The sequence below is a fragment of the Gigantopelta aegis genome, chromosome 4, assembly GCF_016097555.1.
Source record: "Gigantopelta aegis isolate Gae_Host chromosome 4, Gae_host_genome, whole genome shotgun sequence".
NCBI classification, from domain to species: Eukaryota; Metazoa; Mollusca; class Gastropoda; order Neomphalida; family Peltospiridae; genus Gigantopelta; species Gigantopelta aegis.
The window spans coordinates 2,627,140-2,699,228 of record NC_054702.1 but is presented as its reverse complement, the minus strand read 5'-3'; the positions used below and the strand labels follow the sequence as shown (position 1 = coordinate 2,699,228).

At 36.7% G+C, this 72,089-nt stretch overlaps 3 protein-coding genes across 3 annotated transcripts in view; 2 read left to right on the top strand and 1 right to left on the bottom strand.

Moving 5' to 3' along the window:
• Positions 1–26,609, top strand: part of LOC121372485 (carbohydrate-responsive element-binding protein-like) — a 27,290-nt gene extending 681 nt beyond the window's left edge. The window contains exons 2-7 of the mRNA XM_041498823.1: positions 416–574; positions 20,799–20,886; positions 21,884–21,983; positions 23,329–23,446; positions 24,457–24,586; positions 25,036–26,609. Coding sequence (XP_041354757.1) covers positions 422–574; positions 20,799–20,886; positions 21,884–21,983; positions 23,329–23,446; positions 24,457–24,586; positions 25,036–25,550 — 1,104 coding nt within the window. The 5' untranslated portion in view covers positions 416–421 and the 3' untranslated portion in view covers positions 25,551–26,609. The remainder of the gene's footprint in view (positions 1–415; positions 575–20,798; positions 20,887–21,883; positions 21,984–23,328; positions 23,447–24,456; positions 24,587–25,035) is intronic.
• Positions 26,610–28,516: 1,907 nt separating this feature from the next.
• On the bottom strand, positions 28,517–48,540 carry LOC121372483 (ribosome production factor 2 homolog). The gene is made up of 10 exons (XM_041498822.1): positions 48,432–48,540; positions 46,012–46,144; positions 45,578–45,615; positions 45,047–45,086; positions 44,477–44,558; positions 43,643–43,719; positions 42,656–42,755; positions 42,160–42,262; positions 40,177–40,321; positions 28,517–29,350 (listed from the first exon to the last, which is right to left on the bottom strand). The coding sequence occupies exons 1-10, from the start codon at positions 48,449–48,451 to the stop codon at positions 29,165–29,167; spliced, it is 924 nt and encodes a 307-aa protein (XP_041354756.1). The 5' UTR covers positions 48,452–48,540; the 3' UTR covers positions 28,517–29,164.
• Positions 48,541–48,628: 88 nt separating this feature from the next.
• LOC121372482 (protein phosphatase 1 regulatory subunit 32-like) lies at positions 48,629–66,941 on the top strand. Its single transcript, XM_041498821.1, has 12 exons — positions 48,629–48,758; positions 49,734–49,968; positions 50,434–50,587; positions 51,948–52,070; positions 54,146–54,203; positions 55,360–55,472; positions 56,313–56,384; positions 58,220–58,318; positions 60,188–60,291; positions 62,689–62,859; positions 63,722–63,886; positions 64,306–66,941. The coding sequence occupies exons 2-12, from the start codon at positions 49,739–49,741 to the stop codon at positions 64,385–64,387; spliced, it is 1,371 nt and encodes a 456-aa protein (XP_041354755.1). The 5' UTR covers positions 48,629–48,758; positions 49,734–49,738; the 3' UTR covers positions 64,388–66,941.
• Positions 66,942–72,089: the final 5,148 nt, after the last annotated feature.

The window sequence follows — 72,089 nt, the reverse complement described above, 5'->3', positions numbered from 1 at the left end:
TTAATACAGACGATTTTAATATTGTATATGAATATAGCTGTCACACGCATAGCAGTGTAATTATTACATTGGTAGTCGGTAGATTTATTCTGTAGAATATTAAATGACAAATAGACAGTTTCGGTAATGTTATACTAGTTATAAAGTTGTTGAAGGAGAGGTTCAGGTGGGGGGTTTGGGTTTTGATGTTGTTTGGGGGGGGGAGGAGGAGTGCGGAGGGTTGTTATACGAGGATTGTTTCCTTTTATCTGACCTTTTTCTTCTTGTTTTTGGGGGTTTTGTTTTTTGTTTTGTTTTTGTTTTTGTTTGTTGTTGTTTTGTTGTTGTTGTTTTTGTTGTTTTTTTTTGGGGGGGGGGGTGTTTGACTTTTTCTTTTGATTTTTCTTCAATGGCAAGGACATGATGTGTTTTTTAGGAATCAATGTCGCCGTCCCCTGACTCTTCTTCGAGGATGACTGTTCACGCGACCACCCTGAAACTGAAGAGGAAATGCGGCCGGCCGAGGAATCCCATCCCTAGACACAAACGAGAGTCGCACATCAGCGCCGAGTACCGAAGACGAGACAAAATACAGGCACTCTACCATATTGTGTGACACTCACCTTCCCAGTACCCAGTCCTGTCTTCCACACCCCTCTAGCCTCAACCTGTGGGTCGCCTCTGACTCCTCCTTCTTAGCCCCCTCTCATTCTGACTTCAGGTCCTCCTCTGATCTTGTCTTCTCACTTTACTGTTAGCCGTCTCTTTGGCACATAACAGGCGCGTGTACAGGAAAGTATGCAGGGGCGTGGTCTAGACTTTGGCGAGCAATATTTTTAGAGGGATTGGGGGTTTAAGTTAAGTTCTCCGATAAATATATATTTTTAAAAAAGAAAGAAAAATAGTTTTTGGCCAAGGAGGGTTCGATCCCCGAACTCTCCCCACCCCCACCTCCTGCATACGCGCCTGTATAATCTATAAGATATTCCTACACTTTTCACTTGTGTTGAGTATTCTCTTACTGAAAACAACAACAACAAAAGCTCATTTGTTATGACTGCGGCCTATAACACCCTGTAGCCGTTCACGATCGGCGAACCTTTTCATTAATAGTGTAAAGACTGACTTGACCCTGGGTTGAGCTGCTGGATATGTGGAGGAAAAGAAGTAGATTTAACGAGACCTCAGTACGTGTTTCTAACTTAAGTTATTTGACACTGTGTCTAGATGGTTAGAGAGGAAACCCGCTGCCGTCACATAATCTACTAATACACTTGTAGAAAAGGAATTTCTAATATTCATACCCACATAATTTACTTATACAAAGTAAGAGTATTTCTAGGTTTCATTCCCATAGACAGGATATCACATACCACGGTCTTTGATATATCATATATGAGTCGTGGGTGTCTAGTTGGACTGGGGAAACAGTATGTGTACAAAAGATTTCTAAATAGTTAATTACTGAGATTTGTCACTGTCTTCTCAACATGCGTCTACAGTTAATAAACAAATGTACGGAAAATCACTGCAGGCGAACCTACAACGTCTTTTCTTTGAAAGCATGCTTCCAAAGTTTCAGATTAACATCACTTTTCCAGGAAATGCAATTATCTGAAGAATCAAGAAGTTTCCTATTTACTTATTTGTTTATTTAATTAATTAATTAATTACTTAATTAATTACTTTATTTATTTCTTTATTTATTTACTTATTTATTTTCTGTGGTCGGGTTTTGTTTTGTTGGGATTTTTTTTCTTTTTAAAATTTTTGTATTGTTATTTTTGTTTTGTTGATTTTGTTTTGCAATTTTATATGTACGTCTTCCAGACAAAACTACAAAAACCATGATTTATCTTAACATTCTCAATGTTCATTTTCGGATAGTGTTTCATGTTTTTATGAAATCAGTTCTTTGGTTTAATATATATTATTAAAATTGATTTGGACTGAACCAATTGAACAGTTCAATAAAAGTAAAGTGTCAAACTAGTTATAATATTTAGTTAATTCAGTTCAGTTACCGTAGTTTACCACTAATAGAACAGTAAGGAACGTGCGCCAGAAGTCATAAGTCCTGGTGTGTGTGTGTGGGGGGGGGGGGGGGGGGGGGGGAGGTGGGAAAGAGAGAGAGAGAGAGAGAGAGAGAGAGAGAGAGAGATAGAGAGAGAGAGAAGGTTGATGGAATCGTGCGCACCCAGATGAATTTAGTGTCTGGAGGGTCACAGTTTGGCTAAGGCTGGTGTGAAATTGTATGATTAACACTGTATCATTGTATCAAAATTGTATCATTGATTATAAAGAGAGCTCGTATGTGAAGACTTCCAGCGCCTACTACGGATATTAACACAAATACATCATCATTATCATCGCCACAATAATAGTAATAATAATAATAATAATAATAATAATAATAATCATCATCATCATCGTCAGTATAGTCGTTGTCGTCGTTGGCATCTCCATCATCATCATCATCATCATCATCATCCATAATCACACTCGTAATATGCGTGTATTAGGGAACTGTTGAAACGATTCCCATTCACAAGTGAATAGCTGATATGACCTACTAAATATCTGGCAAAACCTGAATCAGGTTCAGTAAAAACGCAACAGTGCCAAATAAGGTTGTACAATGTACGCAGAAAATGTGAACGAAACTCGATGTACGTCGGGTGGTAAACTTTTCAATCATGTGATGCAAACTGTGGATGTTACTGTATAATAGTTTACAAGCAGACGACATTTTTGTTAACTGAGCGATTTACTAAAGATACGAAACTGCTGACATTGAAACATCACTCGCGAGTGGACCTAGTGATTTTTGTGAAACCAAGTTATTTTTTTTAGACAATGTGTTGAACGAAAATTTCACAGGAAAGTTTAAATGAAAGGTCAGCCATTCATATATTCGGGTCAAATTGGTCAGTTATGAATTATGTGAAAGACGAGTCTCTTTCATAACTAATCTCCGCCTCTATTGCCGCGCATGACTGCGCGTGCTCAATACCAGCAGGTCAAACGGAACGCTTCGACAAGGCACGAATTATACATTGACGCTCCAAAAGAAAAAAGCACACAATTGAAGTGCCTTTGGCGTGTGGATGTCCTGTACGAAATAATACACCCGAAGCTCATCAAGTGGGGCAATTCCTAATCAAGTAATAGAATAATCGTTTTCTACCATATTTTAGGTTTTGTTTTAATTGTTTAAATTTGCAAATATACAATCATATCAGTCTAATCTATTAAGTTAATTATAATACAGTAATTATAGTTTTGCGTTCTTCTTTCTTTTTTGGGTCCTCTTGGTCTCTTTGTTGCGAATCTATCAAAATTCTTTTGATTTTTTTGCAAGCAGTTTGATTAAATACTACTGATTGTATAATAACAAAATAATTTGATTTGAATTTTTTTTTTTTGGGGGGGGGGAGGGGGCTGTCCTATTTCAACATTTTTGCTAGAATACAATCAGTGTAAAATAGATATAATTCTTAATAATATGCATGACCTTAAAATATAAACAGCAATATTTAATATGAAGTAACAGATGTTCACTGAAAGAAAAAAAGAGAGAAAAACAAATGTTTGACGTTAAATTTTGTAGTATAAAGTTGTCTCATCCGTTTAATATAAATGTAAATGTTGGAAGATTATAAAATACAGCTTGTTATATTTTTGTCAATGAGTTTATGCAGTGGATAAAATATTTACGTTTTTCTGTCTTGACTTTGAAAGTGATTTTTTGACAGACGCCAAGGTCAAACCAATGACAAATTATGTTAAGAAGATACGCGCGTCATGTGATCATTTTTGTTATATTTTTGTCAATGAGTTTATGCTGTGGATAAAATATTTACGTTTTTCTGTCTTCACTTTGGAAGTGATTTCTTCACAGACGCCAAGGTCAAACCAATGACAAATTATGTTAAGAAGATACGCGCGTCATGTGATCGTTTTTTTTACTGCTGACTGACCTACGTCACACCAACACGACACCAGATTATTCTGTATATTTGTATCGCAAAGACTAACACATATGCTTATTCGTGCATGATAATGTTATACTCTGCTTAACACACAACTGTAAATCTTTCATAATTTTAACTGTAAAATAATACGAATTTTCAGATACACATTTTAATACAAAACCAGGGCCGTACATAGTAGAAAATAATTTGTAGTGAGGGACAGTAAAAATCGAATCAAGAAACGATCTATAGACAAAAACGTGCGCTTTTATATAAAAAGGGCCACTTCTTGATATCTGTTTGGGAATTGGAAGGGGCCAACTGCTATCCTGCCGGTCTTAAAAAGTTACAGACAAAAGACACATATTTTCAGACGTCTGAGACAGATAGAGAGAAAGACGCATGCATATACATACACACACCATGGCTACCTCAACTATGACGACAACGATAACAGCAAAACCAACAAAACAAACCGTAAGGGGCCATCGAGATCCCCTTAGAAGGACATTTTCCGTTCTCTACCACTGTGAGACATTTTTATAACTTAAACTATCACGTTACTGCGATATTCGTGGTTGGAATTATACGTTACATACCCGTTGCGTTTGTCATCTGGAAAACTGTTTTCAGTAGAAAAACATTCAACAGACTCAGTCATTTGGAACACCTTGACTGATAGCTCAAGTTATATAGGCAGACACGAGACTGAGACACAATAAAGGGCGCGTATCGAATGGCATGATTTACACGTACGTTGATCCGGACAGATAACTGCTTTTCGGTTTGAAATATCTACGTATACAATAGGTAACCGAAACTTCAAGGCTTTAAATTTGATGATTTCTTTCAAAACACCATCGCCCGTAGATCCATCTGCCCTCGAAGCTTGGCTGTCGTATTTTAAATTTTGCGTTTTTTCAAGATTAAACGTTAAGGACTGAATATATACCACATGGCCACCATCGAACGTCTGTTTAAGGTGATTGTAAGGTTCAAACGCAGACAGAATACGCACACCTGTGTGACTGTGACGAACCACCTGCGTTTGTTGTGAAGTAATAAATATACAGGGCTGTTTCACGTCACTAAGAGATGTATACCCTTTAATATATCGAACAATCACTATGTATATATATATATATATATATATATATATATATATATATATGTATTGGAAACATAAGATGACTAGATAATTTTTTGAGACGGAACTACTTTTGTACGAGTTACGATCAGCCAAGGAATGCTGTATTGTTCAAAGTTACTTGTTATTTTATTTCCAGTTGTGGTGGTTTTGATTTTTAAAAACCGTTTTGAAGAAAGTTTTTGTTTGGTGTATAGATATTGTAGGTGACGAAGCATTCAACACGCATGGAATCTACTACTCTGGAAAACGGTAAATTTGTGAAACAAAACGGGTTAATTTGGTTAATTTTTCATATTTTGTAGGATTGCTAAATAAATAAAATAACTAGTTACTGCCTTAAAATATCCGCTGTATCCTGTTCGGCAGATCCTCGCGGCATTCGCCATTCTAACTTTCACATGATAAAGCCAATATCTTAAGATAGAAACCAGTTATTCTCTATTCAATAAGACGAGATATATTTGTCTATATTATTATTATTAATATATAATTGGTCAAATTGCAACATTTTAATAGATTTATTAAATCAGGGACGTAACTAGTGGGGGTAATTTTTATGCAGTCTTACTCCACATTTGGGGTCATGGTTCAGGGACTATTAAGGCAAGAGAGTTCCCTTCATTTTAAAAGCAACTATATAGCTACAGTTGTGGTCTTGGACGTCATAAAATCGTGCTTTAAGCTATCAAAACTTGGAGGGTGGGGGAGGCTTCTAATTCGTTCAAAGAATAAACTGAGGATTCCTAATTGTTGTTCATGCATGTATGTATAGTTTATATCGTTTAAAATAGCCATGTATTGATGTTTCATGCATGAATGTTTTGTTTATGGATAGTGTTAAAGCGCTTCCTACCATTATCAGATATTGTAAATATGTATTTATTATAATTTGTTGTTTTTATTATAAAGCTTATAAGTTGTATAACTTAAAGCAATAAAGAACTTGAACTTGAACCTCCATACTGTCCCACTGTAGAAAATAGTGTTCATTCCGCAGAAAACGTTACCTACGGCCCTGGAAAAGTGATGATAATATATTATTAACATATATCTTATTATGGGGGTGGGGGAGGTGCCAAGAAACAAAAGAAAAAAGTTTAGAATAATATGTTTCTTATATAATCTGGAACTACGAATGGGAAAATTAACATACATGTGTATATGTATGGATCATCATAAACATCATCATCATTATCATCATCATCATCACCATTATCATCATCATCATCATCATCATCATCATTATTGGTATTATTATTATTGGTATTATTATTATTATTTAAAAAAAATTATTATTATTAGTAGTATTCAATAGTGCAACTAGTTTTCATTCAGAACTGCTGAAATTAGTACTCTAGAACTGGTAATATGAATTTTATATATATATATATATATATATATATATATATATATATATATATATATATATATGTAGTAATATGAATTATATATGTCAGTGTTACAGTGTTGGTACAATCATGCTGAAATAGCAACAACAAACTTTGTTTGATAAGGTTATGGACATTACCATATTTATTTTTAGGATAATAAAGACATTTTTTTAAATAATAAAAAATCAAAATGAACGAAAGAAGGACATAAAAAAGAGAGAAAGTAAGAAAGAACAAAAGAAAGAAGAAAGAAAGAAACATATCATTATAGATACCTTGATATGACAAGCTACATTATACACGTGTATGTGAATTCATGTATATATGTTTTAATATTTTTCAGATAAAAATCCGAAACGAAATGAGCCGTGTAGACTCTTCCCTACTCTCGAGTTCATTTGCAACCATATACCCTCTTTTAAGTACAAGTAATATTTAAAATCGCTCAACTGTATTGACGCATTTTAAGAGTCTTTGTTTTCAGCGACTTTTTGTCTGTGTATCCGACTGTCTGTCAGACTAGCTCTATACCCATGCCTTGGTGCATCCATCAATATGTCTGTCTGTCTGATATATATATATATATATTCGTACACAGTCAAACTTGTGTTAAGCGGCTACCAATTGAGTATTCAAAAGTGACCGCTTAAGACAAGTGACCGGTGAATACAGGTAATTTAATAGTCCTTTAAAAGGTTTATGAACGTATGCAAAAAGCAACTTAACAAAACGTCTTTCGCCCATTTACCTGGGTTCTTCACAAATGTTATTATGTAAATCGACCTGAAGAGCTCAGGTTAATGGGTGAAAGGCCTGTTATACTTTAAAATAATATCTTTTACATACGTGGATATATATATGTATATACATATGTGCGTGCGTGCGTGCGTGCGTGCGTGTGTGTCTTTGTGTGTGTGTGTGTGTGTGTGTGTGTGTGTGTGTGTGTGACAGTATGTATGTGTTTTTATGCATGTGTTTGCATGTATATGTGTGAGCATAAGTGTACGTTTGTACCTGGTGGCATATGTTTGTGCGTGTGTCTATTAGTGTGTGTATCGGGGATGAATCGTGTTATTTCCGTTGACTGTAAGACGAGTAGTGTATGTTGAACGAATGGCTAGCCATAGCGTGGTTAGAGGGTGTAATTATCAAAATAACAATGCTTCATAATTTAAAACAAAACAAAAACACCTCAAATACATAAGTTAACATAATGCTCCCAAAATGCCCCCATAACATTTACATATCACTGAGCTCCCTTTATTTGTGTTGCAGTAGAAACCACGAGTGACTTGCAGTCAGTGGGTCCTTCAGAGATTTCAACTTGAAAGAATTAAAAATAGTTGCATTATATGATCCTTAAAACCCATTATTAATTTCAATAGTCAATAAAATATAAGCAAACTATTAGGAAATGCTAATATGCAAGTCTCCCAACAGTCATCCGATTTGTACAAACTAAATCTGAAAAGCAAAGTGGTATCATAATCAAATTCCTATCTCTGCACAAGGCAAAGTATAAAGGACATTTTGACAAGGTCGTGACATCTCCAGTGTATGATTGCCGGGCGCCTCGTCTATAGACCAGTGCTGTTTTAATGTGTAGGACCTAGTTAAACAGGACAAGCATGTAAAGCGGACGGACAGATGCATGAATGGATTTGTGTTTCAGTATTGATTTCAGACTTTCAGTCAATGATGTTTGAAGCCTGTTCCATGAAAAGAGCACCAGAGATGAAATTAATTGAAAATATTGTCTTCTTTCAACTGATCGCCGATGTTAGTTTTGTTTTTGACAGACAATTATTGTAGTGGCTTGAATGTTGTCATTTGGATTTGGGAATTTACAAATCTAGTGGTGACCATTACGGGAGCTTCAAGGGTTCAGAATTGCAATAGCTACTGCGCAGTATCACCGGAAATGGAAATCATGGGATGACGTCATTTATGTCAATTGTCAAGTTAAGAGCCCCAGGGTGAAATGACGCAAAATATTTATTCTATGTCAATTCTTATCCGCTTTCTTGTTTGGTAGCCAATCCGGCTAGTTAAAATGGCATTTCAGGATTGTTCACAAAATTCTTAAAGTTGAATTTTATTCAGATGGTGGCCATCATGAATGACCTTCAAAACTGTTGACGTGCATGCATGTGTTTTGTTTGACATAGAACGCACAGAGCTAACATGAAAATAGATAATAATGTTGTTGATCATTTTCATCCGAACCATTCATCGAATGTGATGTTTTAAAAATTCTTTTTTATTATTGTTTTGATAATACCCAGGTTCTACAATTGCTTTTCGGGTCATTTGGTCATAGAACAATGATGTTGTAGTTAATATAAAGGTGCATATGTACAAATGCGGAATAAAACATACCCTTAAAGGTTGACCCTAGGTTTATTTAATTCATAAAGAATCCTTGCTGCTTTACGGTAGGTGTAATAGTGGGTTTCTTCTCTCATTACCTAGGCAACGTGTCACAATAAACATGCATGCTACGCACTAACCAATAGTAGTTAAAAACGATGTTGAGGTATCGCTCAACGAAATATGATTGTCATTTATAGATTATTGGCAGACTGCAAGTGTAAATCCGGGTCTGAGTTCAGTGAGACAAGGCAAGAAAACGTTCGCACGTATGTTCGTGGGTTTTCATGAGTGTTTTGTTTTTGGGGTGCATGCTGTGGGTGTTTTTGGTATTGTTTTTCATTTGTTTGGTGTTTCTGTTTGTTTGGGTTTTTTAAAGTTTATTTTATTTTATTTTGTTGTTTTGGGGGATGGTGGGTGTGTATGTTGGGGTATATTTTTGCTTTGTTTTATTGTTTTATTGTTGTTGTTGTTATTGTTTTATGGGGGTGAGTTGACTGTCCTTTAGCGGAGAATATGTTAGCAGTGCGGGTGTGTTTCCCTTTCAGTGCCCCACGATTGATATTTGAAAGGCCGTGGTATGTCTATGGTAAAGTGCATATAGAAGATCCCATACGATATCACATGCTGCTAATGAAAAATGTAGCGGGTTTTCTCTGAAAACTACATGTCACAATTATTATATATGTTTCACATCCAGCAGCCGATGGTGAATTAACGCGTGTTCTAGTTGTCGTTAAATAAAACAAACTGTAACTTTTGCTCGCTGTCAGTACACACTAGAGTGCTGTAGAAACCCCCTTCGTGCCTTGCTCTGTACAGTGCAGTTCCCGATACACTGGTCTCAGAGATTCCCTGTTCGTGCCTTGCTGTGTGCACTGCAGTTCCCGATACACTGGTCTGAGAGATTCCCTGTTCGTGCCTTGCTGTGTGCACTGCAGTTCCCGATACACTGGTCTGAGAGATTCCCTGTTCGTGCCTTGCTATGTACAGTGTAGTTCCCAAGACACTGACCAGAGAGATTCCCCGTCCGTGCCTTGCTGTGTACAGTGCAGTTCCCGAGACACTGGTCAGAGAGATGCCCCGTTCGTGCCTTGATGTGTGCAATGTAGTTCCCGAGACACTGGCCAGAGATGCCCTGTTCGTACCTTGCTGTGTACAGTGCAGTTCACGAGACACTGGTCAAAGAGATTCCCCTTTCGTGCCTTGCTGTGTACAGTGCAGTTCACGAGACACTGGCCAGAGAGATGCCCTGTTCGTGCCTTGCTGTGTACAGTGCAGTTCACGAGACACTGGCCAGAGAGATGCCCTGTTCGTACCTTGCTGTGTGCAGTTAAGTTTACGAGACACTGGCCAGAGAGATGCCCTGTTCGTACCTTGCTGTGTGCAGTGCAGTTCACGAGACACTGGCCAGAGAGATGCCCTGTTCGTGCCTTGCTGTGTACAGTGCAGTTGCCGAGACACTGGCCACAGAGATGCCCTGTTCGTGCCTTGCTGTGTACAGTGCAGTTCCCGAGACACTGGCCAGAGAGATGCCCTGTTCGTACCTTGCTGTGTGCAGTGCAGTTCCCGAGACACTGGCCAGAGATGCCCTGTTCGTGCCTTGCTGTGTACAGTGCAGTTCCCGAGACACTGGCCAGGGAGATGCCCTGTTCGTACCTTGCTGTGTGCAGTGCAGTTCACGGGACACTGGCCAGAGATGCCCTGTTCGTACCTTGCTGTGTACAGTGCAGTTCACGAGACACTGGCCAGATAGATGCCCTGTTCGTGTCTTGCTGTGTGCAGTGCAGTTCACGAGACACTGGCCAGAGATGCCCTGTTCGTACCTTCCTGTGTACAGTGCAGTTCACGGGACACTGGCCAGAAATGCCCTGTTCGTACCTTGCTGTGTGCAGTGAAGTTAACGAGACACTGGCCAGAGAGATGCCCTGTTCGTACCTTGCTGTGTACAGTGAAGTTCACGAGACACTGGCCAGAGATGCCCTGTTCGTACCTTGCTGTGTGCAGTGAAGTTCACCAGACACTGGCCAGAGAGATGCCCTGTTCGTACCTTGCTGTGTGCAGTGCAGTTCACGAGACACTGGCCAGAGATGCCCTGTTCGTGCCTTGCTGTGTGCAGTGCAGTTCACGAGACACTGGCCACAGAGATGCCCTGTTCGTGCCTTGCTGTGTACAGTGCAGTTCCCGAGACACTGGCCAGAGAGATGCCCTGTTCGTACCTTGCTGTGTGCAGTGCAGTTCCCGAGACACTGGTCAAAGAGATTCCCCTTTCGTGCCTTGCTGTGTACAGTGCAGTTCACGAGACACTGGCCAGAGAGATGCCCTGTTCGTGCCTTGCTGTGTACAGTGCAGTTGCCGAGACACTGGCCACAGAGATGCCCTGTTCGTGCCTTGCTGTGTACAGTGCAGTTCCCGAGACACTGGCCAGAGAGATGCCCTGTTCGTACCTTGCTGTGTGCAGTGCAGTTCCCGAGACACTGGCCAGAGATGCCCTGTTCGTGCCTTGCTGTGTACAGTGCAGTTCCCGAGACAACGGCCAGGGAGATGCCCTGTTCGTACCTTGCTGTGTGCAGTGCAGTTCACGGGACACTGGCCAGAGATGCCCTGTTCGTACCTTGCTGTGTACAGTGCAGTTCACGAGACACTGGCCAGATAGATGCCCTGTTCGTGTCTTGCTGTGTGCAGTGCAGTTCACGAGACACTGGCCAGAGATGCCCTGTTCGTACCTTCCTGTGTACAGTGCAGTTCACGGGACACTGGCCAGAAATGCCCTGTTCGTACCTTGCTGTGTGCAGTGAAGTTAACGAGACACTGGCCAGAGAGATGCCCTGTTCGTACCTTGCTGTGTACAGTGAAGTTCACGAGACACTGGCCAGAGATGCCCTGTTCGTACCTTGCTGTGTGCAGTGAAGTTCACCAGACACTGGCCAGATAGATGCCCTGTTCGTACCTTGCTGTGTGCAGTGCAGTTCACGAGACACTGGCCAGAGATGCCCTGTTCGTGCCTTGCTGTGTGCAGTGCAGTTCACGAGACACTGGCCAGAGATGCCCTGTTCGTACCTTGCTGTGTACAGTGCAGTTCACGAGACACTGACCAGAGAGATTCCCCGTCTGTGCCTTGCTGTGTACAGTGCAGTTCCCGAGACACTTGCCAGAGATGCCCTGTTCGTACCTTGCTGTGTACAGTGCAGTTCACGAGACACTGGCCAGAGAGATGCCATGTTCGTACCTTGCTGTGTGCAGTGAGTTCACGAGATACTGGCCAGAGAGATGCCCTGTTCGTACCTTGTTGTGTGCAGTGCAGTTCACGAGACACTGGCCAGAGAGATGCCCTGTTCGTGCCTTGCTGTGTACAGTGCAGTTCACGAGACACTGGCCAGAGAGATGCCCTGTTCGTGTCTTGTTGTGTGCAGTGCAGTTCACGAAACACTGATCTGAGAGATTCCCCGTCCGTGTCTTGCTGTGTGCAGTGAGGTTCACGGGACACTGGCCAGAGATGCCCTGTTCGTACCTTGCTGTGTACAGTGAAGTTTCAGATACACTGGCCAGAGAGATGCCCTGTTCGTACCTTGCTGTGTGCAGTGAAGTTTACGAGACACTGGCCAGAGAGATGCCCTGTTCGTACCTTGCTGTGTGCAGTGAAGTTCACGAGACACTGGCCAGAGATGCCCTGTTCGTACCTTGCTGTGTGCAGTGAAGTTCACGAGACACTGGCCAGAGAGATGCCCTGTTCGTACCTTGCTGTGTACAGTGAAGTTTCAGAGACACTGGCCAGAGAGATGCCCTGTTCGTGTCTTGCTGTGTGCAATGCAGTTCACGAAACACTGATCTGAGAGATTCCCCGTCCGTGTCTTGCTGTGTGCAGTGAAGTTCCCGAGACACTGGTCTGAGTCGTTTGATGGGTTAACTGACAAATGTATTCCCTAAGACCCATTGCATTATTGCTTGCTGCAGCTGCTGCTTTATGTCAATTACTTCGAAAGCTTTGGTATGTGCTGTTCTGGCTACTGGAAAGTTCATGCACACATATATCTGGAACACGTGTTTGACACCAATAAATAGGAACTGATAAAATAGTGGAAGCGGGGTGTAGCTCAGTGGTAGAGCGCTCGCCTGAGGTGCGATGGGTTACCGGATCGATCGCCTTTGGTGGACTCTGGTTTTTCCATGTCCAAGGTCATCCTATGGGAATGTGAATATAAAGACCCCTTGTAGCGCGAATGTCGTGGCAGAGGACTATCTCTCTCTCTCTCTCTCTCTCTCTCTCTCTCTCTCTCTCTCTCTCTCTCTCTCCCCCCCCCCCCCCCCCCCTCCAGCTGTCAAACCATCTATATATTAGTAACCAGAAACCGTTTGTTTAAAATGTGCTGAGGTGTCGTTAAATAAATATTCCTTTCAAATAAAATAATGTGCTGAATTGTTCGTAAAAATACTCCTCTCGAAAAATAAATAATAAATAAATAATAATAATAATAATAATAAGTAAATAAATAAATAAATAAAAGAATGAAAAAACAAATGAAAAAAAAATGAAAAAAAAACCCTACGTTTTTTCTATTCTACACTGCATTGTAGATGTGACTACATAGTTTTTTCATATACATGAGCGCCCTGTATATTACTTGGGTCACCCACCTCCACCCGTTAACCACCACCATGAAAAAGAGAATAACTAAAGAAAAACATTTGCATTACAGATTTGTGACAGACTGTGATAACTGACTTAGATTATAATCTAGTGTTATGATCTCGGTCGTTAACCTTCGCGTCATTGAGAGTAACATCCCGCCAAACATCACAGAAACATTCCTTGACAAATTACACAAAATGTCCTCCAACTAAATATCCAGATACAAAGATAAAGACCATGTAAATAGTAATACTATGAACGGTCGAAACAAGAATGGATAATTTGACTTAAAATGACTTGACTTGAAACTTTCTAACATGCCCCTATGCCACTAAGGTTTCAGGCATGTCCATCTCAGGTCCGGTCTCTGGATAGCCAGGGACTTGACCCAGGACAGAATAAGACTTAAAATGACCTGGCCCTGAACGTAGGATTTTTTGTGGGGGTTTGTCTGGGGGTGAAACTTATCTTCAGTTTAGTAGGCAGTCGGCCATTAGTTCTACCCGTCCCCTAACACCTGCACTGGATATGAGACCAGCCATCAACCAGGCAGTCGGCCATTAGTTCTACCCGTCCCTTAACACCTGCACTGGATATGAGACCAGCCATCAACCAGGCAGTCGGCCATTGGTTCTACCCGTCCCCTAACACCTGCACTGGATATGAGACCAGCCATCAACCAGGCAGTCGGCCATTGGTTCTACCCGTCCCTTAACACCTGCATTGAATATGAGACCAGCCATCAACCAGGCAGTCGGCCATTAGTTCTACCCGTCCCTTAACACCTGCACTGGATATGAGACCAGCCATCAACCAGGCAGTCGGCCATTAGTTCTACCCGTCCCCTAACACCTGCACTGCATATGAGACCAGCCTTTGTGGCTTTATTGTGTGTCTCATAGAACCATCTCTATTAAAAGCTTTTATATATATATATATATATATATATATATATATATATATATATATATATATATATATATATATACTCTTCAAAAAAAGAAACGCAAAAGGGTACAAATGGGTTATAACTCCGATTTTATGTTTCCTACCGGTTCATGCTTTGTGAATATAAGGTCATTGCATGTCCCAAACACATTCCCACGGTTACATTCGATAAAACGCAGCTACTGTACAATAAAGTTCCAAAATGTGAATATTCGCAAAAACGCAGCCACGTGCAAACCATGTCACCACTGCACGTGCGTTGTCTGCACGTGCAACATGAACACCGACATTATAAAAGTGCAGGGTGTTCGCTTGCCTGGCCTCTGTATCTGGCCGACAGTTGACAATCCAGGACATGCCAAGTCTCAGTGAACCGCAGAGAAACAATGCCATCGGCCGACTAGACGCAGGCGAATCCAGAACGGCCGTTGCCAGGGCATTCCATGTGTCCCCAAGCACCATCTCCAGCCTGTGGGACCGTTACCAGCAACATGGATCAACACGTGACCTCCCTAGATCCGGTCGACCACGGGTCACTACCCCCGGGCAGGACCGCTACATCCGGGTACGCCACCTTCGGGAACGATTGACTACTGCCACCTCCACAGCCGCAGCAATACCAGGTTTGCGCAGGATATCCGACCAGACCGTACGGAACCGCCTACGTGAGGTAGGAATTCGTGCCAGACGTCCAGTTCGAGGTGTCATCTTAACACCACAACACCGTCGACTCCGACTGCAGTGGTGCCAGATTCATCGACAATGGCCTCAACTGCGATGGAGACAGGTGTGGTTCAGTGACGAGTCCCGATTTCTGCTCCGACGTCATGATGGAAGATGTCGCGTGTATAGGCGTCGTGGTGAACGTTATGCGGCAAACTGCGTGCAGGAAGTGGACAGATTCGGCGGGGGTAGTGTCATGGTGTGGGCAGCCATCTCACACACTGGCAGAACTGACCTGGTCCACGTGCAGGGCAACCTGAATGCACGGGGCTACATTGACCAGATCCTCCGGCCACACATCGTTCCAGTTATGGCCAACGCCAACGCAGTGTTCCAACGTGACAACGCCAGGCCTCACACAGCACGTCTCACAACGGCTTTCCTACAGAACAACAACATTAATGTCCTTCCTTGACCATCGACATCACCGGATTTGAACCCAATTGAGAATCTATGGGACGAGTTGGACCGACGCCTCCGACAGCGACAACCACAGCCCCAGACCCTGCCCGAGCTGGCAGCAGCCTTGCAGGCCGAGTGGGCCACCATCCCCCGGGACGTCATCCGTACTCTGGTTGCTTCAATGGGCAGGCGGTGCCAGGCAGTTGTCAACACACGCGGAGGCCACACCCGGTATTGACTCCAGATGACCTTGACCTTGGTGGTGTGTCCTATCACTTACTCACAATGGACTAGAGTGAATTGTGAACAATCCTGCAACATTTGGTAATTATCGGACTCCCCATTCAATAATTAAATCAATTCTCCAAATGTTACGACAATGTGTTTTTGCGTTTCTTCTTTTGAAGAGTATATATATATATATATAAAACTTGATTTTCGTGCTGCTGTCCAATTATTGTTCAAACGTCTCGTCCATGGGGCACACATCAGCCATCTTATCTTACAGTCCGGACTCGATCCACTCAGCGATCGTAGCGCTAGGATCACCTTAAGTGCATAAAGGTTAATGGTTAGTTGGTGGTGGTTAGTGACAAAGACGTCGTTGTAGTTTTACGCCTTGGCATTGAGTCGTTAAACCTCACTTGTGTGAGAGTTAGTAATGGGGTGCTAGCTGCAGTAAACACTATAGAAGAAAACCCACATCTATGATACACGTCCTGAATCGGCCAAATGTGCCCATACAACTAACGCGGTTTTTCTGTTTTGAAGGCTTAGGAATGTTTGAAATGTATTTTACTTCACGTAGACCTAGCAGGTGTGTATTTTAAGCGAAATAAAGAATTTGATATACACTTTATTCGTTACAAGCATGGTCACAACTCACGTAATATTGATAGGAGATACTGAGTAATAGTTTTAAATGACATGCGATTGGGTTCTGACTTTGTTTTTGTTATACTGTTTGTTTGTTGATATTGTTTTTTTGCCAACGAGGATATATATTTGATTTCGTTACACACCTGACTGAAGCTGAAGGGCTACAGGTGTGTGTGCTGGGAATTATGGGGGGGGGGGGGGGGGCTAGACCGGCGAGCGAATCCCATCACCATGAGCACCGCAGGCGCGAATCCATTCAATAATCTAGGGTATTTTATGATATTGACCTTTTTGGCACGGTGGAAGCAAGTGAACATTGGAGGGGGCCCGATTGACTGAAACCAATGGCGCGAAACGCTCAAGTTTCTACGAGGTTCGGGCATGTACACTGAATATATCGGTTGATTAAAAAAACATGTCCCACTATTTGAAGTTAAATAGAGGAAAAATTATGAAATGGCAAACTGAAATTTTGTACAATAACAGTTTGTTCATTTTGATACTTGGCTTACTTTTTAAATGGTGCGTGATGTCACAATATGCTATACCATTGAAAACCTACTTAACATCGACTGTACTAAAACGATGGTCAACTGGTTCACCATTTTATCTTCCCTCGGCCCATAGTCTTTTGTTACAAGGATGAAATACACTTTATTTTTGGAGTGTTATATGTGCCAAGCATTTCTAAAATTTCCTTTTTAACTTTTCTACCGGACTTTAACTTGTGCGGACGCCAGCTGGTGACTTTCTCGGAAAGACGTTCCCATTTAATATATTCATAGGGTTGCATTCAAGGGACATCAACGATTCTATAACAAAAACGTATTACGACAAAATGCACTGCAAGCATATTCATATATTTAAAAAGATATCGTTTCGAGCAGGAATGGGTGTTCCACTCTGACCCTTTCTGCACTATCCCGGTTGTACGGGAAACCGCTGGTGACGTCACCACTGCTGCATATCATCCAGGAGTTTGCCGAACACAGCCGGGGGCGGCTGAGACGTGTCAACGACTTTCGTTTCTTTATCAAGTCTTCTGTGTGGTGGTTACTGCGCACATCCATACACAAAAGTACAAGACTTTAGTAGCAACTGAAATAGTTTTATCACTGGTTACACTTGAATAATTCACAACCAGACACGTGTGCGCAACCAAACTTAAAAGTACAGTTGCTTTCTTTCATTCATTCATTCATCCATATTCATTCAATCATCCATTCATTCATCTGTTAGTTGTTTCATTTATTTATTCATTTATTCTTCTTCTTCTTCTTCAATTTCTTCTCCTCTCTCTCCTCTTTTTCTTTCTTTTTGTTTTCTTCTTTAATTTCCTCTCCATTCCTCTTCCTTTTTATTATTTTCTTCTTCAATTTTGCTCCTCATCTTTCTTGTTTTTCTTTTCTTGTTTTTCTTCAATTTCTTCTCCTCCCTTCCTTCGCCTCCTCTTCTTTCTTTCTTTTTCGTTTCTTCTTCAGTTTCTTCTCTCTTCTTTCTTTCTTTTTCTTTTCTTGTCCCTCATTTTCTTCTTAAACCCATCCTCCTTTTTTCTTCCTTTTTTTTTTTTAGTCTTCTTCTTTTCTCCCCCCCCCCCCCCCCCCCCCCCCCCCCCAACACACTTCTTCTTGTTCTTCGTATCCGTCCAATACATGTCAGTGAATTACGGAATACAGTAGATGCCCCTTTTTTCGGTACCAAAATCCTACATCTGCCCCTAATTTTGTACACGATTTCAGTGCTTAAGAAGAGGCGGGATGTAGCGCAGTGATGTGCGGTCGGTCTAGGATCGATCCCCGTCGGTGAGCCCATTTGGCTATATCTCGTTCCAGCCAGTGCACCACAACTGGTATATCAAATGTCGTGGTATGTGCTATCCTGTCTGTGGGATGGTGCATATAAAATATCCCTTGCAACTAATGGAAAAATGTAGCGGGTTTCCTCTCTAAGACTAAATGTCAATTATAAACTATTTGACATCCAATGCCCGATGATTAATAAACCCATGTGCTCTAGTGGTATCGTTAAAGAAAACAAACTTTAACTTTAATGCTTAGGTATGCATACACTGCATGTATAGCCAGTTTGTGTACGTAAATAATGTATAATCCGCATCACCATAGTATAACGTCATTCAATATTCATATCTAGTTTTAATAAACTCACAATCTCACCTGACCATATAACATCATTCACTGATGCAGAATACAAACACAACCACAGTTTTAATAAAATCATGCGTTACTCCTGTCGACATCTTTGTAACAAAGTAACGCAAACTGCTGAAATATCTGTCCGCTTCTTGGTTTGAAAATGAAGAATAATGCACTTTTGAAATTGACGTGCATGTAGATAGCGGATTGGCAGTTGTTAGTGTGTGTGTGTATATATATATACATATATATATTTCAGTTATAATCTTCATAGCGAATTTTATGGCACCGAACCGTAGAAAGTGGTGTTCTTTGTGGGCGGGTATCGAGTGAAGTCGACGAGCGACATTCCACAGTAATCCCCCAAGTTCAGGCCCCGCCCTCCGACCATACCTAGTTGAGGAGAGAAAACGAATATGTGTATAACGATACTTCAACGCATTTTAAACTACGGATAGTCACAAAGGAAAGGATTGTTTTTTTCATCGATACAAAAACACGAACTACGGCTATACACATGGTTTAAGCAATATTTCATTACCGCCACATTTGCGGTTTTGGGATCAGCCAACAGGCATACGCCTATATTAAGGCCTGTGTGTCTAGCACGGCAGTGTGCACATTGGAAGGTATAAGAGAGGAAACCCACTGACGCCACATGAGTTACTGCTACCGAATAGCATCAAGCTTTTAAGGGATCTTTTATATGCATGCCGCTGTTTTGGAGAAAAAGAAAATGAAAAACCTATTCACCTGAAGGCGATCGATCCTATGAACGACGGCACACGGGGCGATGTCTCTCCACCCTGATCCACCTGACCTGTTTAGGAGAGAACATTCGGTGACCTACTGCACATCCTTGAATCATCGCCCGTCAGTCGGGAGTGCGGCGAGGTGCTTTTGTTAGGCAAATTACAGGCTACATTAACTACAAAAGTGTTCCTTGTTCAGAATGCAATCTCCATATAAATATGCACTGAAGTGGTGGCTATTAAACGCCCACCTGTATACACATCATATATAGTTGCATGCGTGTTGGGGTAGTACAACAAGGTGCATAATAAACTATAATACTACAGGCAACGTCAGTCAGACGTAAGCAAATGTGCATTAGAGGAATTGATGGAACACGCTTTGAGTTTCTATGGAAGTTCGAGGACATGGCATCCCGGATATTTTAAAAGCTAGATGTTTTAAAATGCAACTCCATGCATCTCAAAAGTAAAATTCATTATTACAAGTGCATTTTTTATGATGTATACCACATCTGCTAACATTTGTATACGCTGAATATATTAACACCACAGTCATGTACCTAATTACTGATGAAAAGAAATAGTTACTTAGAATGAACAATTGTATGATCCAATCAAATAATTTGTTACAGTTACAATCGCAAATATCATGAATATTAAGAACTAACAATCGATCACAACGTATTATTTTCAAGTTACTATGTCGGACTTTGCATTAAACTGGTTTGACTATCTTGGTAGCATAACTAAGTTTTAAACGTCCAAAAACGTTTCAGGTCCAGATCAAGGGGATCCCATAAGCCACGTAAAATTAACAAAATTAATTATAACTCACCTAAAAATAGCATACACCAAGGTGAAACCAGCATTTACCCAAAACCACAATATACCTAAAACCATCGATTAGCCCATATAAAACCAGCATTTACCTAAACCCGCAGTATGCGGTCTGTCTTGTGTGCTAGTTTTGATTTAGTCAACTAGTCTGTGAGTGGCAGTCTTCTATGGGCAGTGCAGGAAGGATGTATTTTTCAGTAAAGGATATCCGAGGAAGTGGCTGTCCTCTTACAGACGAGATACTAGACATTCATGGAATCAATCACTATTTTGCCAAATGTCCATTCCACTCTGTATTGTGCAGAGATAGTTTTCATTATGGATAACAGTTTTGTCGTTCATATATACCTAGAATCATATTGCCCCTCCCAGCACATACAAATACATTATGTATGTATGTGTTTTTGTATGTATGTATGTATATATGTATATGTGTATGCATGTATGCATGTATGTATTTATATATGTATGTATGTATGTATGTATGTATGTATGTATGTATGTATGTATGTATGTATATATGCACGCACATGTGTATAGACGTATTTATGTATATATGAATGTGTGTTGTTGTCATGTTTATAATTGTTTTATTCCTTTCATTTAGAATGGATTCCAAATACTGAAAAATATAGTTCCGCAAAATGGAGAAGCCCATGTTATACGAGACAGCAAGGCGGAGATTCTGTTTAAAGGTAAATTTACATGTAGTTGACATGTGTGTTGTTGCGCCGTTGGCTGTATACTGTCGATATATAATTCCGAGCACAAAACATTCAGGCTGCCTTGACATATTGTTTCCAGCTATTAGACTACATGATTTGTTAAGTGTTCACGCTCCCTGTCTGTGGCATATGTCCCACAATAGACGTGCTTCAACCTTCAGTGGATTAAGCACGAGTATACTGTTGACGTAGCGTGAGTGCAAAGGTCAGTTAGTCCATGAGGCAGACAGAAAATGACAGCAAAGTGATGAACGCATTCTAAAAGGATTTACGTCGGTCTGATATCGCTTTTACATTGTTGGCTTATCAAAGCTACCCGCCATTGATCAACTACTAGAAATCTGAAAAACGGTCATAATTTACTTCCAGAATGACTACATAGGATTACGATGCCGCATCTGCTGATGTGGTTGGTCGTATTTTAGATTGTCACCACCACCACCAAAAGAAAAGAAACAAAAGAAAGAAAGAAAAAAAACATGCCCTGTGAATGTTTTGATATAAAATAGTGAAAGACCACTGAAGGGTCACCCTTAATAAAAGTAAACGACGATTACAAAAATGCTTTTTTGTTCTTTATAAATATGACTTTGGTATTAGGAACTACACACACTACAATTCTGGTTTGCCTGCACAGAATGGTATGCCTATTTACCCACACTCCTCACTGGGTGAAAGTAAAACATAACAATGAACAACTAAACTTTATGTTTTACTTTATTTACACACATGTACTACTAGTAATTAGCAAATTTGCTCATAACATTAACTATTTGTAACATCTATAACATTTGAAACAATATGTAATAAAATTCTTAAAATAGCTGTTCATCATTTTATTTTTTCGCCGTCATATCTAGCCGTAGGGGCGTTTAATATTAAGAAATGCCATTATTATACAGTATAGAGTATTTTTGTTATGCATAGATTTAATTTGTATTTTAATGTTCATTCATAATTCATGCAGCGGTTGATCATAGCAAAAGGCTCCAAGCTGAATACAAGGAACAAAAGATGATGATTAGTGAACTGCAGGCAGAAATGAAGAGTTTAAAACTGGAAATAGAGTAAGTATCATTATACGTGTTATTCATATATCGCACTGTTTAAAACTGGAAATAGAGTAAGTATCATTATACGTTTTATTCATATATCTCACTGTTTGAAACTGGAAATAGAGCAAGTATCATTATACGTTTTATTCATACATCTCACTGTTTGAAACTGGAAATAGAGTAAGTATCATTATACATTTTATGCGTGCATCCCACTGTTTAAAACTGGAAATAGAGTAGATATCATTATACATTTTATGGATACATCTCACTGTTTAAAACTTGAAATAGAGTAAGTATCATTATACATTTTATGGATGCATCTCACTGTTTAAAACTTGAAATAGAGTAAGTATCATTATACATTTTATCTATACATCTCACTGTTTAAAACTTGAAATAGAGTAAGTATCATTATACATTTTATGGATACATCTCACTGTTTAAAACTTGAAATAGAGTAAGTATCATTATACATTTTATGGATGCATCTCACTGTTTAAAACTTGAAATAGAGTAAGTATCATTATACATTTTATCTATACATCTCACTGTTTAAAACTTGAAATAGAGTAAGTATTATTATACATTTTATCTATACATCCCACTGTTTAAAACCTGAAATAGAGTAAGTATCATTATACATTTTATGCGTGCATCCCACTGTTTAAAACTGGAAATAGAGTAAGTATCATTATACATTTTACATTTTATGCGTGCGTCCCACTGTTTAAAACTGGAAATAGAGTAAGTATCATTATACATTTTACATTTTATGCGTGCATCCCACTGTTTAAAACTTGAAATAGAGTAAGTATCATTATACATTTTATTATTGACGATACCGAAAAACACTCCGGTAATAACACACACACACACACACACACACACACACACACACACACACACACACATACATAGATATAGAAGTTCATACTTTATTTTGAATTATTTTTGGTTCATAAACAATAAACCTCAAAAAGACAATTTGCCCATATAAAATGACGTCATCAGATATGACTCCATGACGAATTTTTACGTTCATCCAGAAATGAACTAACTCCCGTTGCTACGTCTAGATCAATGGGATAACATTTTGTTGTAATGAATGTAACGGAAATTTAATTATTTAAATTTGAATCATACTTGCTAATAATAACACTAAAACTTCATACTTTATTTTGAATTATTTTTGGTCCATAAATAATAAAGCTCAACATGACAATTCTAGCCCATATAAAATGATGTCATCCGACATGACGTTCTCTGACGACGTAATTTCTACGTTCATATGGGCCTATTATCTATTATATATATAGTAAATCTAATTACAACTAACAGACGGTGTTACCAACAGGTCACAGAAGAACCTCGCCCCAGATGAGAGTGTTTCAGAGAAGAAACAAGCAACAATGGAGGAACGTTTACAAGAATACATTCAAGAGCGTACAAAGAAAAATTGGAGGTTTAAGATTGTATCCTTCCGCTGTTCTTTCAGATTCTACCTAGGTAGTGTGGGGTGGGGGGTGGGGTGGGGGGAGGGGTAGGGGTGTGGGTGGACAGGGCCATCTTCACCCTCGATAATACAAACACGTGTGCTTTTAAATTTAAAAGTGACCGTCTCGTAAAGTTGAAGGCCCACCTATATATCACTGGCGTGAGTCTTTTTACTTTTCACCACTGCTCTTGTGATTATTTTAAGCAAAGTATGACCCTGAGTGACACTCTTGTTTAACTTTCTATATACTAGACAACAGACGTGCGAGATACAAACTAACACTAAAAGGTGTTGTTTCAGACCATGATGTGAATTAGACAGAAATACCTCGAAATGGTGCAATGTTTGTCATTTAAAGTTAAAAGAAATGAGTGTCTTTTACTTAATATAAGTTACACTAAGAGAATTAGTACAGGCCATTTGTATTTAAGCCTATTCGCATTTTGTGGTTTGTTTATTTATTTTTTGTTGTTTATTGTATTTTGGTGGTGGTAGTGGTGGGGGTAATGTTGTTCTTCGTTCAGTATAGTATAGTGTTTTCTTTAATGTACATAATATTATAGATAATCAAACATAGATTGTACGATTGGTTGTATCTTTTACGTTCTATTACAAATCAAAACATATGTGTTGTATCTGTAAACTGCTTATATATAAATTTACTTTAGTAATATTAATGATCACAGACATGGGTCGTATCTATGTCTCCCACTTCGGCCCTGATTTGTGTATTTGCTTTAGTATTATTAATAATCAAACAGAGGGGTTCTATCATTAACGTGTCCCAATACAGACTTCGTTTGTGTATTTGCTTTATTACTATTAATAATAAAACAGACGAGTGTTATCTGTAAACTCGTGTGTATAAATGTGCTTGGTTTGTATATTTGCTTTAGTACTAACAATGATCAAATGGACGTATTTTATCTTTAGACTGCTCCCAATACGACCCTGGTTTGTGTATTTGTATCTTTAACATTCTCCCAGTTCAGTTTTTTCATCCGACCGTTGTTCGAGTCTTACAACAGCTGCGTGTCGCAGGCTTCTCTTCAGAGTTTTATATCGTCCGTCGTGGACTGGGCGTCCAGGAAACTCACACTCACAGCACTGAGAAATGGTAACTGAAACAATCTATTGATGTTTCTTCAGAATTAGTCCGTGGGTTAGGGTAATGGGGTGTGGGGGAGAGGGGGGGGGGGGGGGGAGAGACAGACAGAGAGAGCCAGAAATTGGTTTTCTAATATGTCTAATGAGTTTGTTGTAAATGTTAGAATGCAAAATATTGATTTCATGCTTTTATTTTATTGTGAATAATAATACAATGTCATAACATGGCTAGGTTTTGTTTAATGTTTTACGTCGATTAAATGAAATACTTATTTTATCTGTGATGCAATATTAATTGCATGCTGAAATTTGGACGACTTATTTTATGAGCATGGGTCTTCGAATAAGATTAATTAATGTTAAGAATATGAATTAGTGTTACACAAACTTACTGTAATCCACTTCTATGTTGACCATAACCTTAATGACTGTACCCTCCCCAACCGTGTTGTATTGCAGTGGTATTTGGCTGTCTTCTATCGACGTGTAACGAATCCTCCATGATGGGCTACTCGTCCACTGTACCCGAAGAAGCCTTCATCCAGACAAGCTCTACTCTGGACATTCTCTACCCTGGAGACACCTCAACCATGTCGAACACTCCGACTGATGACTTCAGAATCGATCTGGACCAAGACAAGGACTCAACGCTTATACCTGACGCAAATCAGGACTCGACACCTATACCTGACGCAAATCAGGACCTGACTCTCAGTTGTGTGGTTCCAGAAGAGCCGCTGTTTGGTTCCTTGGCTGGAATAGATGGTTTGTTAGAATCTGACGACACTAAGGACATGTCCTTAAACAGTCTTGAGTTCAAGGACTTGGCGTTTGGTTCACTTCTCAGCGAGGATTTCACACTCGGGTCGTCCTCCTGCATGGATCTCAGTGACTTGTCGCTCAGTCCTCTGGTGGACAAAGACTTTAACCTCGGCACCTTCGTACTCGGTGAACCCATATACACACCTCTTTAACAAAGAACAAGCAAATACATTCTCTTTGACTTAAGAATTGTTAGACATAAATTCACCCTCTCACGAATGCTCAAACACTCGCACACATCCTCATTTGAAGCGTTGTCACACAAACACACACAGATACAGAGAGAGAGAGAGAGAGAGAGAGAGAGAGAGAGAGAGAGAGAGAGAGAGAGAGAGAGAGAGAGAGAGAGAGAGAGAGAGAGAGAGAGAGAGAGAGAGAGAGAGCGGGGGGGGGGGACGACAGACAGAAATTGGTTTTCTAATACGTCTAACGAGTGTTGTAAATGTTAGAACGCTGGACGCTTGTATACATACACCCTATTGTGGCATGGACACATATACACACACACACACATCGCACCTACACACACTAAAGAATGATCACACACTCGCACAAATACAGTTTTTGAGACACCACTTACACAAAAACCTCTTATACCTCAACACAAGGTGGTCTGAGAAAACATGTCGGTTACTCACCGTTTGAGTCGAAAGTCCGCCAATAATCGGCAAACGCATAAATGCTTGTTATTAAATTTTAAAGCTACCCCAACTCCCAACATGCAGTACACAGAGGCTAAAAACAGAACTGTGTTCAATTGGTTTGACTTTGCTGTCCTACCATTCATCCTGCATCACAAAGGAGATTTAACCTCGATACAAGCTGACAATAACTTGTTGAGAAATGTAAATAATAAATCAATTAATAAAACAAAAAACACACCTTTAGGTGCGTTGGTGTGGCTTTAAACCTTAATATGGTTTTATAAATAGTTTTTACATTATTCATCATAGAACTTCATACCAATTCTTCATTTCATTTTGATGCAAATGTTCTGTAATGAGTTCTAATGATGACAATAAATAGGAATATTTAAGAGACAGTATTATCCTAGCACAGGACGCACAATCATAGGAACATCAGTGAAGCTTATTGGCAACTCACCTCGTCACTGCAAGTTTACTGTGTTGTACATACATATACATAAGTATTATATTTAGAGTTTTATGTATTTCAAGAGCTTACAATATATTAATAAATGCTGTTTAATAGTTAATGTGTTTGTTGTACATGTAGGTGGTTATTGAAGGAAGGAAATCTTTTATTCAAGGGCACACTCAACACATTTTATTTATGGTTATATGGTGTCAGACATATGGGTAAGGACCACACAAATATTGAGAGAGGTAACCCACTGACTTCACTTCATGGGCTACTCTACAGGGCTCCGTTCCAAGAAGCGATCACGTAAGTGCGTAAGGTAGCTATGCACATAAAGTGATCTTAGGGCTAAGATCGCTTCGTGGAACGGGGCCCAGGATAGTACATATCACGGCCTTTGTTACACCAGTTGTAAAGCACTGGCTAGAACGAGAAATAGCCCAATGGGTCCACCAGTGGGGATTAATCCTAGACTGACTGTGCATCAAGCGAACACTCTACCACTGGGCTACATCTCGCCCCAAGGTTAATGAACAACTGAAAGAGAAGTCTGGATGATTTCAATTCACAATTTGAGGTAGGAAGGTGGTGAGGGGTGTTCTTTTGGGTTTTTTGGTGATGCGCTGGTGGGCATAAATAAGCGTTGGAGCAAATTCTCAAATTCAGGCAAATATTATAGATATTCGGGCAAAATAAGCTGGCCCGATACCGTCTCATCATGTATTTCTGTAATTCTACAAACAATATTAGATGTAATCCATATATAAAAGTGTATTTCTGTTTCTATATAGCTGTTTGGCAGTAACGCTAATATGAATAAATGTTATTCATATTTGGGCATTTTTGCTCAATTGGGACAAAAATCAGCCTCCCCAACCCCCTACAAAAATGGGTGCTGTACCTACATGGTGTGTTGGAGGGTGTATATGTGTATGTGGCTTTATAATATTTTTGGTGTATGTGTTTAGTGGGAATAAGTTAACATTTGCCCAGCAGCATCTATATATGAAGATATTTTTCAGCAGACAAGGTGCTCCTTTAAGCTAATAAGCTCCGTATTGCCATGATTACCAATTCATCAACGAGTTAATGATGCAAAATTAGACTTATGGTTACAGATGAGTCCAAATACTATGTTTACGATAGTGATGGATGTACCGACATCCAGCAGTATGTTACCTGTAGTGGATGATTTTCCATTTCAAATTTTTATCAATTTAATTTCAGATTTCAGCAAATTCCATTTTGGACCAAACGTTTCTGGTTAATATCAAGAGGTGGGACATAGCCCAGTGGTAAGGCAGTCCACTGATGTGCGGTCAGCCTGAGATCGATCCCTGTCAGTGGGCCCAGTGGTAAGGCAGGCCACTGATGTGCGGTCAGCCTGAGATCGATCCCTGTCAGTGGGCCCAGAGGTAAGGCAGGCCACTGATGGGCGGTCAGCCTGAGATCGATTCCTGTCAGTGGGCCCAGTGGTAAGGCAGGCCACTGATGTGCGGTCAGTCTGAGATCGATCCCTGTCAGTGGGCCCAGTGGTAAGGCAGGCCACTGATGTGCGGTCAGCCTGAGATCAATCCCTGTCAGTGGGCCCAGTGGTAAGGCAGGCCACTGATGTGCGGTCAGCCTAAAATCGATTCCTGTCAGTGGGCCCATTGGGCTATTTCTCGCTCCAGCCAGTGCACCACAACTGGTACATCAAGGGCCGTGGTATGTGCTATCCTGTCTGTGGAATGGTGCATATAAAAGATCCCTTGCTGTTAATTGAAAAGAGTAGCCCATGAAGTGGCAACAGCGGGTTTCCTCCCGCAATATTTGTGTAGTCCTTAACACTATGTCCGATGCCATATAACTGTAAATAAAATGTGTCGAGTGCATCGTTAAAAAAACATTTCCTTCATAAAAGATCCCTTGCTACTAATGGAAAAGGGTAGCAGGTTTCCTCTCTAAGACTATGTGAAAATTACCAAATGTTTGACATCCAATAGGCGATGATTAATAAATCGATGTGCTCTAGAGGGGTCGTCACACAAAACAAACTTTATTTTATTTAATATCAAATGGTAATCTTACTACAAATAATGTGAAATTCTCCTAATGCTTTTAAAAGGTAAATTACATTGTCAGATGAATGCATTCAACATTCTGTCAATCTTATGAAGAGTATAAAACAGATAACAGTAAAATGAAATATACATGAATTTAATCAACTGCTGTGTGTACCACATTAAAATGAATGCGTATCTTTATCTGATGTGAAAATCATTTCATTGTGTGTTCGTAAATGGCACACATTTACATCTTACGTTACATATCATGTTGTGTATAACTAAAATAAGGGAAGGTTCAGGACAGATCAGGACAGAATATGATATCAAGTCCTGGACATCCAAATATCAAATTCCACCACAACCGACTAGCTATGATACCAATATTCATCTTGAGCCGGAGCCACATTCTTTGAGAAAATATCTTTCAACTGGTTTTTTTTTTTTTTTTATCATGGCAGTCCCCAAACAAACATCTGCAGCATAACCATATTTTGGGTTTAGATAATGGCATGAAGTCCAAAAATGAAATTTCACCAAGATGTACCACAAAACTGCTCAGTCTGATATTAGCAATGAAATTCCTCATCAGCTGGATCCACAGAGTTTAGTGAATGTCATCAGCTCTCCTCTGATACGGTTTTTGTTTTCTTGGCTCTCGACGCATTAGCCCGCTGTTCTGATTTTCGTTTTTTCAGTCCTTTCAATTTACGCGTCTGCAGTTTGTCGAGATCCTGTTTCTCCATGTGAATCCTGCCAAGTTTCGTGCCAAACGCGTCCCGGGAGATGTTCTTCCTCTTCTTAGGCTGAAAGGAAATCAATAAGAAAACATATGTATATTAAATGTTATAAAACCAGTGATTAAAATTACATGATGGGAAATGTTCTTGTTAATCTTCGACTAAAAGGAAATCAATAAGAAAACATATGTATATTAAATGTTATAAAACCAGTGATTAAAATTACATGATGGGAAATGTTCTTGTTAATCTTCGACTAAAAGGAAATCAATAAGAAAACATATGTATATTAAATGTTATAAAACCAGTGATTAAAATTACATGATGGGAAATCTTCTTGTTAATCTTCGACTGAAAGGAAATCAATAAGAAAACATATGTATATTAAATGTTATAAAACCAGTGATTAAAATTACATGATGGGAAATCTTCTTGTTAATCTTCGACTGAAAGGAAATCAATAAGAAAACATATGTATATTAAATGTTCTAAAACCAGTGATTAAAATTACATGATGGGAAATCTTCTTGTTAATCTTCGACTGAAAGGAAATCAATAAGAAAACATATGTATATTAAATGTTATAAAACCAGTGATTAAAATTACATGATGGGAAATCTTCTTGTTAATCTTCGACTGAAAGGAAATCAATAAGAAAACATATGTATATTAAATGTTATAAAACCAGTGATTAAAATTACATTATGGGAAATCTTCTTGTTAATCTTCGACTAAAAGGAAATCAATAAGAAAACATATGTATATTAAATGTTATAAAACCAGTGATTAAAATTACATGATGGGAAATCTTCTTGTTAATCTTCGACTGAAAGGAAATCAATAAGAAAACATATGTATATTAAATGTTATAAAACCAGTGATTAAAATTACATGATGGGAAATCTTCTTGTTAATCTTCGACTAAAAGGAAATCAATAAGAAAACATATGTATATTAAATGTTATAAAACCAGTGATTAAAATTACATTATGGGAAATCTTCTTGTTAATCTTCGACTGAAAGGAAATCAATAAGAAAACATATGTATATTAAATGTTCTAAAACCAGTGATTAAAATTACATGATGGGAAATCTTCTTGTTAATCTTCGACTGAAAGGAAATCAATAAGAAAACATATGTATATTAAATGTTCTAAAACCAGTGATTAAAATTACATGATGGGAAATCTTCTTGTTAATCTTCGACTGAAAGGAAATCAATAAGAAAACATATGTATATTAAATGTTATAAAACCAGTGATTAAAATTACATTATGGGAAATCTTCTTGTTAATCTTCGACTGAAAGGAAATCAATAAGAAAACATATGTATATTAAATGTTATAAAACCAGTGATTAAAATTACATGATGGGAAATCTTCTTGTTAATCTTCGACTGAAAGGAAATCAATAAGAAAACATATGTATATTAAATGTTATAAAACCAGTGATTAAAATTACATGATGGGAAATCTTCTTGTTAATCTTCGACTGAAAGGAAATCAATAAGAAAACATATGTATATTAAATGTTCTAAAACCAGTGATTAAAATTACATGATGGGAAATCTTCTTGTTAATCTTCGACTGAAAGGAAATCAATAAGAAAACATATGTATATTAAATGTTCTAAAACCAGTGATTAAAATTACATGATGGGAAATCTTCTTGTTAATCTTCGACTGAAAGGAAATCAATAAGAAAACATATGTATATTAAATGTTATAAAACCAGTGATTAAAATTACATGATGGGAAATCTTCTTGTTAATCTTCGACTGAAAGGAAATCAATAAGAAAACATATGTATATTAAATGTTCTAAAACCAGTGATTAAAATTACATGATGGGAAATCTTCTTGTTAATCTTCGACTGAAAGGAAATCAATAAGAAAACATATGTATATTAAATGTTCTAAAACCAGTGATTAAAATTACATGATGGGAAATCTTCTTGTTAATCTTCGACTGAAAGGAAATCAATAAGAAAACATATGTATATTAAATGTTCTAAAACCAGTGATTAAAATTACATGATAGGAAATCTTCTTGTTAATCTTCGACTGAAAGGAAATCAATAAGAAAACATATGTATATTAAATGTTCTAAAACCAGTGATTAAAATTACATGATGGGAAATCTTCTTGTTAATCTTCGACTGAAAGGAAATCAATAAGAAAACATATGTATATTAAATGTTATAAAACCAGTGATTAAAATTACATGATGGGAAATCTTCTTGTTAATCTTCGACTGAAAGGAAATCAATAAGAAAACATATGTATATTAAATGTTATAAAACCAGTGATTAAAATTACATGATGGGAAATCTTCTTGTTAATCTTCGACTGAAAGGAAATCAATAAGAAAACATATGTATATTAAATGTTATAAAACCAGTGATTAAAATTACATGATGGGAAATCTTCTTGTTAATCTTCGACTGAAAGGAAATCAATAAGAAAACATATGTATATTAAATGTTCTAAAACCAGTGATTAAAATTACATGATGGGAAATCTTCTTGTTAATCTTCGACTGAAAGGAAATCAATAAGAAAACATATGTATATTAAATGTTCTAAAACCAGTGATTAAAATTACATGATGGGAAATCTTCTTGTTAATCTTCGACTGAAAGGAAATCAATAAGAAAACATATGTATATTAAATGTTCTAAAACCAGTGATTAAAATTACATGATGGGAAATCTTCTTGTTAATCTTCGACTGAAAGGAAATCAATAAGAAAACATATGTATATTAAATGTTCTAAAACCAGTGATTAAAATTACATGATGGGAAATCTTCTTGTTAATCTTCGACTGAAAGGAAATCAATAAGAAAACATATGTATATTAAATGTTCTAAAACCAGTGATTAAAATTACATGATGGGAAATCTTCTTGTTAATCTTCGACTGAAAGGAAATCAATAAGAAAACATATGTATATTAAATGTTCTAAAACCAGTGATTAAAATTACATGATGGGAAATCTTCTTGTTAATCTTCGACTGAAAGGAAATCAATAAGAAAACATATGTATATTAAATGTTCTAAAACCAGTGATTAAAATTACATGATGGGAAATCTTCTTGTTAATCTTCGACTGAAAGGAAATCAATAAGAAAACATATGTATATTAAATGTTCTAAAACCAGTGATTAAAATTACATGATGGGAAATCTTCTTGTTAATCTTCGACTGAAAGGAAATCAATAAGAAAACATATGTATATTAAATGTTATAAAACCAGTGATTAAAATTACATGATGGGAAATCTTCTTGTTAATCTTCGACTGAAAGGAAATCAATAAGAAAACATATGTATATTAAATGTTATAAAACCAGTGATTAAAATTACATGATGGGAAATCTTCTTGTTAATCTTCGACTGAAAGGAAATCAATAAGAAAACATATGTATATTAAATGTTATAAAACCAGTGATTAAAATTACATGATGGGAAATCTTCTTGTTAATCTTCGACTGAAAGGAAATCAATAAGAAAACATATGTATATTAAATGTTCTAAAACCAGTGATTAAAATTACATGATGGGAAATCTTCTTGTTAATCTTCGACTGAAAGGAAATCAATAAGAAAACATATGTATATTAAATGTTCTAAAACCAGTGATTAAAATTACATGATGGGAAATCTTCTTGTTAATCTTCGACTGAAAGGAAATCAATAAGAAAACATATGTATATTAAATGTTCTAAAACCAGTGATTAAAATTACATGATGGGAAATCTTCTTGTTAATCTTCGACTGAAAGGAAATCAATAAGAAAACATATGTATATTAAATGTTATAAAACCAGTGATTAAAATTACATGATGGGAAATCTTCTTGTTAATCTTCGACTGAAAGGAAATCAATAAGAAAACATATGTATATTAAATGTTCTAAAACCAGTGATTAAAATTACATGATGGGAAATCTTCTTGTTAATCTTCGACTGAAAGGAAATCAATAAGAAAACATATGTATATTAAATGTTCTAAAACCAGTGATTAAAATTACATGATGGGAAATCTTCTTGTTAATCTTCGACTGAAAGGAAATCAATAAGAAAACATATGTATATTAAATGTTCTAAAACCAGTGATTAAAATTACATGATGGGAAATCTTCTTGTTAATCTTCGACTGAAAGGAAATCAATAAGAAAACATATGTATATTAAATGTTCTAAAACCAGTGATTAAAATTACATGATGGGAAATCTTCTTGTTAATCTTCGACTGAAAGGAAATCAATAAGAAAACATATGTATATTAAATGTTCTAAAACCAGTGATTAAAATTACATGATGGGAAATCTTCTTGTTAATCTTCGACTGAAAGGAAATCAATAAGAAAACATATGTATATTAAATGTTCTAAAACCAGTGATTAAAATTACATGATGGGAAATCTTCTTGTTAATCTTCGACTGAAAGGAAATCAATAAGAAAACATATGTATATTAAATGTTCTAAAACCAGTGATTAAAATTACATGATGGGAAATCTTCTTGTTAATCTTCGACTGAAAGGAAATCAATAAGAAAACATATGTATATTAAATGTCATAAAACCAGTGATTAAAATTACATGATGGGAAATCTTCTTGTTAATCTTCGACTGAAAGGAAATCAATAAGAAAACATAGGTATATTAAATGTCATAAAACCAGTGATTAAAATTACATGATGGGAAATCTTCTTGTTAATCTTCGACTGAAAGGAAATCAATAAGAAAACATATGTATATTAAATGTCATAAAACCAGTGATTAAAATTACATGATGGGAAATCTTCTTGTTAATCTTCGACTGAAAGGAAATCAATAAGAAAACATATGTATATTAAATGTTCTAAAACCAGTGATTAAAATTACATGATGGGAAATCTTCTTGTTAATCTTCGACTAAAAGGAAATCAATAAGAAAACATATGTATATTAAATGTTCTAAAACCAGTGATTAAAATTACATGATGGGAAATCTTCTTGTTAATCTTCGACTGAAAGGAAATCAATAAGAAAACATGTGTATATTAAATGTTCTAAAACCAGTGATTAAAATTACATGATGGGAAATCTTCTTGTTAATCTTCGACTGAAAGGAAATCAATAAGAAAACATATGTATATTAAATGTTCTAAAACCAGTGATTAAAATTACATGATGGGAAATCTTCTTGTTAATCTTCGACTGAAAGGAAATCAATAAGAAAACATATGTATATTAAATGTTCTAAAACCAGTGATTAAAATTACATTATGGGAAATCTTCTTGTTAATCTTCGACTGAAAGGAAATCAATAAGAAAACATATGTATATTAAATGTTATAAAACCAGTGATTAAAATTACATGATGGGAAATCTTCTTGTTAATCTTCGACTGAAAGGAAATCAATAAGAAAACATATGTATATTAAATGTTCTAAAACCAGTGATTAAAATTACTTCGACTGAAAGGAAATCAATAAGAAAACATATGTATATTAAATGTTCTAAAACCAGTGATTAAAATTACATGATGGGAAATCTTCTTGTTAATCTTCGACTGAAAGAAATCAATAAGAAAACATATGTATATTAAATGTTCTAAAACCAGTGATTAAAATTACATGATGGGAAATCTTCTTGTTAATCTTCGACTGAAAGAAATCAATAAGAAAACATATGTATATTAAATGTTCTAAAACCAGTGATTAAAATTACATGATGGGAAATCTTCTTGTTAATCTTCGACTGAAAGAAATCAATAAGAAAACATATGTATATTAAATGTTCTAAAACCAGTGATTAAAATTACATGATGGGAAATCTTCTTGTTAATCTTCGACTGAAAGGAAATCAATAAGAAAACATATGTATATTAAATGTTCTAAAACCAGTGATTAAAATTACATTATGGGAAATCTTCTTGTTAATCTTCGACTGAAAGGAAATCAATAAGAAAACATATGTATATTAAATGTCATAAAACCAGTGATTAAAATTACATTATGGGAAATCTTCTTGTTAATCTTCGACTGAAAGGAAATCAATAAGAAAACATATGTATATTAAATGTTCTAAAACCAGTGATTAAAATTACATTATGGGAAATCTTCTTGTTAATCTTCGACTGAAAGGAAATCAATAAGAAAACATATGTATATTAAATGTTATAAAACCAGTGATTAAAATTACATTATGGGAAATCTTCTTGTTAATCTTCGACTGAAAGGAAATCAATAAGAAAACATATGTATATTAAATGTTCTAAAACCAGTGATTAAAATTACATTATGGGAAATCTTCTTGTTAATCTTCGACTCAAAGGAAATCAATAAGAAAACATATGTATATTAAATGTTATAAAACCAGTGATTAAAATTACATTATGGGAAATCTTCTTGTTAATCTTCGACTAAATGAAAATGAATAAGAAAACATATGTAATCCAGTATATCTCATTGTCTGTAAATCTGGCGAGCATAATACATTATTTTGATTCCTAATATATGATACTGACGATACCAAAACACACGAGGGTAATAATCTCTTTATCATATAATCTCAAGCTTAATACAACGCATTTTTGTAAACTGTACACACAAATTTAATTCCACTCCACCATTACTAGATATTCAAATGACTTAGGAATATGTGGCGCAGTGTCTTTTTGAATGGAAATGACGTCAAACACAAAAGATATCATTTTGGATGTCCTTACATCAAAATAAACTAGTGCATAACATTTTCTGTTTCCTGAACGTTGGACAGCTTTCAGTGTAAAATTCTTATTGAAATGTTTTTATTTGATGACTATGGCTGCATAAGTCAGTTATGGAATGTCACTCAAGTACATTTGCTTAAATGTCAATAAAGCTAATGCCATGACCTCGATTAATTTACATCTAATTTGCAAAGTTATCAAATTCTTAAAGTATGTGATATGAAAAATATCTTATACTTTGATTGCACTGAAAATGTAAGATATTATATGATAAATGTATATATTAGATAAATATACCATAATTTTTCCTTACCATATCAATATTTCATTTTATCATCTATAAATATAAATATTGTTACAGTAAATGATTCAACGGATGGGGTAGTCTGTGAATACAGTGATGCCAAGAAACATCTGAAGTGTGAATGGGTGGAAACTCAACACTGGAATGTAGTATTTTCACTCCAAGTTTCAAAATTATGCTTTGTATTGTAGCTGAACATTGCCCCTGATTGTAACTCTCACAATACCCGACGTGACTGACTAAATGACATTCCAACTAACCCACTTTATTTCAGCCCAAAATAGCTGACAATGAAAACTATTTCTATATCAGGACAATTATAAAAAAAATTCAAACCTTGCTCAATAACATGAATGGTATGAGTATTTACTATGCTAATAAGCTAATAGAAGCAAACTGAAGCTTATTGTTTTGACCTTTATCAGCGCATGTGTGCAAGTCATGCAAACCCCTACAACATTTAATACTGAAATTAAACAGGTGCCAATAAATAACGTTTAATACTGAAATTAAACAGGTTCCAAAAAATAAAAAGTCCTTTCTAAATGTAAAATTGAAAAGGAAGCCATAAACATATGTGTGTAACTGAAGAACTAGTCTGACACAGTAAGTAGGTGAAGACACGAGATACAAAACTGCACTGATGCTACTTGTCGTAAAACAGCTACAGTTAAACACACACTAGTCACCTCTGGCAACGTAAAACCAGAAACTGGTTTCGTGTTAAAACCAAATATATATATATATATATATATATACTCTTCAAAAGAAGAAACGCAAAACCACATTGTCGTAACATTTGGAGAATTGATTTAATTATTGAATGGTGAGTCCGATAATTACCAAATGTTGCAGGATTGTTCACAATTCACTCTAGTCCATTGTGAGTAAGTGATAGGACACACCACCAAGGTCAAGGTCATCTGGAGTCAATACCGGGTGTGGCCTCTGCGTGTGTTGACAACTGCCTGGCACCGCCTGCCCATTGAAGTAACCAGAGTACGGATGACGTCCCGGGGGATGGTGGCCCACTCGGCCTGCAAGGCTGCTGCCAGCTCGGGCAGGGTCTGGGGCTGTGGTTGTCGCTGTCGGAGGCGTCGGTCCAACTCGTCCCATAGATGCTCAATTGGGTTCAAATCCGGTGATATCGATGGCCAAGGAAGGACATTAATGTTGTTGTTCTGTAGGAAAGCCGTTGTGAGACGTGCTGTGTGAGGCCTGGCGTTGTCATGTTGGAACACTGCGTTGGCGTTGGCCATAACTGGAACGATGTGTGGCCGGAGGATCTGGTAAATGTAGCCCTGTGCATTCAGGTTGCCCTGCACGTGGATCAGGTCAGTTCTGCCAGTGTGTGAGATGGCTGCCCACACCATGACACTACCCCCGCCAAATCTGTCCACTTCCTGCACGCAGTTTGCCGCATAACGTTCACCACGACGCCTATACACGCGACATCTTCCATCATGACGTCGGAGCAGAAATCGGGACTTGTCACTGAACCACACCTGTCTCCATCGCAGTTGAGGCCATTGTCGATGAATCTGGCACCACTGCAGTCGGAGTCGACGGTGTTGTGGTGTTAAGATGACACCTCGAACTGGACGTCTGGCACGAATTCCTACCTCACGTAGGCGGTTCCGTACGATCTGGTCGGATATCCTGCGCAAACCTGGTATTGCTGCGGCTGTGGAGGTGGCAGTAGTCAATCGTTCCCGAAGGTGGCGTACCCGGATGTAGCGGTCCTGCCCGGGGGTAGTGACCCGTGGTCGATCGGATCTAGGGAGGTCACGTGTTGATCCATGTTGCTGGTAACGGTCCCACAGTCTGGAGATGGTGCTTGGGGACACATGGAATGCCCTGGCAACGGCCGTTCTGGATTCGCCTGCGTCTAGTCGGCCGATGGCATTGTTTCTCTGCGGTTCACTGAGACGTGGCATGTCCTGGATTGTCAACTGTCGGCCAGATACAGAGGCCAGGCAAGCGAACACCCTGCACTTTTATACTGTCGGTGTTCATGTTGCACGTGCAGACAACGCACGTGCAGTGGTGACATGGTTTGCACGTGGCTGCGTTTTTACGAATATTCACATTTTGGAACTTTATTGTACAGTAGCTGCGTTTTATCGAATGTAACCGTGGGAATGTGTTTGGGACATGCAATGACCTTATATTCACAAAGCATGAACCGGTAGGAAACATAAAATCGGAGTTATAACCCATTTGTACCCTTTTGCGTTTCTTTTTTTGAAGAGTATATTATTTTTTTTATTTTTTTTTTATTTTTTTTTAATATGTGATGTAAATTTTAAGATTAATCAAGCTGTATTTTTTTTTTTTTTAATTTAGGAATTTGTTTTTGACAGGTAAGTTTGTATTAAATTAGATGATTTCAGACGATAATAAAACTCCCCTAGCACTCCCCTAGCACGTTTAACTGATAATAAAACTCCCCTAGCACGTTTAACTGAACAGGTCAGCAAACACACAAGCATTTTTATTACTCTGCGAATCACACCAACTATACTGGGCAACACAAGAAATGCAATTATTTTATTTATATATTTTTTGTGATACAATTCATTCAGTAAATAGACCGTCAAAACTGGCCTACAATGTCCGCAGGATGTTGGCTTCTAACAGAGAGAAAAACTAAGGAGATTCAAACTTAATATTCACGTTTCTTTTGGGGTTTTGTATATTTTTATATAATGAAGGAACAAACTTTTACAAAGTCAGTTGACAAGTTAGAGGGTTGATGGGAGTATGTGAAAGAGATCATACAAAAATGAAGAAAGACACACTGAGAGAGCATGGGATGTGGAATGGGTAAAGGAACACAGACAGGGTTTTGCAGGGATCAATTTCAATGATTTCTGGAGGTTGTCTGAAGGGCAAGCAAGAGCTCACATTGAGGTTGCCCCAATTTAGTTTTTAGAAAAAACCCCAATAGATATAGTGTGTATATTACAATATTCAGTGTTTTACTATTCAAGTGAAAACTTTAAACATTTAGCAAATTTACCAAGAAAGCTGTATGACATTGCACAACAATGTCCCCTGTTTGACAAGGACATCTATGGTTTATCACTTGGCCGACATGCAACTTGACTCGTAAACTCAGGTTGTGTGACTGAATATTAGGTCGACACAGATGAACGCCAACATTTACCACCGAGATCAATGAACGTTTAATGTCACACCACAATGAAAAATATATCTTGACTACTAGGCAGCAAATAGTGTGGTGAACAGTAGATATGGGTGAGACTGAGGAAGAAGAGAGAGAGTATTGGTAGATACCGGAGTGAACATTCAAGGACTGTCTGTTATTTCGTTAACGTTCATCAGGGTGTGCACAAGAAAAATCATCCGAAAACTGTGAATCGGCAATTTTGTGGATGATTTTTTTTCTTTCTACCAAGTTGAATGTAAAAGATATAAGAGATGATCCTTACAATTAAATTTAAAACACACTTACTAATAATAATGCTAAAATTTCAGATTTTATTTTGAATTATTTTTTGGGTTCTCAAACAATAACGCTCAATGAGAGAAACTACCAGTATAAAGTGAAGTCATTAGGACCTAATAGGTATGATGTTCCCTGATGATGTAATTTTGACGTTCATCGAGATATGAGCAAACTCCCGTTGCTACGTCTGGACCAATGAGGTGATGTTATATTGTAATCAATGTAACAGAAATTTAATTATATATTTTTAAAATGATATTTGGCTTTTTTCTACAGGTCAGTAAAATATTATATCATTTTGGTATACATAATCATGTAACTTGTTAATACAGTTGGCTGCTTAACACAAGTGGATGTTTTAAGAGGTGGTTGTTCTAGCGAGTTTGACATGTATGATAACAAACCTTTGCTGTGATGGGCACTCTGAGGGCTTTCTTGTAGAGGTCATCGCTAGCCAAATGGACCCGCCGGACCGCCAGGTTCAGAGACGGACCCATCTCTTCCAGCTCCACCCTCGGGGTCCGGCTTCCGGACTTCTTCAGCAAGATCCTGAAAACATCCAAACACATCAACAGTTTAACTCTCTGTTCAACGCTATCACATACTGCCCTGTGTTTTATCAAACTGAATTACAGTGGGCAGAATGTGCTGCGTTGTTTTATCAAACTGAATTACTGTGGGCAGAATGTGCTGCCCTGTGTTTTATCAAACTGAATTACTGTGGGCAGAATGTGCTGCCCTGTGTTTTATCAAACTGAATTACTGTGGGCAGAATGTGCTGCGCTGTGTTTTATCAAACTGAATTACTGTGGGCAGAATGTGCTGCCCTGTGTTTTATCAAACTGAATTACTGTGGGCAGAATGTGCTGCGCTGTGTTTTATCAAACTGAATTACTGTGGGCAGAATGTGCTGCCCTGTGTTTTATCAAACTGAATTACTGTGGGCAGAATGTGCTGCGCTGTGTTTTATCAAACTGAATTACTGTGGGCAGAATGTGCTGCCCTGTGTTTTATCAAACTGAATTACCGTGGGCAGAATGTGCTGCCCTGTGTTTTATCAAACTGAATTACTGTGGGCAGAATGTGCTGCCCTGTGTTTTATCAAACTGAATTACTGTGGGCAGAATGTGCTGCCCTGTGTTTTATCAAACTGAATTACTGTGGGCAGAATATGCTGCGCTGTGGTAGTCCCACTATCATTATGATACTAATAATTAAAATCACTAATACCGACCAAAATTGTTCAAATAATTTTGTCATTTGCATGGGGTAGGGGAGCAATAATGATTTAGTCTTTTAATTATTATTATCTGTTTTTTCTTTCTTTCTTGCCAATGTTAACTATACCTCATAACTCTTTAAAAGGCTACAGTTTACCTCCATCAAATGATCAACTCCACAAGCATTCTGAGAGTACTGCTAAAGCAATACATACACGTCTCTTACCGGGCCCCCAAAAATCTCAAGGGTCATAACTCTGTGAAAAATGGGCAAGTCGCCATTTAAGTTAAAGATGATTTGTAACAGTACTTGATAAAGCTATATCCAAAATTTTATGCATTGTGAAAAAAATATCCTGAAAACTATATGTGGGACAGACGGATGGACGGATATGACATGTACAGATCCCTCCGGTTGGACATGTAGGGGAATAACAAGCGGCACTCTCTAAATATATACATTAGAATATATATTAACCATCATCCTGCAAAATGTGTTCTATAACAATTAAACTGTACTCTTGTTGAGAAATAACGTCATGACATACGGCCCATATGTGTATATACCTTGTGCACATGGTTGTGTCTTTGTATATGCAAAGTAGTAAAAATTACAAAGTACTCTAGTTAGTGTTATTACTTTAATTATGTCTGCAAATACATGATGCTATTACTATATAGCTCACGTTTTCCATGGACGAGAGTTAATTTCCTGTAACAGTCTCTCTGTGCAGATTAAAAAACATTTTTTAAAAGGGCTAAGGGAAGTAACTCAATGAAGCAAAGAATAAAAAAAATGAATAAATGTAACACTACGCCAGCACAGAAATATATTCGGCTATAGGGTGTCAAACAAAGGTAATGAAGCAATAAAATATCTAATAAATATGGCTTATTTAGACTTTTTGTTAAAGAAAACTTGCTGCTGACACGTACACTACTCCTAGTGAAACAAGAGTACAAGCGCTGTACAAAAGTCAAAAGTAGGTTATATGATGAAACCATACCTGACACAATTTGGTATGGGTGAGATAAACATATTCTCTTCTGAATTATGTTTTAACATGCATGATAAAACATACAATGCAATGTTAATTACACATTGTTATAGACCTGTGTGTGTGTGTTTTATAGACCTATGAACATGAGAGATAAATATGACAGTACCTGTAATTTCTGATGTAGATTTTCCCATCTGCTGTAGTGATACTGATCACATGTTCAACTCCAGCTAACCGAACATTTGTAACCACCGGTCCTCGGAAAAAATCTTAATGATAAACAAAGCCATAGATTTAAATGAAGAAATAAAAGTTATATATCACAGGAATCAGTTAGTGGAAAAAGGAATGGAAAGGATTTTATTTTATTTTTCAATGGAAAATACTTTTTTGGGCAAGTATTTACACTTGACAACAATGGTGGCACGTCACGGTCATTTTCAGGGATCGATAACTGATTGTGAGAGCTAATTGGATAATGGAATGATGGACATAAATACTGGAGAGCTGAGAGAGGGAGGGAGGGAGAGGGAGAGAGGGAGAGGGGGAGGGGGAGATGGAGAGGGAGAGAGAGAGAGAGGGAGAGATATTCTGCCACACTAAATGGACCTGAACACAAAATGAAAGAAGTTCTGTAACTAAATAAAACACCACCAGTTTACCTATGAACATGTTTTTCAAACGAGCATATTCTATGTCGTTCTCAAAGGCTTCACCAGAAAATATCAAACAAGGTTTCACTCCCAGTGAACATTTTACACCCTGAAATAAAAACATAAAAGCAGTTCAAGTATTTATTTTTATTGCTACTGATGATTTGCAGTCTGTTTTGAAACACTGCTTTCTGGAAACTTAGTGGTCATTCACAATTATCAGCATTTTTATGAGTGTACTCTTTTATGGCATTCTTCTCTCCAACTACTAAAAGCACACATCAAAAATGTAAATGTTTTAAGGAAATATTTTTTATCAACAACTAAAAGTATACACTGACATTAACTCTCTGACAACAACTTAGTGGTTTGAATGGCCTTGAAAATACAGAATCTTGTCAACGGTCCTTTAGGTCATTAAGGAATAATCAATTCATAAATTAGCTCCTTTTACTGCACGTCTGTGTAGATTAAGTATATGTACATTGTGGAAGCATTAATAACAGCAGGGGCCTAATTCACTAACTCTTGCAACTTCGCGATATCACAGTGCAATGCTAAAAGACTTGCAAAGAGGATGCTTTGTTGTCTAACAGAGCCTAAGAGACCTTTGTGAATTAGGCCCCATGTCTTTAAAATGGGCAAAAAATCTTGTCTTGTGTGATAGAGATACATTAAACTTACATACTAACTATTAAATAAAGTTTCTGATAAATGTACTGTGCAACATATCTACAAATTTAATTTCTTTCAGATACTTAGTTGGTTAACAGTGTACTGAATAATGAATTCAAATTATAAATAATAAATACAAATGGAGAAATGCTTTTAAAATAAAGTACAGACTGGAGATATACACTCTATTTTTTTTAATAAAGGATAAATTAAAATGAATAAACAATTGTTTGCAGGTAACTGACAGGTATAAACATTATTACACATACAATATACATACACGATAGCAAGTTTTAAAAGCTAATGTTATTAACTAATTACCTCAAATGCAAATAAAGACTTGAAACTGTCAATTCCTAGTTCCACCATATCAAGAAGATGATAGTCAAACATGCGGCCTGAAACCAAACAGAAACGTCAGCAGTATCCACAGACCAGATACACAGAGTGCATAATTAAGACATAAATCTTCCATATTAAAGGTGCATTATAATAGCATAGCTACAAGTGTAATATTTGTTAGAAATAACTATAAATTAATCTATCTTCCACCTAATCTTTGCATAATTAACTCAAGCAAATTTAAAATAAAAAATGGTGTCACTGATGTAAACAGTGAATTTTTCAAACATTTTGCTAAAAACCCCAGAATGTAAACCCCCCAAAATCTATCAGCAGTCAGTTATTTGTCTGTAAATTTGGATTATGGCTGAAAAACATGGACATGATGACCATTATGTGACATACTTAACATCTCGGTCATACTCAACAGTTCTGACATTACATTTTCTTTTTATGGGCATGTTGTTCAAAATATTATATTTACTTTAAAAGAAATTTTGTTTGCCATTATTCATCTTTGATATATAAAATGTATACATTAACATTACGACATTGCTGATACATTATTTTGCAAATTATAAACCAAGGCTCCTAATACTTGGCATTATCAGATTATTTGGTAATTCAAACACATTATTTAAAATAAAGGGGAAAAAGACATCTAAAAAGTTGAAATAAAACTTCTTTTTTTTTTAAATAGGTCAGCAAATTTTAAAAATCATTCTGCTAGTTCTGATTTGGCCAGCAGACGATGCTAAAAACCAAAATGCAGCCATTCCATGTTATCAATATTAAATAAAAATAATAACTTACCCAGTATTAAATTGTTTGGTCTTTTCTTGGAATGGCAGCCGAATAAAAATAAAGATGAATCACATCTCTCGGAGAAAAATTCCTAAAACATAACAAACAGTTGAAATAGAATTTTAATTTAAACATATGTATCTGCCAACTGAATTACGTTGAAACATCTCAGGCTTAGTTTATTATCTGCACAATGTTAATAACTTCATATATATGTAGCTTACACTAATTACAGCTCTTTGAACAATTACTGAAAACAAAAGAAAGAATATTTGGTTAACAACACCTAAACACATTTTGAAATTTGTATATATATGATATATCAGTACGATGAGGGTGTAACTGACACTCTGAAGCTCAACTGTCAAACAGTTATCTAAACCTCACCAAATAAACATCATATCAAAACAGTACTAGTGACTTCCCTAGAAATTAGGCAAGGCATGGTAGACCAAACACTTTTGGGGCATTTTCACCATTTTCAGGGCACTTGATTTTCATTAAAAACACAAAAATCTATCTATATATATCTATGTATGTATATAAAACATAATTTATTTTTTGGAAGTTAACACTCACTAAAGATGTGTGGTCTTCAAATGGTCTGGTTATATTTTTCCTGAAATACAAAAATAAAAATAAAAAAGCATTAAATTAATGTGCCTTACATTAAAATTTACATTCACATTAAATGCATGAAATCTATGACCCCCCACTCACAAATTCTTACAATCCATCCCCCCCCCCCCCCCAAATTTCTTACATTGGATTTAGTGTGCAATTTATTTTATTCATCCACTGAATACTAAATTGTAGGGGACACCTCAAAGTTCAGAGAGGGTTTTCTTTGGATCTCTGCCTGGCTTCCACATTTCATTGTCAAAAAGCATTCAGCCAAAACCGTTACAGTAGCTGATCAAATGAGCATGTTTACAGCTTATAGAAAGTGCTGAATCCAGGGGGTCTGGACCCCCAACCCCTTTCAAGACAGCTCCTGCCAACAATGGCTACATTCCTTCATGTACGCCTCCTTGCACTAATTAGATATTTACTCTCCTTTCAAAACCCAAGGAACTCACTATATTTTGACAAGCTTAGACAAACACTTACTTTTTAAACATCACTGCATGAGGTTTTTTCAACATGTGCTGTAAAGATAAAATTTATATTCTTTAATATGCTTCAAAAAATATACAAATACATACATATTTATTTAATTTCTTGTAATTTAATTTTTATATTATAATTAGTTAACAATGATTTACATATAAAGCTATTAGTGTCATCTGTACCTGGTGTATTCAATAATCATATTAGATTAATCAGATATGGGAAAAAAACTAAAAACATTTAGTGACTGTAGACTTCAGAATATAATCTTCGGTAACATTTTGTATGTTTTGTAAAATAATGAACCACACAAAAAGAATACTGTACATTGTGTTGTGATACAATACTTTTATAATACTACATCGAATTCTTTAAGTATGTCATGAAAATAAATATTTTAACTGTCAGAAAATGAGTTGGGAAGAAATACTTACCAGTTCTTTCAACACTTGTGTGACTGCAAGACTGGTGTTACCTCCCTTAATAAACATGGCTGTTTTAACATTTTCATAAATTTTGCTTTCCTTCTGCTCCAGAATTCTTTTACCCTTTTGAGTTTTAGCTTTCCTGAAAAATAAATCATTGTTCTGGTACATCAAAACACATTCTTAATTGTGTGTTAAAATAAATATAAACAAGAATGAAAGGCACTAATCCTAGTACCCGTTGTTGGACCTATTGGGCTATTTTTCGTTACAGCAAATGTACCACGACTGGTATATCAAAGGCTGTGGTATGTACTATCCTGTCTATGGATGGTGCATATAAAAGATCCCTTGCTGCTAATCGAAAAGAGTAGCCCATGAAGTAGTGACAGTGGGTTTCCTTTCTCAATATCTGTGTGGTCCTTAATCAGACGCCATATAGCCGTAAATAGAATGTGTTGAGTGCATTGTTAAATAAACCATTTCTTTCTTTTTTAATCCTAGTAATTCCATAGTGTCGAGTCTTGTTGAATATATACATTACTATTAATAATAACAGGTTTTTTACTGTTATGTTATATATTATTTACATTGCATGAATCGAAATAACAATAGTGTCTGGTAACCCATGTATAGGTTAGGGGTCATTCAAATATTACGTAATACTCAAAGGGGTAGGTGGGTGTATATCCAAACGTTATATAGAGTTACGGGGGTGTGTGGGTGTACTGAATAGTGTTACATAACACATTTTATTATTACTAAAAAATAAATTCATAAATGCTGTCATGGCAACATTGCTTAATGTTTAATTATCAGCTATTGGATGTCAAACATATGGTAATTTTGACAGTCATTGAGAGGAAACCCGCTACAGTTTTCAACTAGACCAAGACCAAAGTGTTTAACGTGCACATTCAGAGCAAGCTATTGTAGTGCACGCCTGTCTTGGGCACAGAACAGGAAAGGTGTTTCAAATAGTAGCAAGAGATCTTTTATATACACTATCCCACAGACAAGATAGTACATACCACGACCTTTGATACACCAGTCGTGGTGCACCAGCTGGGACAAGAAATAACCCAACAGGGATCAATCCTAGACAAACCACGCATCTGGTAGGCGCTTTACAACTGGGCTGATAGTCATGAGAGTTTCCACTCTGTCTAAGACATTTTCACAATCGACAGCAAACCCATTCTTTAAATTGTGTAAAGATACGGAAATCAGAGTGAAAGCATACATGATTATGATCATGATAGGCCCTACACGGATATATATACCATCGACGTCCCAAACTGCATTCACCTAACAACAAGAACACGAATACGATATTTACAGAAATATTATGCTACATTTTTCAGCTACGATATGTGAAACAAAATAGATTGTAATCATTTAACGTAAAAAATCTACAATTTGGATGTAAAACAAATCCATTCTAATAAACAAAAGTAAAACACCCTATAGTAAACAGGAAAAAGTGTGACGTTTCCAACTACGTTCAGGCGCATCCCTTTGCAAAAAGTATTGTAATGCGCATGCGCAGTTCATCATTTTCCATTTTTAAGACAACTACATGAAAAAATATGTTTCTTAATTATGCACAGTTGCCGAACACTTAATTTATTCAAATTTTTTTAAAGAAACAATTCAATTTGTCAAGCGTTCTGGTCCGGTCCGCGTTTTATCAACACACATTGCTCACACTTGATGTCAAAACTGATAGGCATTAAATCCATACCTGCGCATAGTTTGTAAAATATAAAAATTTTAATGAATTGATTCTAAATTAACAAAATGTATTATTATATACTCAAAATTATTTACAACTGTTATGAATGGATTATGAATACTATTCACTACAATAGAGGCACATAAATGTAGCATATTTTTTGCAGATTGAATATAATAATTGAAAACAAATTCTAACAACAGGGGTCTTAAAAATAGTAAAAATTAAATTCTTTCGCCTTGTTGATCTGGCACGTGTGAGGTCATCTTTCTCCATTTTAAGTCAATTTCTATGAGTCATGTGGATCCGATATCGGTAATTTTAAGGAATAAACAAAACTGACGTAGTAAAATGAATGGTTTTAGCCCATTTACTATGATTTAGGGGGTTTGTAAAGTTTTGTATTTAGGTAACTTACTTTTCTCAACTTTATTGTTTATAAAAAAATTCCTGAACTGTGAAGAAAAATTTCATAAATGAATGACATGCCGATGACAACAAATCTGATGTTTGTTGCGCGAACCGTGCACGAAAAACAAAGTGAACGGAATTTGAAGCATAACGCAGTTAGGGACGTTGACGATATATATAGAATAATATTGCAAGGTAATAACCATAACCACTGAAAGAGAGGTACGGGTCGAACTCATGTCAAATAACATATCATGGTGGACAAAAATAAGGATACACGTACACAATTCTTTGAAGAGCCATTGTAACAAATAAATAGATGAAAAATGTACAAGAATTGAAGAAAATAATGTTAATCACACGTGTAGTGTTGTTTATTACAATAGAGTGGTTCCCCTTGTCCAGACGAGATTCGGCTTTTTTCGTATGTTATGAAATCGACCGAGTAGTTCCGAGTGACATTAACGGCATCGGCCGAGTAGTTCCGAGTGGCTGAAGACATTGCAGGAAGTTGTGAGTTACCAGGCCAACAGACGGAACATTTTGGTACCCGTGTCTAATACGTGTTTTTGTTGCTTATTACTTTAGTGAATAACCACATTATACCAGGGTATGTTTATTCGGATAAATATTGTAATACACAAATACTATTTAGCCTTTCATTTAGTGTTTATTTAATGGTGTCTGTGTTGTACCCTGCTTTTGTGTATTACCGTTGATGATGTAAAACCATTATATTTTATAACAATAATTCCAGAAGGAAATTTATGCTATAAACATATATGCATGACTTTTTGTGTTAAAATGTAGATAAAGCAATTGTTAAAAACCCGTATTTTGTTTGTTTAACAGAATTCTTATTTTATAGCTTCTTCAAGCCTCAGCATAGTTCATCAAGATAAACCTCAATGTGTGTCTTCATGAACTAAGGTCGATGACAGTCACTTTTTACACCCTTGTTTTGGCTTCGTACACAATAAATATAAACATATCACATCCAGGTGCATTAGTAATGTTCAAACAAAACATTTATGTAAGTTTAAACTAATAATGTTTTCCTATATGTTTTTATTTTTAAAAACATTTGTTTTACAATATCTAATTTAATATTGGTTATTATAATGTCAACATAATTGTCACTAATTTCTTAAAATGAATACTTGTACAGTATTTTAAGATTTAAGCAAAGGCTTTTGGTGAAATTGATTATTATGTGTATTTTGAGTGGCAATTGCCCCTTGTTCCCTGTCCATTTTGAAACTTGAATACAAAAATATCATTGCTCTTGTTTTGTTCCTAGCCACTTATTACTTCAGAAAGAAGGCAAAGTGGAAGACAAAGAGCAATGTATTTATTTTTATAGAAAATGGAGCGTCAACATTCTTTTGTCTGTAGTGCACCAGTGATTGGTTGCATTTTTTAAAAAGGAAACTAATTTCTGTATGAATATGTACCTTAATTTAAAAGGGTAATTCCAAATGGTATCGCCAAGATATGTGAATAATATATGATTTACAGACAGAAATCTTTGGTCAAATTAAGATTGTAAATTTTATGCATTTTTAAAACCTCTGCTTTTTTATAGGCAAAATGAGACCTATGCCAACAGGACCTAAAAATCCCCACATCCAGGCGAGTCATGGCCCCGATACCAACTTGATGAAATTCTACATCACCCAGAATTCTACAACGTATGGAAAATACTGGGACAAGTTTAAACCTCGACAAGGCCGACACACTGGGACTGGGTACTCAGCTAACTTCAGACCGGCCGTCTACTACAGCAAGAGACTTGACAACTTGGACAATCCAGTCATGAGGTAAGTATAGACTATAATTTACTTAGATACCACACTCTAGGTACAGATATGGTACAGTTGGTCTTAGGATCAATTAAACACTTAAATTAAATGCATATACATGTACAGTCAAACATTGCCATCTAAACTACAAATGTTCATGTGGTATAATTTGAATAACAACTACAGTGAAAAACCTGTAAACTGGATACCCACGGGACCTAATAGCTCTGGATTTCACTACATTTATCTATAAAACTTCTAAATATTTCAGAAACCCAGTTATTTCCAACACAATATCAGTTATTACATGAAATCATTTCACCATATTAAAATAAAATTTGCCAATTGTTTTCAAACTTTGTGGCAAATTTGCCGTCTGTAACAGAGCTAGCCCAGCATGTGCCTAGAACAGGCTGCTTGAACTTCATTTGAAAATAACAACCAAAATTCAAGTTAAAATTATTTTATACATTTTCTTTCTAGTCAAATTTGTGCGCAAAACTACCATACGATGACCGAGTTGGATTTTCAGCGTTACAGAGAGAATACAGGAAGTGAAGTGCTGCCATTTCATGTCAAACAGGTGGACACAGGATTTGTACAGGGCAAGCCAGTTACTATTCCTCTGGAAAAAGAGGTAATATATTTTTTTTAAAGGCTTATGAAATGTACAAACATGTACACAACATTGTTTATGTATAAATACCAAGTTAAAGATGGGCATTCTTTACTATTTCTCTTGCATGATTTATTTATGATTCCCTCATATGTACCTACAAAATGTGCAGTAGTAGCCTACATTTCTAAAACAAGTAGATGTGTGAGTAGGGACAAAATTGTGTAGCTGTTGTTTGGGGCTTTTTTGAGGGGTGGAATTTGGGGGGGGGGGTGTCGAGTCATTCTAGCCTGGAACATATTTTGCTAGGAGCAGGTGAGGTTTCAACACCTTTATAACCCTCCTAGGCACATGCACCTAGGGAGGTTATCACATTACGTGTGATTTTAATATTCTCCACCTTCAATGTGGTTTTATGTTCACCACACAATCACTCAGCTGGAGTAGTATATTTAAGTTTATTAAACCCCCAAAAAACCACCCCACCCACACCCCATAAAAATTGTAACTTAAGGGCATTATGGCCGAAAGGCAGGGCAATTACAAAGCAACCTTCAACAAGTGTATTAATATAACACAACAGCACTCATTCAAAAGAAATAAGAGTGAATAGTTTCATGGTTTATGTAATAAAACAACTTTTGAGGAGTCACATTAGTGTACGATGACCAATTACTATGATGCAAAAAAAGGCATGGTCAGTTTGGCCGTAAGATTGTGTTTAATTTTCAGGGCATTGTTGCATATATGACATGGGCATTGTGGCAGTTTACTGAATAGCTGCCTTTAAATTTGAGCCTTGGGTGATTTTTCCTTCCAGGACCAGGCCTGATGCTTCTAAAACTTTTATAGAGTTTAGACTCAAGACTGTAATAGCGTCTGAGACAGTAATGCCATTACAACGCCATACAAATTGTATGCGTGTGACGTCATTAAAGATTGAGTCTGGACTCTATAAAAGTTTTATAAGCACAGGCCCAGCTTTGCTAGGCGTTATGAGTAGATCTAAGGACACATTCACCAGGTTTCACCCACTTCAAGTGTATATATCGCCAAATGTGGGATGACTACCTAGTGGGCACTGCAAGTTCCGTGTACCCTGGGCTAAGGTGATACCAAGACTGTTAATCTGATAGCAAGCATGGAGCTCAGCACTGCCAAGTAGTCTCATAGTGGAAAGGAAATACTGAGGCTTTACCGTTCATCTCATTATCATCATTTACATATGTTTATGATGTCCTAACAAAAATTTCTTTGTTCTGTGTTAAAAATGTCATCTTTAAAGAAAAAACAACAATTGACTTCATTTCTCAGGTAGAAAAACCTGTTCATAGAGCAATGAAAAAGTGTTAGAATGAAGAATGATGTCTCCTATCTTTAGGTAAAGGGCGTGTTTATTAACACCAGAGTGGCCAGTGCTCCGTCAGACATCCTTCCCCGTGGCCGACCAAGACTGGAAACTCTGCAGCCAAAGAACCCCATAGATCTCGAAAACAATGCCTACGTAAGTCCTAACTAAAGTTAAAACATTGTTTAGTTTTCTGACATCACTATAGAACACATTGATTCATTAATTATTGGCTACACCACACAAAATTAAAAATGGGTACATGGAAATACACACAATTTAACCAATTATAGCTAACAGTAATTTGAAAATTAGGTCCTTTTAGTAAACTAATGAAAATTATGTCCTTTTAGTAAACTGATGAAAATTATTTCATCATAGTTATATACATACTGAACAACAAAAGAAACCTAAATTTAAAAAAAACACTTTTTTTGTTGTTGTATATATAGACACAAAATGGACATAGTCAAAATATGCCTAATATGTTCAAAGGACAGATAATTTAATAGACTCAGAAACTAATGGAATTCAGACTGAATGAAAATGAAAGAAACTAATTAAGATTTGCATTTCTTTTGTGGTTCAGTATGCTTTATAAAACTGATTGATACTGATCAGCAAAACATAAGCAATGTATACTGAACAAAAAAAGAAACTTCCGATTTGTACATATAGTATTTGTTGTGTTAAAGAATTCATTGTGTAATGAAATTATATAGGTAGTATTAGCCTTGAGCTGTATTATCAGGATTCATGAATTATATCGATTATTTTTGCACTGTTAATCGTTGACAACGTGAAATTCAATTTGCACATGCATGCATGGTTCGACATGTCCCGTGTAGTATTCGGTCAATTTGTTTTACTTGTCTTACTGACATTGTTGTCAAGTGAACGAAAACACTCCAAAATTTGTAAAAAAAATTAAAGTTTTTTTACATTGTAGCATTTTTAGTATGCCAAGAATACCCAATAATTTACGCGAACGGGCGATTGGCATGCTTGATGCTGGCATGTCAACAAAAGACGTTGCAAGGCATGTTGGGAGTTCTAGTCGAGCGATACGAAATCTTCGCGTAAGATTTCGAACGACAGGAAGCACCAACAACTTGCCACCTCGTGGACGTCCGCGTGTTACAACACGTGGTCAAGACTGCTATATCATGAACACGCATTTGCGCAATCGATTCCAAACTGCTACTGCTGCTAACACACCTGGGCTTCACAATAACCGAATCAGTGGGCAAACTGTTCGTAATCGTCTGCGGGAGAATGGTTTACATGCACGACGTCCTTATGTCGGATGTGTTTTAACACAACGTCATCATCTAAATCGTCTTAATTGGGCACGTGTACACACTCGTTGGATACGGCGACGCTGGAATACCAATTTTCTTTACAACGTGGTGATGGCAGGGTGCGCGTCTACCGTTGGAGAAATGAACACTATGCTGACTATTGTGTTCTTGAACGAGATCGTTTCAGGGGTGGGGGTTCTGTCATGGTCTGGGCAGCCATTGCCCATGGTTATCGTTCACCACTAGTCGTCATTGATGGACAATTTAAATGCTCAACGTTACCGCGATGACATTCTCGCTCATCTCGATTTTTCAGCATGATAATGCCACCTCTCATACAGCTAGAGACACTGTAAATTTTCTTAGGACAAATAACATTGATTTCATTGATGACTGGCCCACTAAAAGTCCTGATCTCAACCCCATCGAGCATGCCTGGGATAGTCTGGACAGACGATTGAGGTGTCGTCCCAACCCATCCACTAACGTCAACGAACTTCGTCAAGCGCTCATTCAGGAATGGAACAATATTCCACAGGCAGAAATCAACACTTTAGTCAATTCTATGCGCCTGCGATGCACTGCAGTGGTCAATTCAAGAGGTGGTCATACCAGTTATTAAGTGGGTGTTTTTATTTTTAACCCCTACCACACTTGGTCAAAATTTCTCCCAGTTTCTGTTAACCTATGGCCATGATTTTTGCACCAAACGATGCATCATGGAACACTCTTTAAATGCATATATAACAATTATTCCCCAGGTTTGTTTTCATAAAGTTATGTTCAAGCAAAATTACCGGAAGTTTCTTATTTTGTTCAGTATATATAGTTCCAATTTCAAAACCATGATGCTTTTACATTAAATTTTATGAAATTATTATGATCTTAAATTTTAATAATCCGATTATGTCTAACATATTTGTTATTTAGGGACCAAGTTATATGAGCACAGAAACAAAAGAAAAATTTAAAAGTCCTGTTGCTACAAGTAAGTATTAAGGTTTTTTTTTTCTCTTTGTTACTTTCCTTGAATAGAAATCAGATAGAGATTGCATTGTAGCTGTTCTGTGTCTGTATCCGAATGGAGCAGAATCTGACTGACATCCTGGAATGTTTGTCTGAGGCGTACCGGATTGTAGGATCGAAACACCTTGCTTCTCTCATTTGATATCTCATCATGACCAATGCCTCACACTGCATACCACTTGAACGGTGGGTTGTGTGCTGTTTGTACATCGGTAACTGCAGATAAAAACATCCTTGCTGCTAACCTGGTACTAGTTGGCTGTGTGGTGGCAGTGGGTTTCTTCTCCAACTCTACAGTAAGTGTCACAATTACTGTAGATTTACATTTACCACTTACTGTTCCATCTACTCGGGTTACATTTATCAGAGCTCTGTTGTCCCAGGTAATATTTATGAAATATTATTTGCATTGGCAAATTGTTTTAAATAATAAAATTTCTGTTACATTAATTATAATTATGTGTCATCTCATTGATCCAGCTGCAGCAATGCAAGTTTGTTCATTTTTGATGATGTCATTCTATATTGGTACAGTACTTTGGCTTATTGAGCATTAGTGTTTAAAAAAAAATAAAAAAATAAAAATAAAAATATGAACTTTTAGAATTATTATTAGTAAATGTGTTTTAACAAACATGGTGCCCTCTAATATACGGTGTAATTATGGGTTGTCTGTTGTTGTTTTTATGTTCATCTGGGCATGAAAAAAATAATACTCTGCAATTTATGTGTGAACGGCTTCACCAATCCAGACAGTTTGCTGATGATTTTTTTTGTTCATCCCCCGATGGACGTAAAAGAAATAACAGACAATACTTAATTACACTGTGTTCTTCAGAGCATCATGTTTGTTGAATTCACTTTGCCATGGATTTAGAACAAACAACTTTGTTTACAACAACTGACAAATTTCTGGACCGAATACTAGTTATATACACCTGATAGCTTCTGATCTAACAACACGCTGACATAATATTCAAGAAATTTGTTTCCTTTCCCACTTGTTAAATCGATGCATTTCTGTTATATGCTAACAATTATGTCTCCACGATGGGAGTTATGTTTTTGTTATAATTGTGATTGAAATATTAAAATGGGTTTGTTGTTGTTGTCTTCAGGCATGCCCAGTTACAAGATTGTTTGTCCAAAAGAGGACACAGGGTTCACTCAGGCATACAATATTGAACCCATCACGTTCAATCCTAACCAGACACACTCTGGGGAAACACCCGTAAGTTTGCTTTTACAGACTGTTTCATGGCTGTTTTATCTCATAGATCCACTGACCTGAAGTCATTCAATTGTAGGATTTAGGGATTATTTTAATAACTTTTAAAATAATTTTCATGAAAATATTTTACATAATTTTATTACTTAGATAACAACAAGACTTGACAGCTATAGGCAAGACATGCTCACCTTTAGTGAACAGTACTGTTTCGACAGTGGTTCATGAGTGTAGGCCTTATGCCATCATAATTGTAAATATCCAATGGGCTCAGCCTGGTGCAGGTTCAGATTTATTGGGACAAGCAGTCCTCATACAGGCAAAGTAGGGCATATGTATTCCAAGTATTTTTAAAATATGTGATTGGAAAAAAGGGACACAATTGTCATCTTGAAGGGGTGGTACCTTGACACCCATGTCACACCAATCTGCTCCCCCCAACCTGCTCTACATTTTGGAATTGAATAGTCATATCTACAACTTGAACAGCATTTTGTCAGTCAAGAAACTGAACAAATTATACAGTTATATATATAATTTACAATGTATTTATAACATTTATTTTTTGATAATCTTGTTCACATTGAAGCCAGAAACTTGGCAGAAAGGAAGAAAGGAACTGTATGTACAAACTTTTTAAGCAGTGATTTCTTACCATGTATTATGTAAAAAAAAACATGTTTAAAAAAAAAAATTGTAACCTGCCCTTGCCTTCTCCCTATTTTATTATAGTAATGGGTTGACTGATATGCACTCTCTTTTATTTTTTAATATGTTTAATATTATATTGACTAACTTAGCATCAAGTTGTTTTAAACTATTTGTCATCTTGTTTTATTCCAGAGCTGGATGACCACTCGTCCAACAGGAATCAGTATAATGAAGTCACACTTCATCCCGTATGAAAACCCATCCGTATGTTGTCACATTGAGTTATTTATTATGTATTGTAAATAAGCAAATTGTGGTGCATCGTGACGCTGCACAAGCACTAAAATGTGTATTTCTTTTTATGCATCAGTACTTTTAAGTTGAAACACATGTAGAATTTTTAAAAAGGTTACAGACAGAGTTATATTAAGTGGACTTAGTAAACAAATTACCCAGTAAAATATTGCCTATAAATATATACAGTGGACTCTGTCTACACTGGATTCACTTGGGACTGATAAAATATTGCCTCTAAATATATACAGTGGACTCTGTCTACACTGGATTCACTTGGGACTGATAAAATATTGCCTCTAAATATATACAGTGGACTCTGTCTACACTGGATTCACTTGGGACTGATAAAATATTGCCTCTAAATATATACAGTGGACTCTGTCTACACTGGATTCACTTGGGACTGATAAAATATTGCCTCTAAATATATACAGTGGACTCGTCTACACTGGATTCACTTGGGACTGATAAAATATTGCCTCTAAATATATACAGTGGACTCTGTCTACACTGGATTCACTTGGGACTGATAAAATATTGCCTCTAAATATATACAGTGGACTCTGTCTACACTGGATTCACTTGGGACTGATAAAATATTGCCTCTAAATATATACAGTGGACTCTGTCTACACTGGATTCACTTGGGACTGATAAAATATTGCCTCTAAATATATACAGTGGACTGTCTACACTGGATTCACTTGGGACTGATAAAATATGCCGGTTTAGACAGAGTTTGTCCAGAGTTATGGTTCTTGTGATATTGTGATCAGACTTCACCATCGTAAATAATACATCATATTAAAGGGACATTCCTGACTTTGCTGCAATTTTCAAGATGTTATCGACTAAGAGAGCCTTTTTAACGATTATAATTACATATCAAATATATTTTTCTGCATAAAATATTAGTGGCTGTATATTAAACATGTTTCTGATCGTTCTAATATTTGTGTTAGGTTAAATTTCATTTTATTTCCTAAAATAAGTTTTTTTCGTATGTACGAAATTATTTGAAGACAAAATCCAGTTTTGGCTTTTTACAAATATTAAGATGACCAGAAACACATTGAATATACAGCCACTGATATTCTAAATAAGAAAATATATTTAATATGTAAGTTTAATCATAGAAATATTTTATTAGTAGGAAACATCTTACAATGCAGCAAACTCAGGAATGTCCCTTTAACCAAACATTTGGACTATGTGTAAGACATCTGTGAAAGCAAGGCTAAGCAGTGCTTGTTTTAATGATTGGTATAAACTAGTGCAGGGCGCACATTAAGTCTATACTTTAATTAATTTCACTTTATGTTCTAAGGAGAGTTTGATATGTTGCCGTTTTTTTAGTCACTCCGCCATTGTAAATTCATAAAGATAATGCAAAGTGGAAACAATATTCATATTTATGCAGGTACTAGTTTTGCCAAAACAACAGACCGGTATGATACAATGCAGGTATGAACACAATAATAATCCAATTTATCTTGGTAGGCCTACCTACACCCGTACATGGTGTGCAGTGCCAGGTAATAAATTATAAATGGCGTGCAGCACCAGGTAATAAATTATAAATGGCGTACAATGCCAGGTAATAAATTATACATGGCGTACAACTGTGATCGTTTGTTTCAACACCAAGATCGAACTGCAAAATAAAAAATAATTGCCATAATGATTTTTATTCAGGCACTTGTCACCCTCCTGTCCGCACCCCCACCCCCTTGTGATGCCCCCAGTACAGGTTTAAAAATATTGTTTTATTGATTTTGTATGTTTTCCATTCTTTCACCTAGGGCAATGACCCTCTTCCGAACCCAGCTCATGGATCGAGTCACAAGTCTGGATTCACACGGGAGAAACCCAAACCAATCTACCTGCAGAAAATGTCCACCGTGAGTACTCTGGGTAACACAACACTGATGTAGTCAAAGACAAATTTGACATATGTAAATAGAGCCCATCCTTTGTGTGATACAAACAGCTGGTTTCAGCACCTAGTCATTTATTGTGTAAGTGATGATGTGTTACTGGCTAGAATGATCCATCATAATATAAAGATGAACAGTGGATAAGCTGCTGAACAATCAAGCTGATGACAGTGCTTCGAATCCCGTCAAAGCTGGCTCACACATTCATTTATCTTTCTCATCTGTCACCCTCTGCCTAACATTCTCATCTATCACCCTCTGCCTATCATTCTCATTATCTTAATATAAAAAACTTTCCAATTTCTCACTTGATTTCAATCTGTTTTGACTCTTTCTGTTAGTTTCCTCCGACTCTGTCTTCTGAGCTGTCCACACCATCGCCTACCTGTCTCAACTTCCTCCATGGATGCATTCTCTGTGTATTTCTCTGCACCCTCCTGTCAGCCTCGTCCTCTGCCGCTAATAAAGCTGGTCCCATGGCACTAACAACCGGCGGTAGTAGGGGTGCATAGTAGGTGGTTACAAGTGCCTCTTAACAATGCCAGAAGTAACTATTGAACACTCCCCAAAGTAGTCAGACTACGCCCACAGCTAAAAGCTGATGGGGAATGGCAGGTGTGTGGCACAGATAGCCACAAGAGACAAGCACCTGTCGTGGTTGGAGAGACAAGGACTGGGATGTGGAGGTGGACAGCGAAAGAAGTTGAAAGATAGGAGGAGTTGCCAGATCAGGAAGAAATGAGATGAAATTCAAAGCAGAGAAACTAAAGGGGGCAGTGGGATGATAAATAAAAAAACTAGTATATTGCATCCCTTGAACTTTATTATTTACAATTACAAAACGTTTTCTTGGACATAAAATACATATACATCCATACTTGGACACATTTCTTAGAGAACTCGAAGGGTGTTCCAAGACAAAAGTACTTGAATCTTCACTGGGTTGGTTAGTTGGAGGGTGGATGGTTTGGTTTGGTTTGTTGGATGGATGGATGGATGGATGGATGGATGGATGGATGGATGGATGGATGGTTGGTTGGTTGGTGGATAGATGGGTGGATGGATGGATGGGTGGGAGGGTGGGTAGGTTTGGGTGGATGGATGGTTGGTTGGATGAATGATGTATGTTTGGTATGGATGGATATTTGGGATGACGCATGGATTTACGGATGGATGGATGGGTGGGTTTTGGATGGGTAGAGTTGAATGGATTATGGGTTGGTTGGTTGGATTGATTGGATGGATGTGATGGCTGGATAGGATGGCTGCATGGATTGATTAATCAATTGGTTTTTTAGGGGGTGGTTGGCTGGTTGGTTGGATATATGGGATGACAGATGGATGGAATGGATGGATGTGTGGATTGATTTGATGATGATTGGATAGATGGGATGGATGGAATAGTTGAGTTGGTGGGATGGATTGTTTGGGATGGATGGATGGATGGATCAATTGTGGGTGGGTTGGATTGATGGGTTGGGTTGATTGGATGGATAGAATGGATGGATGGATCAATTATGGATGGGAGGATGGATGGTTTGGGGTGACTGGATGAATAAAATGGATGGATGGTTGAATGGATGGGATGTGGGTGGATGGCAGGATGGATGGATGGATGGGTTGATTGGTGTGATGGACAGATGGATGCATGGATGCATGGATGGATTAATTAATGTTTTGGGTTGCATGGATGCATGCATGAATAGACATATTTTGAGTGGTTGGGTTGGGTTGGGTTGGGTTGGGTTGGTTGGGTGAGGTGGGATGGTTGGGTTGGGATGGGATGGGATGGATGTATGCATGCTAATTGCTGTTCATTTTATGATTGATCAGGCTTATGACCATGAAGATCAAATGCCACCTGGCAGGCTCGATTATCTGAAGAAGAATGACCCAGCAGATTACCTGAATGTGATACACCCCAACAACTACTCCAGGTAACTCACACACCTGTATGAATGTGATACACCCCAACAGCTACTCCAGGTAACTCACACACCTGTATGAATGTGATACACTGCAAAAGCTACTCCAGGTAACTCACACACCTGTATGAATGTGATACACCGCAACAGCTACTCCAGGTAACTCACACACCTGTATGAATGTGATACACCGCAACAGCTACTCCAGGTAACTCACACACCTGTATGAATGTGATACACCCCAACAGCTACTCCAGGTAACTCACACACCTGTATGAATGTGATACACCCCAACAACAACTACAGGTAACTCACACACCTGTATGAATGTGATACACCGCAAAAGCTACTCCAGGTAACTCACACACCTGTATGAATGTGATACACCCCAACAACAACTACAGGTAACTCACACACCTGTATGAATGTGATACACCGCAAAAGCTACTCCAGGTAACTCACACACCTGTATGAATGTGATACACCCCAACAACTACTCCAGGTAACTCACACACCTGTATGAATGTGATACACCGCAAAAGCTACTCCAGGTAACTCACACACCTGTATGAATGTGATACACCCCAACAGCTACTCCAGGTAACTCACACACCTGTATGAATGTGATACACCCCAACAACTACTCCAGGTAACTCACACACCTGTATGAATGTGATACACCGCAAAAGCTACTCCAGGTAACTCACACACCTGTATGAATGTGATACACCCCAACAACTACTCCAGGTAACTCACACACCTGCATGAATGTGACACACCCCAACAGCTACTCCAGGTAACTCACACACCTGCATGAATGTGACACACCCCAACAGCTACTCCAGGTAACTCACACACCTGCATGAATGTGACACACCACAACAGCTACTCCAGGTAACTCACACACCTGCATGAATGTGACACACCCCAACAACTACTCCAGGTAACTCACACACCTGCATGAATGTGACACACCCCAACAACTACTCCAGGTAACTCACACACCTGCATGAATGTGACACACCGCAAAAACTACTCCAGGTAACTCACACACCTGTATGAATGTGACACACCCCAACAACAACTCCAGGTAACTCACACACCTGTATGAATGTGACACACCCCAACAACTACTCCAGGTAACTCACACACCTGTATGAATGTGACACACCCCAACAACTACTCCAGGTAACTCACACACCTGTATGAATGTGATACACCCCAACCACTACTCCAGGTAATTCACACACCTGTATGAATGTGATACACCCCAACAACTACTCCAAGTAACTCACACACCTGTACGAATGTGAAACACCTGTATGAATGTGATACACCGCAACAACTACTCCAAGTAACTCACACACCTGTACGAATGTGAAACACCTGTACGAATGTGATACATCCCAACAACTACTCCAGGTAATTCACACACCTGTATGAATGTGATACACCCCAACAACTACTCCAGGTAATTCACACACCTGTATGAATGTGAAACACCTGTATGTATGTGACTCACCCCAACAACTACTCCAGGTAATTCACACACCTGTATGAATGTGATACACCCCAACAACTACTCCAGGTAATTCACACGCCTGCATGAATGTGAAACACCCCAACAACTACTCCAGGTAATTCACACACCTGCATGAATGTGATACATCCCAACAACTACTCCAGGTAATTCACACCTGTATGACATCAAATCAGCGAGGTAGTGAGGGGATAGATAGATAACTAGTTTAACATGCTCATATACCACTAGGGTTTCGAACATGCCCATCCAGTCTGACCTCCGATGAGATCGGTGGCCTGACTCAGGATTGGGGGGGGGGGGGGGGGGGGGGGGGGTAGAGTTGAAAATGGGCAGAATTTTGAAAGTAGCAATTAGTAAAAAAGTTAATACAATTTAAAAACAAAATTAAATAAAAAGTTACAAGCTAAAAATAAAAAGAATTGACTGCTCGGCTGAATATTTATATAATTTGGAGCATTTTAGAAGGACAGTCCAAAAATAAAGAAGAGAAAGAAGAGAAGATCAGACTATTTAATAATATTAAAAAAAGAAAGTAATTTCGACACGAAGGTCTAAAAGTTTAAAGTCCAATCTATTTGAGTGAGGGGAATAAAAAATAAACCAATGGGGCTCATCTACCTGTAGTTAGGTTAAAGTGTGGTGAACAAGGCTCACCACTGCAGAGAGCTGCAGGTAAGTAGCCCTCTGAAGGAACTATAACTATCTTACAGAAATGTTGCTCACTTTGTTTAGAGAGAGAAACACCTTTAAATTTCAGTGTAGCATTCAGCCAGTTGCCACTTTTTCAGTACCTTGTCAATATTCATGTCAGTATTCGGTGCTGGTAAAAACAGTCATCACATTGTTCATGCTTTATCCATTTTCAGTGTTTCTAAGAACCACAACCGGGGTCTTCAGCGGCCCGAGCTGTCCGAGGCTGACCGGCTGAGTCGAACCGCGGTCGGAATGAAGGAGCTGTCAGGATACTCGGCTAACACAGACAAATTTGTTCAGGTCGATGACGACAGGAGGAGGTTCATCACGCACTACATGACAAGGTAGACGTCATGATGAAGTAACTTAACTGGGTTGTTTTATTATATAACATTCAGAGAAAATATCTGTGAAATAATAGTGTTACCAGTCACCAGTGAAAATAACAACCAAATGGTATTGTTATTGTTTGGTAGAGAGTGTTATAATCATGATTTATACTAATTAGTCACTGAACTTGTGGTATGTGTTTTGAGAACAAATGATTAATGATGAAAGTTATATAACAAATAAGCATGTAATATGATAGCATACACATGTACTTCACTCGGTGAAATATAACTCATATTTGACAAAAAACTTCAAATATTTGAGAATTTAGTTTTTGATGTTTGTGACCTTAAAGTCAGCACTCTCATCAGTATTGAATCGTATGGATAAAAGTCAGTGAGGTCCTAGTTTGAACAAATTCCAGTTTATAGAACTAAGATATCAATATCCTTGCATACTTTTACAACTGATTGGTTTATCTTAGCGCAGAGAATTGAGTTATTACTGAAACATCTAGCTGATTTCATCGAGTAGTAAGAATGCAGGTTATAAATCAGTATCACTCAAGTTACTTACTCAAGTTAGGGGTGTGATTGCTCCTGACTCTCCCCTCTAAATGCTGGTTTTGAAAATAAATTTTAGTATGCCAACACCTATCTTAAAATTTACTAGTTTGAGTGAACAATATCTTAATCTTCCTGCTGCATAATTTATGTTGACATTATATGAATTACGTACATGTAGGTTTCACTGTAAGTAATTATAAACAATATATAAGTTTTTAATTTTTAATAATAGTGAGATATTAATATCGAATATGATAAACCTAAATATTATGATAAATATTCATCGTGAGTATGCTGAAAATGCCTGCAGGTTCAAGGACAAGACACCGTATGGCATGGACCGGGAGGGGCACTGTCGGCATGGCATTCAGCAGCTCTTACCTGACGGATTCACCAAAAGCACGTTGATGCATTCACTCGGTCTGGACGTAAACACCACAGACACTCTGCAACGACTAGAACCTTACGTAGCAAGGTGACGGTTTAGAGTTTTAGTTTAAATTTGTGTGCTTTGATTTGCTGTAACAAAGTGAAGAACATATGTGTGAACACTGTCTGTAAACAGCGGTGTTACCTTTTGGCACCTTTCAGCTGTCAGGTTTAACATATGAGTGAATGATTCTAGACTAAGTGTCAAAATAGTCATATAGCAAGCCTCTGAAAATTGCAAGAATGGTTATTTGATTCATGCTTCACTCACACAAAACCTGTTTTTAATTTGCACATTTATTATCAACTTTACAAGAACATAATGGGTTAGGCAAAAAGGAACTGGGTTACACCAATGTTCAACTTCCAGAGGCGTGTATAACCATAGTTTAAAATGAGCTGAAATGTTGTTCACAATTATCCCTTTATGTTGACATAACAGTGTTCTTTTTATTTTGTTTTCAGGAGCATAAAAAAACGTGATGTATTTTATGATGACCACACATATGACTACAAGATGCACCCATCTCCATTAGCTGCAGTGTAGATGATCCAGTATCATTTACAATTGTTTACCGTACTCAGTTAGCTGCACTTTAAAACCTGTTTGTGATAGCAATTGCTTTTAAGTATTATTTTACAATGTTTGTCTCTTTTGGACATTCCTAGAGGTAATGCTATGTCAGAAAAGATAATGCAACTAACAACAGAAAATTATACTGCTGAAGATGAGTTATTTTTAGATGCAACATATGTTAAATTTTATTAATTACACTACAAAATTTGTCTCTGATAGCAGTTGTATATACAGTGTTATTTTGCAGTAATTGTCTCTTTTGGACATATTATGTCTCCTAAAAGTGATACCATGCCAAACACGATGTAGGCATGTTAAGACTAAAAATTATACTGCTGAAGTCAAACATTATTTTAGATGATACATGTGTTAAAAAAATTATGAAAGTATTTTATTTGAATGTGAATATGTCTTTTATAATAATGGATAGGCACAAAAAGAGTTTCTGTTTTAAGAATGTTTTAAAAAAAATTATTTTCATAATCATATATCTCGTGTTTTATAAACTATTGGTTGGCTTAGAAATGCACTCGGGTTAATACACCGGTAGGGCTTGAATAATTCAGCTGAATGGCATGAATGTTTTTATATTATTATTGCCAGTTACCGGTAGTTGAATTATTCTTTCATTTGCTAATATGTCCTACCATTTTCTAATAGATGGATTAAACAGGTATCACACACCAAAACAGTATTCACGTTATTTCCCTTGACATGTTAATTGTTTTTAAATTTTTATGAAGTGTATGAATTTATTTTGAGGGTATTTAATAATACATGTATATACATTGTATCTTATTAAGTTGTTGATGAGATTGTTGGGCTATCTAAACCAGTCATGGTTATATCTCTTGCACATATTGCTATCTTTTAGTTAAGTATTTCATCAAACAGATGGAAACTGACGAGTTTAAGTCAATTTAGTAGCTGAATTCATTTTGTATGTTGATACACTGTCGTCAAAAATGTTGATATCATGTACATAGTAATATATTAGTTAAACATTAATACTTGTATTTGAACAGAAATACTTGGTTTGTATATAATTATTTGTTTAGTTACTGTATTCTGTCTTTGTTTTTTTATCAAACAAATATTACACATTCCACAACTACCAATATATAATCAAGACATATGCTTGTATGTATGTGTATGTAAGTATGAGTGTTTGCATGTGTGTGCATGTGCATTTGTGTTTTTATATTTATTCAGCAATATTATAACCACAACATATTCATTTAAATAAAAATTTCTACATTTGTATGATACATAAATTATAAATTACCATTTCACATATGACCGAATTTTCATGATTGTGGGGTTTTTTGTAAGTACCTTTTAGAAATAGTATCTTGTCTAATGAATCAACACAATGTTTAACGAGACTGTCCTGTGTTTGCTGTCACTGAAAGATGGTTGTGACTAATAACATTTTGTAATAACTACAATTACCTACTAAACCGAGATTTTTGTATGGGATATCAGTGTCTGTATTTTCAGTGTGTTTCTGGTCCTCCTACTGTATGTAAGTAGTCCAAACTGGATTTCGACACCCAGTAATTTCATACATATATATGAAAACATACATGTATATATATTAGGATTTAAAATGAAGTTTGACCTTGTATAAACACTAGGATGATCAGAAACACATTTAACACTGGGGGGTGGGGGGTGTAGGTGGTGTTGCAATAGTTTTGTGTTTATTTCCCTTTCATAAAATAATTCTTCGTTTAAACCAAGTATGTGTATAAAATAAAATAATTTGTTTTAAAAGTTATGGCATATCAACCTGCAGGCACAGAATAATAATGGTGTCCCCCCACCCCACCCCCACCCCCCACCACATTTGTGATCATTTGTGGAACATGGCCATGCCCCTCCCTAACTTTTCCCTTTTATTGTGCTTACAAGGCTAGAAATGCCACATTTTACACACAAGACAAAATTGTATTGGGGGCACATACCCCGACTCCTCCCATTCTAACAGGTTTAGGACTCTAATTTCCATCCTCCTGGTTCTGACAATGCCACCCACACCCAGCCCCCACCCAGCCCCCACCCCACCATCAAATATACTCAGTGAGGCCCTGCTTAGGCTACACTTTTGAATTGTAGATACAGTTAGAAGCTTTATTAAACGTTTTACACTAGCTCTTCTGTTTTATCATCTATAAGTTCTATACTACTATGGTGAGACATATGTGATGAACCAACCTCCCAACCTATCTCACATCTTACCCTGGCTCCTAAAGCTCTGTGTTTATGATTCCTTGTTCCATTAGCAGTGCCAGTTCATGGTGAATCCAGTATTAACAAATATAACATTTAATATTTGTGTGTATTAATGTTCCACAACTCGGTGTTATCACAGTTTTACCTTGCAAGTCGGTTTAGACTCTGAACATACGAGAATAGCTTCACTGATAGACAGTGTAATGTATTATTTTATGTGCGTGTTCTTTTTATATACTGGTACATGTTATTCAATTTGTAAGTGTACAAATAAAACAATTTGAAAATCTTTTGTTTGTCTGTTATGTTTTTACATATATTCATATACACAAATGTAATATACACACACATACATATTATTATTTTTGTCATTAGTGTATATTTTTGTTCTTAGGTGAAACTGACATCCTCATTGCTATTGGATATGGCAATAAACAACTTGCCAGTTAACATTATTGAATGATCAATCATGAAAAAAATTCAATATAATTGTTTTTAAACCTGGTATCAAAAGTTACCAATAATAAGTTCTTATTACAAGTTGATATGCACCTATCAGGTCCACCCTTTGTGTGTGGGCAGTGTGTCTGCCATCTAGAATATTTTTCAAGTGGCTTTTTTGTGGAGCTGGAGAAGACCCTAAATATTACTGTCCTAACACTTTTTGTTACTACTGACCCCACCCCAGTTACGTTAGGTATTACCCTACATCGTTTTAAAGGTTTATTTTTGAGAGGATATGGGCTTGTGAAGGATGTGTTATTCAAAGATCTGCAAAAGTTTCATAACTCATTTTGCATCAAATGTGTTTGTCCCTCCATCCCACCACACTTCTTTGTTTATATTTATTTCATGCTTATATCCACTTAAAGTTCAAGCACGCTTTTCTGGGCACACACCAACTATCTGGGATGTCTATCCATGACAGTAGGTCCGTGGTTAGTAACAATTTTGCTAGTGGTAAGTGAGAGAAAAGTAATTGTAGTGGTCTTACACCTACATTTAAGTGGCAACCGTTACCGGGATGCAAATTCAGTACCTATAGCCTTACGTCTGAAGGCTTAACTACAACAGTACCGAGACCGGTACTACTATTTCATTCATTCATTCTTTCATTCTTTCATTCATTCATTCATTTCAACTTATTACCGTGCTTAAATCCAATTAAGGTTCAAGAACGCTGTCCTGGGAACACACACATCAGCTATCTGTGCTGTTTGTCTAGGACAGTGGGTTAGTGGTTAGTGAGAGAGAACCCATTGAGTCATTAAAACTCGCTTTGAGTGGCAGTTGGTACCGGGATGCGAACCTAGTACCTACCAGCCTTAACCACAACACTACCGATGCCGTGACCCTTACTGGGTCATCACACAGTGGAGGAAAATAAAGAAGAAAATAACATGGCTGCCACAGTAATATTTTATTTTTGAAGAACACCCTAGTCGGATTATCTTGCTGTTAGTAGGAGTCGTCTGACAATAGTTTAGGTTTGATTACATTATTAGGTATGGTATAGCACATTTTACTGAATTCGATGTGTCCGATCGATGATCGTAATCGTCTATACACAAATTTAAAGTAAAAGTATGAATGTGAGACGTCACACACTCGAACACGGTCACCCCAAATATGCCAAAAACCCGTTTTTTGGCATATTTACAATAAAAAAACCTCACAAAAACCATAATTCTGACAAAATCGTATCCAATAAGGTTTTTTTTATATACTTTATTGACAGTTTATCAATATTATATGAATTACAATTTATATGAAGCACAAATATTGTTGTCAGTCCTAAACATATGCATACGTCCGTTTCCGCCTTGTTTGTAAAATGCGGAACAGGACTAATTTTAGGGTCCGACTATTTACCCCCAAGATACCCCAAAAATACACCCAAGACACGTATAGGAGAAGCCATGTGTTTAGGGAAGTGACGTCACGTATTAGCATGTGCGCGCATCTGGTAGGCAGAAGTCTTATCATAATGGCCATTAGTAACAAAGCGAACTAGCGTAGCGTGAATAGCAAAGAATGGCCAAAATGTGTTTAAATTACCGCTTGTAGCACGGGAACGCTATTCTACATAGCTCCTGTATGGAGGAGATACATGTACTCTTTCCACCCATAAAATTTGACGATTGACCGAGTTCAAAACTATAGCAAACTTCCTTTTTTTTCTTTTTCTTTTCACCTGAATAAATATTTTTAGTCCATGTATTTTAAAGCGTCTGGTCCATATTTCAAGTAAAGCATTACAAACGAGCACGCGCACACACAAATAAAAATAATAAAATAAAACAAGTAGGCCTATATTTTTTATTTAAAACTGTTTAAAAGAAATAATTGGCCTACACTTTGTTAAAGGAAATTATTTCTTTAAACAATTTTAAATAACCCATATATATATATATATACATATATATATATATATATATATATATATATATATATAAATACACATATAGATACACATACACACACACACCCATATATATATATATATATATATATATATATATATATATATATATATATATGGACATTTGTTACAAATGAACCAGTAGACAATATATAGACAGTAGTTATATATATAACACATCAGACTTGTCTACTGGTTCATTTGTAAGGCTTTTCATCAACAATAAATTTAAGCAAGTATCTTATTAGAAAACTTTACAAAAACTTTAAAATTATTAATTTTATCAAGTCCTTTTTTATTCCTTAAACTTGCTGATATCGGATACATATTAACACATTGTATTAAAATGGAGGAACCTAAATTTAGTTTCCGTACATGTTCCATGACCACACATACATTGCTCCCTCTAGCTACAGCGTCCCTTTTTAAATATTAGTACAGAACTTAGCCTTTTAAACCGGATACATCTCAAATTTACTTGGTTCCTCACCTTTGCGGTTCCATCTTCAGAACATTTTGTAGCATTATTTTTTATATATATATATATACATAAAAATTGCCATTACTATTTTAATTGCCTAATCCCATGCAGGCCAGGACATAGTTTAATACGCAGTCGATCTAGGATTGATTCCTGTTGGTGGTCCTATAGGGCTATTTCTCATTCCAGCCAGTGCTCTACAACTGGTGTAACAAAGGCTACACTATTTATTATCCTGTCTGTGGGCTGATGCATATAAAAGATCCCTTATTGTTAATCGGAAAGAGTAATCCAGTGTGTGACAGCAGCAGGTTTCCTCCCTAATATTATCTGTGTGATCCCTAAACATGTCCGACTCCATATATCCGTAATTAAAATGACTTAAGTGCATTGTTAAATAAAAGATTCCTTCCTTTCAAATCTAAAACAGTGTCAGTTACCTTTGACAAGAGGCCCAGTTTCAAAGGCTATCACTTTCAACCTGATTAATAAACCAGTTAAAACAACAAGTTACTGTAAATGGTAACAATACAATGTTTTAATTTAAGACACACATTAACACAATGCAAATATCATTTGATCATTGGTTTATAATGATAATAGAAAAAGAAAATAATAAATATGTGTTGTCTATTGTTTCTCGATATAATTTTATTGATTTTGTAAAGTCTGTTTTTATTAGAAAATAGAGATCCTGGTAAAAAAAGATTAAATCCAAGTGTTACCAATGTCATCATCACATACTGAATAGCCCCAATAATATTGCATATGGTAGTTTGGAAAGTCAGTGAAAAAAGTTCTGGTATCCTTCTTATGCACAGAAACATGAGATACTGTAGAAAAGAATCGCTGAATCTGATACCAGTGTTCTCCTTAGCATCCCTTAATTCACCCTAAAACTTAAACGCCCTTAATTCATCGTGAAAGGCCCATTTTTCATCCAAGAGTTGCCGGTTCTCTTTTTGTCCATAAACTGGGATCACTGATACCTAGAAAAAAATATGAAAATTGGTAAATTTCTATGATATATAAGTATGAAAGTTTTATATTGTGTACATATTAGTACTAGTAACTATAGCATTTTTTGACTGTATCATGTAAGCCCAAGATGTTGGTCAAGGACATATATATTGAATATTATTGAAATATTTGAATACACATAAATGTATTTGTGAAGACATATTGACATCTGTCACTGATGACAATAATACTTATAAATACAATCAGCTCCCCTTTTCTTTCTTTATTTGCTGCAAACAAATTCACATAACTTATATAATAAATGCATGTAAGTTGTAATATAATTTATGTTTTTAATAAAATATGGTGGCTATCACCAACTTGTGGATCAATATCCAGTTTTATTATTATTATTATTATTTATTTATTTTTAATCCCAAACAAATGATTTAATACATCTGATATCCCACCCTGAAATGTTTATACCTTTTATTTTATTATTAAAAAATCAACTTACACATTACAAATACACCTGTGGATCACTTCTTCAATAAAAAAACGTAAAACATTATAATTAACATATAATATAATTAATAACTGGAAATATTTCAGAACTATTTTCATATGAAACAATATATATATGCTTGATTGCACACACACACACAGCTCCCTGTTATTTAATTAAAAATATAAATACTCCAGCCACCTACATATTTTATGGCATAATACAATATAAAATATATTCAGATTTTTGTTTTACCCGCTATAATGTATCTGTCAATACAAACAAAAAGTTACGTAAAACATTGTTTGTCGATTGACTGGGTAGGCCTACTGTTCACAGGGTATCTTTGTTTCCATGTCACAGTTTGGTGGGGGCTTTTATTATTATTATTTTTTAATTTTATTATCTTTTCGATTTTTCATTTCAATAAATACTGACGTGTATTAGTATTATGAATGAATAACATACAACAAACCTTGTATAAAATGATGATCTCCGTTGTGGGATGGGCAAAGTTGATTGTTGTCAGCTTTAACTGTTCAACGTTTCGCTTCCACTGTATTTGATGAAACTAATTTCATAATCCTTACTACAGGACTTGTGCATCTAACAACAACGTATGAAATTACCATGACAAAATACCATTCATCAAAACTAGTCTACACTGATTTAATTGACGGAAAAACATTCGATTGTTCATTACTACTAATGCCAGTATTGTCAACTGGTTTCTTGCCTACCAGCGCTCACGCGGTACCACGTGATCAAAACATGTGACGTCACCGTGGCTTCTCCTATTGGATGAGCAGCTTTCGGGATTGTACTATACGAAATAATGAACAGGTGTGTTTCGAACAATAGCTATTGCTTTAGTGACGTTTTTTTTAGTGTAAATATACCAAAAACCCGCTTTACAATATTTACAATAAAAAACCCTCACAAAACCGGGACAGAACAGATTTGAGAGTTTATGAAGCTCCAATCACAATTAACACGTGTGTTTCGAATAATAGGTATTGCTTTACTGACGTTTTTTCTTTGGGAAAAAGTTTTTTGAGTGTAAATATAC

Bases quoted from the DNA above. Each gene is read 5' to 3' on its own strand.
- LOC121372482 (XM_041498821.1), top strand. From the start codon at position 49,739: ATGAGACCTATGCCAACAGGACCTAAAAATCCCCACATCCAGGCGAGT. The intron at 49,969-50,433 runs GTAAGTATAGAC...TTTTCTTTCTAG, and splicing joins TTGGACAATCCAGTCATGAG to TCAAATTTGTGCGCAAAACT. The intron at 63,887-64,305 runs GTGACGGTTTAG...TTTTGTTTTCAG, and splicing joins CTAGAACCTTACGTAGCAAG to GAGCATAAAAAAACGTGATG.
- LOC121372483 (XM_041498822.1), bottom strand. From the start codon at position 48,451: ATGGCTCTTCAAAGAATTGT. The intron at 45,087-45,577 runs GTAAGTGTTTGT...TTTGTATTTCAG, and splicing joins CATGCAGTGATGTTTAAAAA to GAAAAATATAACCAGACCAT. The intron at 42,756-43,642 runs GTAATTAGTTAA...TTTTTATTTCAG, and splicing joins AGTCTTTATTTGCATTTGAG to GGTGTAAAATGTTCACTGGG.